The sequence below is a fragment of the Lissotriton helveticus genome, chromosome 6 (genome assembly GCF_964261635.1).
Source record: "Lissotriton helveticus chromosome 6, aLisHel1.1, whole genome shotgun sequence".
NCBI lineage: Eukaryota > Metazoa > Chordata > Amphibia > Caudata > Salamandridae > Lissotriton > Lissotriton helveticus.
In genome coordinates, this window is record NC_136067.1 from 2,006,446,061 (window position 1) to 2,006,518,149 (window position 72,089).

At 40.8% G+C, this 72,089-nt stretch overlaps 1 protein-coding gene across 1 annotated transcript; it reads left to right on the plus strand.

Moving 5' to 3' along the window:
- Positions 1-6,190: 6,190 nt before the first annotated feature.
- Positions 6,191-34,087, plus strand: LOC144762960 (uncharacterized). The gene is made up of 3 exons (XM_078648267.1): positions 6,191-6,365; positions 32,185-32,316; positions 33,652-34,087. The coding sequence occupies exons 1-3, from the start codon at positions 6,191-6,193 to the stop codon at positions 34,074-34,076; spliced, it is 732 nt and encodes a 243-aa protein (XP_078504393.1). The 3' UTR covers positions 34,077-34,087.
- Positions 34,088-72,089: the final 38,002 nt, after the last annotated feature.

Sequence of the window (72,089 nt, forward strand, 5' to 3'; positions counted from 1 at the left end):
GATGATTAGCTGTTATTTTGAAAGCTCTTTTTTTTAAGTTCAATAAAACTTTATTAAGCAAAATATGTAAGATAACAATATATAGTATAACAAGTAATCATGTAAGGGATGAGGGGAAGGGAAAAGGGGAGGAGGGAAAATCAGAGTACAAATTGTAAATGAGAGTATAATAATAATAATACACTTATCATGGGTGTTATTTAAGCAGGGAGAAAGGGTAGATTGATTAAGCAAGTAAGGAAATACAAAAGGAATATACAAATAGTAATAAGAAAAAATGAATGAAATGACAAGGACATCATGGGGGTTTGGTTACTTCCTGCTGAGCAGGTTGTGGACGAAATGAAGGCGCAGTACAACTATCTAAATACATTGTGATAGGAAGCCAGAGATCTGTACGTTTGGCTGCCAACTGGGCAGGAAAAACAAAGGCAGTATCAAGTCTATGGTTATAACATACATTATACCACCATGCTTTAAAAGAAATAGTAGAAGAACTTTTCCAATTAACAGTAATCTGTTGAAACGCAACAGCTATTAACAAATCCACAATGCGAACACAGAGGTCAGTGCCAACCCAACAGGGAGAGAGACTTCCCAAGAACAGGTGAGTCGGCGATAGGGGAATACAAGTGTGAAAAATAACATTAATTTGGGCCCAAACCTGTAGCCAAAAAACATGTACATCTTTGCATAAGATTAGCATGTGAAATAAAGTAGCATTAGGTGTGGAGCAAGACCAACACAAGTCTGGAGTAGTAGGGAAATGCTTATTAAGAGTAGAAGGGGTGTGAAGCAATCGGTTGTAAATAAAAAACATGGATTGTGTCAAGGATGCTGCTCGTGATGTTTTACGAACTTTTGTCCAAATCTTGTCCCAGAATGAAGACGACCAGGAGGAGGATAGGTCATGTTCCCAGTGCTCTTCCACTTTAGACTTAGGCCTAGTGAGTGATTGTTTATGGATGTGCTTGTAGAGAATGGAAGCTTTGGGGGTAGCTCGTAAGATGGAGTGGAGTTGGGAAATAGGACTAGAAGAAGGAAGGGAGGAAGAATTCCGCAATAGTTTTGTATGGACCTCCATCACCGCATTCTTGAGCTGAAGGTATTTGGGAGCAAAAGACAAGGGCAAACCAAAAGTGGAACACAAGTCATGGAAAGGTAGAAAATTGGAATTGGAGAAGAGTTGCGAAATCCAAACCAACCCCTTGGACCTCCAGGATTTCCAGTAAAAGGGTTTGTGACGAATTAGAGGGAACTTATTATGCCAGATGGTAGAAGAGAGGAAATTAGCAACAGATGTCGGGGGAGGGGGGGGTTAGAAGACAAGAGGAGTTTAATAGTGAACTTATGAATAGGAGTGGATAGCAGAGAGGGCTTGCGTGAGAAAGAGATATATTCTGCAAAGGAGAAAGGGGAGAGGAAAAGGCGTTCAAGCTTTGTCCATAAAGGGCATGGGGAATCAGGATCTTGCAACCAAAAGGAAGCTTGTTGTAACAAAAAAGCCTTGTGGTATGCCGGGAAATCCGGGAAATTAACTCCGCCTTCAGAAGCGGGGCGGATGAGCCTGAAAAGGGACATTCTGGGTTTTTTGTTATGCCATAAAAAGGAGGATAAGATTGAATTGAGTTGCTTAAAAAACTTGGTCGGGATAGGGACAGGAATAATGGATATAGTATATAAAATGATGGGGGATAACATCATTTTAATAGTGTCCAAACGACCCCACCAGGACAAGTAAAGAGGGTGCCATCTGGTTGTGTGATCGGAAATTTTCTGAGTACATTTACTCAAGCAGAGGGAAACTGTATCCCGTATGGAAGGAGTAATGTGCAAACCTAAATATTTAATGTGGGAGGGACTCCAGGTAAAATTAGAAACGCTAAAGTCAGGCTTGAAGGTGAATTTCGTTAAGGGTAAAATCTCGCATTTATCGTTATTAAGCTTATAACCAGAAATGGAGGAGTAATTCCGTACTTCCTCTAGGAAAGCCGGAATAGAAATGGTTGGATTAGAAATAAAAAGTAAAATATCATCGGCATAAGCCGCAAGTTTAATAGAAGACTGAGCGATTGGAAAGCCATGAATGTTGGGGTTCTGGCGAAGTTTGGAGAGAAAAGGTTCTAAAGCAAGATTAAAAAGGAAGGGCGATAGAGGGCAACCTTGGCGGACTCCTCTACCAAGATCAAAATAAGGGGAAATTTGACCATTTGCAAAATCTGCAGCACGTGGATGAGAATATAACAGGGAAACTAGCGAAATAAATCTAGGGCCAAAGCCAAACCAACCAAGAGTATGGAAAAGGTAAGGCCATTCTACTCTATCAAACGCCTTCTCGGCATCAAGGGCTATCGCAGCAAGTGAGTGTTGATAATGGGAGGATTTAGTTAATATGTTGAATAATAGTCTGGTATTATCCGTTATAAAACGGCCCTTAACAAACCCAGACTGCTCTTCGCCTAGGAGATCGGGAAGTAAAAGATCTAATCTGAGTGCTAGGGCTTTAGCAAAAATCTTATAATCAATGTTGACAAGAGAAATGGGTCTGTAGTTTTTACAATACTGGACATCTTTTCCAGGTTTGGGTATTAAACAAATATGAGCATCAGAAAATGTCCCTGAGGAAGCACCTAAATCAACAAAGGTAGTAAGAAGGGAGTGGAGTTTAGGAATCAAAAGCTTGGAGAAATGAAGATAGAATTCAACGGTAAAACCATCGGGGCCAGGGGCTTTGTTAAGTTTAAGACGTTGGAGGGCGGTGAGTAATTCCTTTTGTGAAATGTCATTTTCTAAAAGGGAGAGATCAAGAGGGAAATGGGAAGGCTTATGGATGGACGAGAAGAAGTGTGTAAGTGAAGAAGGGGATGAGTTGAGTGAGTGTCTGAGGTATAGAGGGATTCATAGAAGTGGGAGAATGTAGAAAGAATCTCTGCATCTTTATGTTGTAATTTAGCATTGGTATCAAAAACAGATTCAATATTCATCTTATCATGCTTGACCTTTAAGTAATTTGCAAGAATTTTGCCAGCCTTATTCCGTCCACCATAAAACTTAGCACTTGACTTTAGTAAGTATAAGGAAGCATCTTCAGTGGATTTTTCATTAAATTTAATCTTAGCAGCAATTAGGGTTTTCAGACTATCCGGGGAGTGAGATGTGAAATAGGCGTGTTCCAATCTCTTAATGTCATGAAGAAGGTTGTTCGTGAATTGACGGGCAGCCTTGCGTTTCCTAGCAACATAGCCAATAATGAAATCACGTGCAGCCGCCTTGAAGGCGTCCCAGACCGTGTGTTTTGAAATGGGCGGAATATCGTTGAATAAAAAAAAATCATCAAAAAAGGCAGAAAATGAAGTTGAGAACTTGGGATCCAAGAGAAGGGTATTATTAAAACGCCATCTCCTGGGCCCTTCCACTTTGGGGATTACATCAAGGCTGACCACAACCGGGGCATGGTCTGAGAGCAAAATTGGACCAATGTCAGCGGCTGTGAGTGTTTGAGTAAGGGTATGAGAGATAAAAATATAGTCAATCCGCGACAGGGATCCGTGGGACGGAGAGTAAAAGGTATATTCCCGCAGGGTCGGGTTACAAAGACGCCAAGAGTCAACAAGTTTGTGCTGGGATACGGCTTGTGAAAAAAGTTTATGTGGTTTATTAGGAACATAGGTAACAGTAGAGTTCCTGTCTATAAACGGATCCAGGGTTTGATTACAGTCCCCAGCAAGAATAAAGTTATCATCCATGAATTGTGTGATACGTGGGGAAAATTGAGCCCAAAAATGAGGTTCACCATTTGTGGGACCATAAACATTAAGGAGAGAGATTGGAACACCTCTAAGTGACCATGTGTCCATCTACCATCGGTATCGGACTCTTGGGTAATTACGGTAAAAGGGAGTGACCTGCGACATAAAATTGCAACCCCATTTCGCTTACCATCACCTTGTGAATAAAAAACCTCACCCACCCAACCTCTACGTAACTTAGCAGATTCTTCATCAGAAAGGTGAGTTTCTTGGAGAAATGCAATGTCAATATTCAATTTGGCAAGGTGTGATAAGATACGTTGACGCTTAATTGGGGAATTTATACCCTTGACATTCCATGAAACTATGTTCAGAGACATAACATGTAGATTAGGTCAATGAATACAAAATAGATGAAACAAAAATAGCAACCCATGAGTAAGAAGGAAAAGGAATTTGCAATGAAAGCGAGAAGGAGGAAAAAAAGGAGGAAATATACGAGATTAAGATAGTACGAAGAAGAAAAGAATGGAGTAGAGAACGAGGAGAAAAAACAAGAAAGTTGAGTACTTGTGCAAAGAACGAAAAACAAAAAGAAGGACAGAGGGAAAAGGTAAGGGAAAAACGTACCTACATAGGAAGAGTACGAGAAGGAGATGAGGGAGGATGGAGCCATATAGGTGAGTTGACGCAACCAGGATCGGCTAGGCAGGGAACCGGGGAGACATCATCAGACAAGGTAGACTTCCTGAAAAAGCAGGCGGGAGAATAAACAGTTAAAATACGAATGAAAAACGGTACGAAAAGACTGAGAACATTAAACAGGAAATGACAAAGCACGAAGCAAAAGACATTATCTCAACCAGGAGCTGAAGAGGACGAGTCCATTGCTGAAGTTTTGTGTGCATTAATGAAGCTCTGTAGCCGGACTGGATCTTCGTAGGTCGTGGTGTTGTTGTTATATGTGACTTTGAATAGACAGGGATGATATAGACCATATCTGGCTCCCATTGAACGGAGATCTTCTCTCATATTTAGGAAAGCTTTCCTTCTATTCGCCGTTGCTTTTGCGTAATCCTGGGCAAAAAATAAGGAAGAACCAGACCATGACAAGTTGGGGGATGATTTGGCAGCTGTTAAGACTTTAAGAAGGTCTGCATACTCCAAAAAGTAAAGAATAACTCCTCGAGGTCTTTGTGAAGAGGAGGAAGAAGTGGATGGGCGACCAAGTCGATCGGCACGTTGGATGTTGAGAGTAGTACCTTCTGGCATACGGAGCAACTTAGGAAGAAAGGACCTGAAAAAGGCAAGCGGATCTGAACCCTCAAGGCCTTCTGCCAGGCCGTAAATGCGAAGATTGTTTCGTCTATTCTTATTCTCCAACTCCTCCACCTGCTTTTGAAGAGAGGATACCTGAGAGGCCAGATGTGGCACCTTAGAGGAGGTTTCTTGAAGGGATGAAACTGCTTGCTCAACTGAGGACACTCTCGTATCAATATGTGTCCAATTATCTGTGAGGTTTTGAAGCTTTACATTAGTCTCTTCCATGAAGGGATGCAGAGCTGCAATTTCCTCCAAAAAAGGACGAAAAGATTTCTTCTAATAAAAGTTCCATTGAGACAGGCGCTGGTAGATTAGGAGGTGAAGGAGGATTCTGTCTATGCCTCTTAGTATTGGTTTTCAGTAGCGTAGACTGAGAGGGATCCATACTTGCATCCAAGCCAGAGGAATCAATAGGCACGTCCAATTTGGATAAGGCAGAAAAAACTTTAGAGTTCTTTAAAATTGCAGGTTTTGAGACACGAGAAGACGCGACATAGTCTTTAATCTGCCCAAGTGACGACAGCAGGAGATGACAGTCTGTGGCAAAAGCAGTGAATGTCAATGAGAAAACCACAACAACGTTCCAGGAAGAGCTATGCCATAGGAGACAACAGCTTGGTAAGGATTCGCTGGTATAGAGACAAGGCACTGAAACAGTGACGTTAAGTAGGAACCATGAGGAGGAGCATTGCGCACTTCTTGTTTGACTAAATCAAGCAGAATATGGTCAATACAAAAATATAGTGCTGCACAGGTAGAAAAATTGTAAAATGCTAGGGTTCTGTTACAGAGCAAAATGATACAGGTAAAGAAACATAGAGGAGCGCTCCGTCATGCTGAAAAACATGGTATTAATCACCAAAATAATAGCAGAGGCATGTCCATATCCAGAGAAAGCACTGTGGAGAACAATGTAGAAGGGAGGCGTCGAGGTATAAGCAAAAAAACAATCCCACGCCATATAATTTTGACGAAGCATGTAAAAACACACAAAATGGCGGTCGGGAAGGAAAAATGCTATGACCATGCACAACCCTTAAATATGAAAGACAGTTCCAAGTTAGCAAAGTCCATTCTGGTGTGGAAATGATTGGTACACCGTTTAAGAAGAGAGGAGCATGTCGTTAATAAAAGGGCTTCATGAGCCGGCAGTTGAAGCAACGTCCGCGCGCCCTCCTAAAATGGCGGACGCAGCCGTGGCCGAGATCGGAAAACTTACGGAATTAAGTTCTCCGTCGTCAAGCCGCAGAATGATGTCGGAATCGGCTCAGCAGTGTCCCGAGATGCTCCGACGTTAAAAAGTAGCCGCCATACAGGACAAGGCGCACTAAGAACACCGAGCTCCCCGGCTCGTCCGCAGAGCCTCACAAGGGCGCCGCCATCACCGTCGGCGTCAAGCCACGCCCCCCTATTTTGAAAGCTCTAACAACCTTGGTGGATTCATTTGCAACAAAGTATAATGAACTTTTAAACTCTGTTCTTCCTTAGGTGGGAGTTACCATGGTGACAGGTTAAACGAGGAATAGGGGGATGGGTGAATATTATGTGCGTTTGAAATTGGGGGAATGTAGAACCAATTGAAATGTTAGTTTAGTTTTGAAATAGTGTGGGAAGAGATTTCATTGGTTAAGACCTGAAATATGTGTGAAGAATGAGTGGGAAAGTGTGCCATTTCTGGTTTCAGTGTCTGAGGTGCATTTCAGAGATTCTGCTTAAGAAAATCTGCTGTGTGTTTGACACTGTTCTATATTTTCAAAAGCGATTTTAAAGGTGAGTAATATAGAGAGAGTGCTGTTTGCTGTTTTGGGAAGCATAACAAGCATATTGGGCTTCATTCCTGGTGTATTTTGAAAATGAGTCAGGTTTCTGCTTTTTAGTGTAGTGTTCATTTAAATGGGGTGTGCTCTGTGTGTAAAATGATTTACCATGCTAAATTTTTTTTGATAACATGTGTGGCTTAAAGATTTTTGACAAGGATCACAGTGAGTGTCTGTTTGAATTAATGAATTATTTTTTTACTTTTTTCCATAATGTTAGCTCTGACTTTTTTTTAAAATTGTTTTTATGCTTGGATTCAATGCTGAAATATAAGATAAAGAGGGGCATATTTACAAGCTGCTTGCGCAATGTTTGACATTAATGCTGATATAGAGATAGTGTAATGTTTTCATTGGCCTATTTACAAGCCGCTTGCGCAATGTTTGACATTAATGCTGGTATAAAGATAGTGTAATGGTTTCATTGGCATATTTACAAGCTGTTTGCGCAATGTTTGACATTAATGCTGATATAGAGATAGTGTAATAGTTTCATTGGCATATTTACAAGCCGCTTGCGCAATGTTTGACATTAATGCTGGTATAGAGATAGTGCATTGGTTTATTTGGCATATTTACAAGTCCCTTGCGCAATGTTTGACATTAATGCTGGTATAGAGACAGTGTAATGTTTTCATTGGCATATTTACAAGCCGCTTGCGCAATGTTTGACATTAATGCTGGTATAGAGATAGTGTAATGGTTTCATTGGCATATTTACAAGCCGCGTGCGCAATGTTTGACATTAATTCTGGTATAGAGATAGTGTGATGGTTTCATGGGCATATTTACAAGCCGCGTGCGCAATGTTTGACATTAATGCCCACACAAGTCTCACAGCCCACACAGCTCACATCCCACACAGTTCACAGCCCACACAGCTCACAGCCCACCCAGCTCACATCCCACATAGCTCACAGCCCACACAGCTCACAGCCCACACAGCTCACAGCCCACACAGCTCTCACACCTCACACCGCTCACATCCCACACAGCTCACATCACACAGAGCTCCCAGCCCACACAGCTCACAGCTCTCACAGCTCTCACAGCCCACACAGCTCTCACACCTCACACAGCTCACAGCCCACACAGCTCACATTCCACACAGCTCACATCCCACACAGCTCACAGCCCACACAGCTCACAGCTCTCACAGCTCTCACAGCCCACACAGCTCTCACACCTCACACAGCTCACAGCCCACACAGCTCTCACATTACACACAGCTCACAGCCCACACAGCTCACATCCCACACAGCTCTCACAGCCCACACAGCTCTCAGCCCACACTGCTCTCACAGCCCACACAGCTCTCACACCTCACACAGCTCACAGCCCACACAGCTCACAGCCCACACAGCTCACAGCCCACACAGCTCTCACAGCCCACACAGCTCTCACACCTCACACAGCTCACATCCCACACAGTTATCACACCTCACACAGCTCACATCCCACACAGCTCACACCCCACACATCTCACAGCCCACACAGCTCTCACAGCCCATACAGCTCTCACAGCCCGCACAGCTCTCACACCTCATACAGCTCACAGCCCACACAGCTCACAGCCCACACAGCCCTCACAGCCCTCAGAGCCGTCACAGCCCACAAAACTCTCACAGCCCACACAGCTCTCACAGCGCACACAGCCCACACAGCTCACACCCACACAGCTCACAGCCCACACAGCTCTCATACCTCACACAGCTCACATCCCACACAGCTCACATCCCACAGAGCTCACATTCCACACAGCTCACAGCCCACAAAGCTCTCACAGCCCACACAGCTCTCACACCTCACACAGCTCACATCCCACACAGCTCAATTCTCACACAGCTCATAGCCCACACAGCTCACAGCCCACACAGCTCACATCCCACACAGCTCACAGCCCACACAGCTCTCAGCCCACACAGCTCTCACAGCCCACATAGCTCTCACACCTCACACAGCTCACAGCCCACACAGCTCACATCCCACACTGCTCACATCCCACACAGCTCACAGCCCACGCAGCTCACAGCTCTCACAGCTTTCAGAGCCCACATAGCTCTCACACCTCACACAACTCATAGCCCACACAGCTCACACACCTCACACAGCTCACAGCCCACGCAGGTCACAGCCCACACAGCTCAAAGCTCTCACAGCTCTCACAGCCCAAACAGCTCTCACACCTCACACAGCTCACAGCCCACACAGCTCTGACAGCCCACACAGCTCACAGCCCACACAGCCCTCACAGCCCTCACAGCACACACAGCTCTCACAGTCCACACAGCTCTCACACCTCACACAGCTCACAGCCCACATAGCTCTTACAGCCCATACAGCTCTCACAGCTCTCACAGCCGACACAGCTCTGACAGCACAAACAGCTCTCACAGCCCACGCAGCTCTCACATGCGTTACAGCCCTCATAGCCCACACAGCCCTCACAACCCTCATAGTCCTCACAGCCCACAAAACTCTTACAGCCCACACAGCTCTCACAGCGCACACAGCCCACACAGCTCACAGCCCACACAGCTCTCACACCTCACACAGCTCACATCCCCCACAGCTCACATCCCACACAGCTCACAGCCCACACAGCTCACAGCTCTCACAGCTCTTACAGCCCACACAGCTCTCACAGCCCACACAGCTCTCACACCTCACACAGCTCACAGCCCACACAGCTCACATCCCACACAGCTCACATCTCACACAGCTCACAGCGCACACAGCTCACAGCTCTCACAGCTCTCACAGCCCACACAGCTCTCACACCTCACACAGCTCACAGCCCACACAGCTCTCACACCTCACACAGCTCACAGCCCACACAGCTCACATCCCATACAGTTCACAGCTCTCACAGCTCTCACAGCCCACACAGCTCTCACACCTCACACAGCTCACAGCCCACACAGCTCACATCCTACATAGCCCTCACAGCCCACACAGCTCTCAGCCCTCTCAGCTCTCACATCCCACACATCTCTCACACCTCACAGAGCTCAGAGCCCACACAGGTCACAGCACACACAGCTCACAACCCACACAGCTCTCACAGCCCACACAGCTCTCACACCTCACACAGCTCACAGCCCACACAGCTCACAGCCCACACAGCTCACATCCCACACAGCTCCCACAGCCCACACAGCTCTCACACCTCACACAGCTCACACAGCTCACAGCCCACACAGCTCTAACAGCACACACAGCTCTCACAGCCTACACAGCTCTCACAGGCCTCACAGCCCTCACAGCCCACACAGCCCTCACAGCCCTCACAGCCCACAAAACTCTCACAGCCCACACAGCTCTCACAGCGCACACAGCCCACACAGCTCACAGCCCACACAGCTCACAGCCCACACAGCTCTCACACCTCACACAGCTCACATCCCACACAGCTCACATCCCACACAGCTCACAGCCCACACAGCTCACAGCTCTCACAGCTCTCACAGCTCTCACAGCCCACACAGCCCACACTGTCACAGCCCACACAGCTCTCATAGCCCACACAGCTCTCACAGCCCACACAGCCCTCACAGCCCACACAGCTCATATCTCACACAGCTCTCACAGCTCTCACAGCCCATACAGCTCTCACAGCCCACACAGCTCTCACAGCCCACAGAGCTCTCACAGCTCTCACAGCCCACACAGCCCTCACAGCCTACACAGCTCACATCCCACACATCTCTCACAGCTCTCACAGCCCATACAGCTCTCACAGCTCACACAGCTCTCACAGCCTATGCAGCTCACAGTCCACACAGCTCTCACAGGCCTCACAGCCCTCACAGCCCACACTCTCACAGCCCACACATTTTTCACAGCTCTCACAGTCCACACAGCCCTCACAGCCCACACAAGCCCAATGAAACCATTAGCACTATCTCTATACCAGCATTGAATTCAAGCATGAGAAACACTTTAGAAAGAAGTCTACAGTATAAGGTAAAAGATACAAACTGTAAGCACACAAATCTAACATTAAGGAAAAAGATGAAAATATAATTCCTTAATTCACATACGCACTCAGTGTGATGCTTGTCAAAAATCTTAAAGCCAGTCATTTAAGTAAAACACATTTAGCTTGTTAAATCGTTTTAGGCACATAGAATGAGATGACACACACACAAACAGACAGATGTGTAGGCAGAGATTGAGATGACACACACATACAAACAGAGAGATGGTGGAAGGAGAGACTGAGATGAGGCATGCAAAGAGGGAGATAGTGCAGGCAAAGAGTGATATGAGCTACACAAAGAGAGATGTGAACTAGTGTTTGTAATGTTTAGGTAATGTGTTTGCTATGTGTTATGTTAGTAGTAGTCTATAATATGTCACATTTTTCTTTTCAACAGATTGTAAATATCTACAGAGTCATAATAGATTATGCCTACGAAAGACCGCTAAAAGAGACTTTATAATAAAGTTTTATCGACCAAGAGGACTCAATTAGAAGATTCATGCAAAGGACAATCTTCAGAGAAAAGAAAAAATGCTCCTGGTAAGCAAACAAAGGAATTTTTAAGGAAATTGTTAAAATGCAGAAAAAGTCAAGAAAGTGTTTCTACGAAAAAAAACAAGTTGTAACTAGAAAGAAAAAGCAGAGGTCACCAAGAAATGGTATAATGGTACAATGAGATCATAGTGTGTCTGGTAATCGTAGGAGAAGTCAGTTTATTGACATTTGTAGATGAATGTTTCGTAAGAGAGTAGTTTTGAATTTATTACAAAAGTCTTAAGAAATATAATAGGAAAACAACTTTTTACAAGAAAAAGAAAAGAATAGAAAAGTTTGTTGATCAGGCTTTTGAAGCGAAGAGAAAGATGTATATTTTAGTAATCAATAGAGTTCGTACACTAGATAAGGCAATCAATGATTTGAAATCAAAATGTAAGTGGAAAAGAGTAATCAATCGAACTCATTTTTGTGATGTTTTTTCGGGAGAATGGAAGCATAGTTCAAGTAGTGAGCCATTTTTTAATGAAGAGAGTTACTTTCAGGATAATGATTTGGTGCATGCAGTTGACACCAGTGGTCGAGCATATGAGGTGAAGGACAGTTGCCCAGTTGAAAAAGAAAAAATTGTGCCTGGAAATGCAGATGAGGTGTTAGCTGATGAAGTTTTAGGGAGACGTGCTAAGGGTCCGATCTCTACTTGGAATTGTAGTAGTATTTGTAGTGTGCGACAGGATTCTATTAATATGTTTTGCAATTTCTTACGTACATATAGTAAGAAAAGTCTAAAACAAAAGTTTAAGATGTTACAAGACTTAGATAATTGCAGAGTGAGGGAAAAACAGTTTTGCATGGTCATTCACTGGCTTGTCTTTCTAGAAAAGTATGTCAGAGTACTTTCCACCATTTTAGGATGTTAGGAGTGCATCAAACTAAAGTGAGGAAAATAGTGAGCAGGTTATATTATGCAAGAAGTTCAGCTCTTAGGCTAAAACTGTTAAACGGTGCTCTTTTGCATGGATCTGAATTAGATGTGAAGAAGATTTGTGAAGAAATAGAGTTTTGTTACTTTGGTGAAAAAGAGGACACTGCCGTAAATGATACAGTAATAGAAAGTAATGTGGAAGAGAATGTACAGATTGTAAGTACTCAAAATTTTGATCATGAAATTACAAAGTTTAAGATCATTTCAAGTGAAAGGCCAAATTTTTCTTGTGTGTGTTGTCGACGAACTCATTATAAGAATCAGACTCGGTTAGTTGATTTGAATGTTAAAAGTGAAATGGAAAATAATAATGAATGGAAGGATTTTGCAACTTATTTGTTGGTTGAGAATTGTTTTGATTTGGGTTCTGATCTGCATATTTGTAAATATTGTTATAATAAATTAAATGAAAACACAATGCCAGCTAGAGCTGTACATAATAATCTTGAGTTGGTAAAGATTCCGTCTGAATTGATGGGTTTAAATACCTACGAGTGTATTCTGATTCAATGTGTGCATCCTTTTCAGGCTATTGTTCGCTTGGAGGCTAAGACAGGGAAATTACCTCCTTCAGATTTACAGAGAGGATTAAAGGGAAGAGTTGTTTTTTTGCCTTTAGATTTAAAGATAAATATTGACACCATTGGCGTAGAAAAAGTGGAAGAGGAACCTCTAGTTATTCTAGTTAATGGCGTTCCTACAAAGAGTAAGAAAATCTGGCAAGAATTAATGGATGTTAGGAAAGTCAAAAAGGCAATGTTGTATTTAGTAAAAAACAATCAGTACTACAAAAATGTATATGTAGGAGAAGAGGAAACAGCTGTAGAAGAGGACAGTGATTCATCACCTGGACAGATTGAAAAAGTAGATGTGTCTAGAAGTTAACAGATTTATGAGCATTATAGTGTTCATCCTTTGCATTCCAAAGAAGTAATGGGGAATGCTATTGAGTTGTTCCAAATGAAAGAAGCCAAAGGAAGTCCCATAAGTGTATGGGAAGAAAGCTTGGAAGCTCGTTATTTTCCTCAATTGTTTCCAACAGGTCAAGGTGGAAGATATGATGACCGACCTGTTCGAATTACTGCGTCGGAATACCGGACTTTAAGATTATATGCAGAAGATCCAAGATTTCGTCAGTGCATTCCATATTTGTTTCATCTTCTGTTTGAGAGTGACTTCTCTGGACTATCTTATGCTGTGAACCATGTACTGAAATCTGGAGTACATCTTCAAAATGTTTCGGCAAGGGACTTTATGGATAAAGTCCAAGTGGAAGACAGTGTTTTGGAATCTCACCTAATCAATCTCATGGCATGTCAGCGTGGTACGAATGAGTATTGGTACCGTCGTCATGGGGAATTGAAATGTATGCTAAGAAACTTAGGAACTCCTACATGGTTCCTCACTCTTAGCTGTGCTGAGTATGCCTGGGAAGACTTACTTGAATTTCTTTGAGAGGCAAATGGAAACATAGAAAATATAGAATTCAAGACACCTGGAGAACTGTGCTCTTTGGATCCAGTTAATGTTTGTAGGTATTTTAATCATCGATTTGAAGCTATGATGTCTTTCATCACAAACAAAAAAAAATCCTCCACTTGGAGAGGTTTTGGATTTCTTTTGGAGAAAGGAGTATCAAGCAAGAGGTGCTCCTCACATACATATGCTGTTATGGATCAAAGATGCTCCCAAATTTGGAACAGATTCCGATGACACAGTGATGAGTTTCATTGAACAATATTCCACATGTGTTGTTCCGAAAAGTACAGAAGAAGACAATTTACGACATCAAGTCCTACGCTTTCAAACCCATCGCTGTGGAAAGTACTGTCGTCGAAAGTTCAAATGCAAGGAGAAGTTCTACACAAAATGTCGTTTTGGATTTCCACGACCAGTAATATGTAAAGGAAGAGTGAACAATTTTATGTCTTCACTGCGACATACTGTGACAAGAAAATCACCGAAAAATACGTACAACTTGAAAAGAAATGAAGAGTCCAAATACATAAATGACTACAACCCAGTCATTTTGTCCATGTGGAATGCTAATATGGATATTCAATATATTGCTGACAACTCTATTGCTGTGGCTCAATATGTAACGTCTTACATCACAAAATCAGAAAAGACTGAACTGAAGCAAATGTGGGAGGATATTTTGCATGAAAAGAGCCTAAGTAAGAAATTATACAGTTACAGTCTGAAGATGTTGTCGCATCGAGAAATTGGAGCATATGAATGTTCAGATCGGTTATCATCAGCAAGTCTGTACGCCAAATCGAGATCCATCATTTGGGTAAGTCTAGGTCTTGCTGCAACACGAAACCGAGTTTTGAAGTCTGTACAAGAAATTGAATATTTGGCGAGTTTCAACCAAATAGTACAGATATTTTGAAGACAAACATGTTGGATTCATACTATCCAAATAGAAGTACTCACCTTGAGAACGTTTGTCTCTATGAAGTTCCGCAAACCTATACTTTTAAGAGGAACATCACAGAAGATATCAATAAAGGAGTATATGCTTTAATTGGATGTGAAGGAAGTCTGGTGAAACAAAGAAAAGGACATTTGATTAATCATCGTAAATTGAGTTTCGAATCTCCTGATAAAAGGGAATTTTACTATTTAGCTCATTTGCAACTCTTTAAGTCATGGCGTTCAGAAGAGGGACTAATTGGAGATTTTCTCAGTTTTGAAGATTCTTTCAATGCAACCAAGGATTAAGCATGGGCGGATCTAGCGGATCTCGCGTACGCGAACTTGCGGATTTACGGATTCGCAATCCGCGAAGATCCGCGAACTCTAGCGGATTTGCGGATTTTCCCGTTTTTTTGTGTTGGCGCGCGTTCGCGCCGATTTTGGGACAAGTTCGCAATTGCGAACTTACTTTTCGGCTCGCAACGGCCGCGACTATGTTGTTTCAACGTCTGGTTTATCATCACAGGTTCACAGCACCCTCTGTTTCACCACTGCCACCCTCTGGGACACCCATGCCACCCTCTGGTACATCCTCACTGCCACCCATTAGGTTTATTTATCACTGTAGATTATGGTGGTTGAAAAAAGCAAGCACACCTGCCCTTCTTCAACTGCCATCAATTAATTTGTGTTTCATTAATGTGTCAGTAATTTTGAAAGTTCCAGTCTGGCTGGCACCTGCTTCCTTCCTTATCTGTAATTTGCTTTTTGTTGCAGTGAAATTTTTTTTTCACAGGACCTTTATGGTCTACTTGTAGCTATTCTATGAGCCTGCTGTTTGGGTCATAGCAGGGTCATAGAATAGTTGCAAACTTTGGAGGGGCCCATCAGGAAGCACTACCTTGAATGTTACTAATGTTAAGTTTGAACTTTTGCACCTGCTCATTGCTTTCAGTTTAGCTAAAATCGTTTTTTTCTGCAATTTCGCGCGTTTTTTGGGGCGCGAATCCGTGCGAGATCGATTTCGGAAGCCGCGAATACGTGCGAATACAAAATAGTTTTTTTTGCGACGTGTATGTTCTCGTGATCTTGCGCGTGTTCGCGAGGCGCTTCTAGCTATACGTTTGCCAAGTTACCCTATCGGTCGTACACGGGCGCGGCCATCTTGTTGGCGTGACGTAATTCCGTTTCCGCTGATGGAGCGAGATAGAAAACAAAATTTTGTTTAAACTCGCAAAGTCACATTTCCATAACATGAATAATAATATTAATAATTTGTGATGTATTGTATTAATACAACCTAGATGAAACTTTACACATGGGGGGACTAACATGTGTGCTCATAAACGTGCATAAATGTTGCATCTTTTTGTTCGTGCAAAATAATAAAAATAATTTGTCGTTTTCGTTTTTCTCATTACTAACTGCAGCAAACTTAAATAAGCATGTGCTTATTTTGCTTTTCCTTGTCTATGTGATGTCATTTCTACTATTCTAGGTGCATTTAAGTCTCATGGATTAATGAAGACTGGTAGATATAAACGCTGCTTTATTTGTTTGCATTTGCTAGGTAACATTAGTTTAATCGGGAGGGTTAATTAATTAGTAAACCTAGGGTGGATACACAACCAACATTATTTCTTTAATTAATACTTTTCTTGTTTTTGTTTATTACTAGAAAGCATAAGTTGACTGCTTTTGGGCCTAGTTTACTCGAGTTTGCTAAAAGCTGAATTTTACTTCTGCACAAGTCACGAGAAGCCCATTCTGAAAAAAGTGTTCGTCAAAGCTGCATTCACAAAGCAAAAACTGATGTGTTGTCATCATTCTGTCGGACGTGGCCAAGGTCGAATATGTGATAAAGGACAATTTTGTCAGCTTTAACTTGGCATCCGCGGAAACGAAATGAACACTGTGAAAATATTGATTTACAATTGTTGCAAACCTAGGAAGCTCCTGGTTGCATTCGGAAAAGACAATGGTCTTTAAGAAACGTGACCTAATGGAACTTTTGAAATATGGGTGACATGTCACTTGTCACTCTCAGCCAATGGGACTTCGAGGATTTTTGAAAACTTTCCTTTGCTCAATTTAGCTAGCATAGAAAGGTATAAAAAGTCATGCCCTTAGGGATGGGCTGGCTGCTGCTTTCTGACTTTCCGATGAGGGTGAAGTGCTGCTGGACTTTGCGTGGAGCACGTAAGAATCCTCAAAGAACTTTACTATATTTTCCATTTATTTAGCTTAGCTAGGGACTTAGGCTTTAGAAATGCTAAACTGCTAAAATCTTACTTAAACTTTGAATTTCTTACTAAAATGTATTTTTCTTATGAAACCTATCAAACATGCTTACTTTAATGCTAATAAAAATGCATTTATAAAATTACATTTTGAAATACCATAATTTAGTAAATAAAATCTTACTTTTGACAAACAAGCTGGTCTTGGTTATTCAGAAGTGCAGGTTACTATTAGCTAGATCCCATCGCCAATGGTGGTCGTTTAAATGGTTAGGATTTATTCTAATGACAATATTCTTTCCACAGATGTATAAAATTGTATATAGTTTGTAGATAATGTGTATATAGATTTAATCTGACCACCTGATTCAGTAGGCCCAAATATGTCATGTTTATAAATGGGTCCATAAGTTAGTGTAGAATTTTGTTTATAGGTTATGAAGTTGGGTAGCGTTGTTTATGATATATTTTCTATAGGCCGCTGGATCAATTCTCTGGTAGCAGAAATTGATGGTTGCTAAGGGTAACCAAGGTAATATGTTGGTTGCTAAGGGTTACTAAAGTGTTATGGTATGGAAATAGGATCGATGTTTTAACACATGTTGAGTTTGTTTTTCGTGCTATCTGTAAGCTATACCGGTATAGATTGCGTGGCGAGAAATTAGTCACGCAAGTCATCTGTTCTGTTTGTAGTGATATCGCCGAGTATCACAAGAGGTATCGCCGTGTACCATAGTGTTGTTGCCGAGCAGCACAGTGTTAGGGCTAGGTGTGAATCTTGTATAGTGAGGGTTTTCTAAGAAATTAGAGCAGCATGAGAATAGGGACAAAGCGCCTTCCATAAAACTCACTGTGATAAGAGTATTAGTTATATTCGAGCTTGAGTGAAGGGTAGGATAACGTCGGTGCATGATTATCTATAAACAGGTTAGAGTCCTGTAGGGGTACATGTTTTATATCTATAAACAGGTTAGAGTCCTGTACGGATAACGTCGTTATTTTGCTAACGGTGCATGATTTCTATAAACAGGTGAGAGTCCTGTACGGATTTCATGTGTGTTTGAAATTAGGGAATTTTCCGTGTGAAAGTGCGAATTTGATTTGTAATTTATGTTCAAGTGGAACTCTTAGAACTGTCACTTCGCGGTGCGTTCAGAGGAAAACGAGTTCATAATTTTACGTGTTAGAAGGGTGGGGTAAGAGTTACTCTACTGACGATTGAAAATTATCCTTAGTGTGAATAGCGCCGACTATTCCGAAGTGTGGATACTTGAATGTATGTAAACTATCCTAAATAGTGAAACGAACAGATGAGTCCTTATTGTCATTGTTAAAGAATTAATTTACACTGAAAAGTGCCCTTAAAATGGCGCTGTGAAAAGATTTTGTGAAGGAGGGGTAAGCGCTAGGAGTGAGAAGCGAGAAACCGCAGCTGCTGTGTACGTCACAGAGCCGCGCTGGGATTGGGTGACCTACGTCACAAGCTATACTCTGATTGGCTCTCGAGTTTCTGACGACCTGTAAGCTGATTGGTCCTTCAGAAAAACTCCATTTTTATTCGTTGAGCAGGAAACTGATGTAGCTCAACTGTCATTGGCTTGTTGGTGTGTTTCGCGCACGGATTGGTTGCTTTGCGGAACATCCCGGAAATATTTTACGAACGATTTTGCGAATTAAATTTAACTTTTAAAAATGAGTTATCATTTTAAACATGTTGAGAAAAAGCCAACATTATTTCAGAAACTTAAAAACTTATTCTCACCTGACAAGAAAATCGAAACGCGAGGTGGTAAATTACTTCATAAGTATAAAACACCTGCAGCGTACATGGAAGGTGAATATGGATATCATACTGTTTTATGGTTTGATAGCTGGAAACGCTATACAAAGAACGACGGTGTTTTAACTTGGCCTGATGATGGTTCATTTAACGTAAAAGTCTTGAGAAATTTACGAGAGAAAATGAATGCTCTTATTCCAAAACCGAGACCAACTCAATTTGAAGCTTTAGTTGAGTGGGAAGACGAGATGTATCAGTTACAAAGAGAAGCTAGTGGAATTAAAAGACCTACTAAAACTCCACCTTGGAGAAGAGAAACTCATGAAGACAGATTGCGAATGTGGAGGCAGGGAAACATGAGTGAAGGATTGTATTTAATTCAGGAAATGGTCATGGGTACTCCTGCTGGGAAATCTATAGAAAGCGAATCTGAAGATGCAGTTATGGAAGAAATATACACTACAGCTAGAAAGAATCAACCTTTGAGACCTCCTAGATCATGGTCTACTCCGGTGGTTTCTACTGAAACTTCACCGAGTGCACCTCCAATTAGTGAAGCTCCAAAACTTTATCCAAATAATTGTGAAATTATTGAAACTCCAAGAAGACCAGAATTTGATAATGTTCGAAATGAAGGTAGACATTTTGCAATGACTCCAAGAGCAAGGGAAGCTCCAAAAGATTATGCAAGAGAAACAAGAAATGTTGAGGCTGTTGATTCTGCTGAATATTTTAAATCTAAAGAAGAATTAATTAAAAGAATGACAAAAAGCATGGAAGCTGTGACAGTTCCAGTAACGATTGGTCCTGTTCAGCCTGTATTTGACCATAAAGAATCAAACAAAACAGGGTTAACTATTCCTTTAAATGCAGAAATTCAAAAAGCTGCTGAAAAATTTTACTCAGATATATCCGAAATAAACTCTTCGAGATCGAGAATGCCAGATTTAACTTTTAATGAAGATTTATCTCCAAAAACACCAATGGGTGCTATTTCAGACGTAGGGAGTCCTGAAGTTAGGGTAACTACTCCAAAACTTGATGTGGCTAAATTAAAAGCAAATATCGAAGAATTAATAATTGGAACAATTGGTCCAGATAGTTTAAACTATTATCGAGATGATGAACTACTGTTCATTTGTAAAAGTATTCAGTGGAAAACTAAAAATAAATATGATCAATTAGAAGATTTAGCAGCCGAACTTGAAATCGATGTGAGTAAACAAAAGAATTTTGCAAAACATTACAGACTAGACTTTTTAGAAAGTGACATTGAGAGTTTGAACTCAATGGGAAGAATAGTGCATATAAAAGATTTGATTGTTTACATCAAAAAGCTGGGAGAACTCAATAAATGGAGAGTAAAATGGACGAAAAAGAAGGAAGATGAAAGATTGGAAAAATTGTCAAAACAATTTCCAATGAGAGAGATTGCAGGTGGAGGATATGTTCATGTCCCTTGGTCGAGACAGGACATACTGCTATTCACAAATGACTTTCCAAAATTGAGGGAGAAACCGGTAGAGTGGTATAGACAAGTGGATAGATTTATCAAAGTGTCAAAAGTTCTGTGGATTGATTTAGATGGATTTTTCGACATTGTCGTACCATCAGATCTTTGGACAGAATGTAAAATATCAATAAGTTGGCCAAAAACAGAACCTGAACGAATCAAAGAAACAGGTGCCCCAAATCCTCTTGTAATGGATTTTTACGAAAAAGTGATCGTTTGGATGAAAAACAAAATTCCACCCAAAGAAGTTGATTGGGTTAAAATAGAAAGGACAAATCAGGAAACAAAAGAATCAGTTAATTCCTTTTATGAGAGGTTACTGTTAATTTTTAAACAATACAGTGGCTATGAAAAATTAGATGAAAAGGACATGAGTCATTTTATCTATAGATTCGTTTATGGACTAAAACCTGAAATTGCAGATATGATTAGGAATAGCATTGTAGGATGGCAATCACTTTCTGTGGACGATATTCTAAGAAAAGCTAAGTATTGCAGTGATGAGTTAGAAGTGAGACAAAAGAAGCTCAAGGAGAAAGCCATGTGGGCTCAGGTAAAAGTAGCTGAGCAACAAATTGCCAGCATGGGTAATAAGAACACAAATTTTGTTCAAACTGGAAATACGAACCAGATACAAGGAAAGCTTAAAGGTAATATTTTTCCAAGAAAATTTAGCCCAAAGATTGAGGAATTGAAACAAAGATTACCTTGTTTGAATTGTGGCGAAATTGGACATTGGAGAGACGAGTGTCCTAAACCTCCTAGAAACTTAAAGAATCCCTTATTAAATCCACAGATGCAGAATGGTGTTGACCTGCAGCAACAGCTACAGATGCAACAGGGGTTAAACGAGTTAAACATTCAGCGACAGCAACAACAACAGGTGAATAACTGCCAGGATCAATTGCCACAACCACCATTTCCAAATTGTGGGGGAGTTCAAAAATATAATCCAAACGTGGGATTTCAGGGAAATGAGCAGGTAATAAGACCACAAAAACAGCAAAAACAACAAAGAGTGCAAATGCAAAATGCTTCACAACAATTTTTGTTAACAGAAAGCCAAGACAGTGATTCTGATGATTATTGCTGACGGTGCCCGAGAGAGGAGGAAGAGTGTGTTGTTGGAGCCACTCTTGAGATTGACCAGTCCGGTCCATTTGTAAATGGGAAAGTTAACGATGTAGACATCACTTTTCTAGTGGACACTGGTGCTACCCGTTCTACTGTTAGATCAGTGGAAATTGAAAACCTACCTCTCTCTGGGGATACCATCCAAGTTGTTGGAGTAAGCAATCAACAAATTAAAACTGATTTAACTGATCCAGTTCCAGTTGAAATTGGAAATTATAGAGACAAACACAGATTTGTGGTTTGTAATAGTAGTCCAGTAAATTTATTAGGCAGAGATATTCTGTGTAAAATGAATTGCAGAATATATTGTTCTCCTGATGGAGTTGAGTTACAAACAATGGAGGAAGATGGTTTGTACAGAATGACAATGATGATGATGGAAGCAGAAGAAACAAAATTGTTTCCTGCATTTGAAGAGAAAGATTTGCCTGAAGAGCTCAAGGAAACAGTGAAATCGGATATATGGGATTTTACTGGAAACGAGATGGGTCTGATGAAAAACGTAGATCCAGTAAAAATTACATTGAAACAGGGAATAGAATTTCCTAACATTCCACAGTATAAAATGAAAGCAGAAACAATCGAAGGTATTACACCTATAATTGAAAAATTAATCAAACAAGGTGTATTAAAAGAAATGGAGAGTAGTCCTTGTAATTCACCAATTATGGGAGTTAAAAAGTCTAATGGAACATTTAGAATCGTACAAGATTTGAGAAAGGTTAATCAAATAGTTGTTCCATGTTGTCCTGTGGTTCCAAATCCAGCAGTAATTCTGTACCAGATTCCACATCATGCTGAATGGTATACTGTCATTGATCTTTGCAATGCATTCTTTACTGTTCCCTTACATCCAGACAGTTATGAAATCTTTGCTTTCAGATTCCAAGGTAAGACCCTCGGATGGTCAAGAATCCCACAGGGCTATACAGAAAGTCCTTCAATCTTTAATGAGTTGTTAAAAAGATCCTTGGAAAACTTGGACTTACCAGGTAGGTCTACGTTAGTGCAGTATATTGACGACTTGTTGATAGCTGCAAAGACAAGAGAAAATTGTGTGACAGACACAATAATACTGTTAAATCGCCTTGCAGAAGAGGGACATAAAGTGTCTCCAGCAAAATTACAATTTTGCAAACAAGAAGTAAAATATCTTGGTCACAGAATAGCAAAGGGAAAAAGACAAGTAACAATTGAGAGAATAAAAATGATACAAGCAATGTTACCTCCAAGAACACAGAGACAGGTCAGAATGTTCTTAGGAATGGTTGGTTACTGTCGACAATGGATAAGTGGATTCTCAGTAATTACAAAACCACTACAAAGACTGACAAAATCAGATGTAAAAGATCCAATTATTCTCAATGATGCTGAGATGGAATCTTTTGAGAACCTGAAAAAGAGCTTATGCCAAGCTCCTGCTTTAGGTATGCCGAATTATGAGAAAGATTTTGAACTGTATTGCAGTGAGAGAGAAGGATGTGCATTATCTGTATTGATTCAGAGACATGGGAATATAAAGAAGCCTATTGCATACTTCTCTGCAGTTCTTGATCCCATTGCAAAGGCATTACCAGGCTGCTTGAAAGCAGTTGCAGCTACAAGTGTTAGTCTTGAACAGAGTGAAGGAATCATTATGGGATTTCCTGTGAAAGTTTTTGTGCCTCATTCAGTTGAAATATTGCTGACAAGAGGTAAAACTCAGCATCTGACAAGTAGCAGATTGACAAAGTATGAGAAAATCATACTAGGAGCAGATAATGTTTCAATTTCAAGATGTTTGAATCTGAACCCTTCTACATTACTGCCTGATTCTGAGATCATTGATAACATCGAAACAGAACATGAATGTTTAGATGTTATGGAATTCTGCACGAAACCAAGACATGATATCAAAGATAGACCTCTATCTGAATCAGATTTTGTCTACTTTGTGGATGGCTCTTGTTTAAGATCAGAAGGAGGTGTCTTGAAAGCCTCATATTCAGTCTGTACAGTTAAAGAGGTTGAAGAAGCATCATGTCTTGAAGGAGTTCGATCAGCACAAGTGGCTGAATTGATTGCTTTAATTCGTGCTTGTGAAGTATCAAAGGATATAAGAGTTACCATCATTACTGATAGTCAGTATGGGTATGGAGTTGTACATGATTATGGACAACTCTGGTCTCAGAGAGGATATATGACATCGGCAGGATCTCCGATTAAAAATGCAGTTTTCATAAGGAGATTAATTGAAGCAATACAATTGCCGAAAGAAATCGCAATTGTCAAGTGTGCAGCGCACACTAAAGGAGTTGATTATATCTCAAAAGGCAATGCATTTGCAGATGAAACGGCAAAGTTCTGTGCAAGAAAAGGTTATTCTTACAATCGGGAAAGGAGTAAAGAAACTGATTCAAATTCATTAATGCTAACAACAGTTGTAGAAACATGGAATGAGATTAGAGAATTACAAAATGAAGCAGATGATGAGGAAAAAGATCTGTGGTTAAGATCAGATTGTAGACCACGTGAAGAAGATGGAGTGTGGGTTTACAAAGATGGCAGAATAGTCTTACCAAATTGTTTAATTGCAGATATGGCCAGATTATATCATGGTCCAGCACATCTTGGAAGAGATTCTATGATTAGACTTTTCAGAGAAACTTGGTTCAATACTAAATTCAGAACAATTGCAGAATCTTTTTGTCAAAGGTGTTTGTCTTGCCAACAAATGAATCCAAACAGAAAATCATTGGTGGGGACAGGAATAATTGGTCGAGAGGGTGGTCCTTTTACCAGGTTACAGATGGATTTCATTGAAATGCCCTTACACAATTGCTTAAAATATGTTCTTGTAATCGTTTGTTTATTTTCAAGATGGGTAGAAGCATTTCCTACAAGACATTGTGATTCAATTACAGTAGCGAAACTACTGCTCAGAGAAATTATCCCAAGGTACGGTTTTCCAGTCACTATTGAGAGTGATGGAGGAAGCCATTTCGATAACAAACTGATGAAGTTAATTTGTGAAGCTTTGAGCATTGAGCAGAAAATACACTGTGCATACAGACCAGAGGCATCAGGGGTAGTTGAACAGATTAATGGAACAATTAAAAACAGAATTGGAAAAATGTGTCTTGAAACAGGTGTAAAGTGGACAGATGCTCTTCCACTTGTTTTGATGTCATTAAGAAGTACACCAGATAAAAAGACAGGTTTGAGTCCTCATGAAATTTTAATGGGAAGAGTTATGAGACAAGCTTTTGTACCTGTAGGTAAACTGTTGAGCATAAATGACAGTGCTATTTTGGATTACTGTAAAAGGTTATCTGATATAGTGACTTCTGTGTCTAATCAGGTGGGAACTGAAGCACTATCAAATGAGAAAGTTTTGACACATGACCTGAGACCTGGTGACTGGGTCAGAACAAAAGTACATCGGAGAAGAAATTGTTTGGCTCCTAGATGGCAGAAGCCTAGGCAAATAATTTTGATCACTACTAATGCTGTAAAATGCAAAGGATTGAAACGTTGGATTCATCCTAGTCATACTATTCCAGTACCGACTCCTGAAAGTTCTGATGTTGAAAGTGATACTACAGACGATTCTGATTCTGAAGCAGAAAGTGAAATAAATCCAGATCTTGAAGATCGACAAGAAGGTCGACATCTGGAACCTGTATCTGTGAATGAAAATTCAACAAGAAAAGACTTGGAAATTATTGAAATAGATTCTGAAGGTGAAGAGAATCTGTTAAAAGGAAAGATAACTGAGGATTCAGTTATTACTATTGAAGACAGAGAAGCGAAACAAAAAGAAGTTTCAGACCAGGAGAGTATCGAAAAGCAGAAAACAAGCTCTGAAGTAAGGAACAGAAATCCAAAGTCTGGGAAGTTGGAGGTAATTGAAGAAGAAGAAGAAGACGAATTACCAAGTACCAGTATTGGAAATCAGAGAAGTGTTCCTGAAGGAGTAAAACTGCCGAATAGAGAAGTTCCTGAGTCAATTGAAATTTCAGACAACGAATCTGAAGAAAGTGACGTGGATGGTGCAAGTGAAAACAGAAAGAAAAGGGCTTGGAAGTCAGAATCAAATGCTTCTGAACCAAAGAAGAAATACGTGAGAAAAGCAGACTACTGGCCTGGTGGAAGATTGAGAGTTAGGTTGATCAAGAAACCTAAAGAGCAAGTCGAAGAAATCAGTAGTCAAAAGAGTCCTGGAAAGGAAGTGGGAGTTGGAAGGAAAATTGAAGTGGTGTCGAGAAAAGGAAAAAGAATAGTGAGACCAAACCAGAAATACAAGTCTCCTGAGTGGACTTATTTAGTAATTCCACCCGTTATTGACATTTATGGTAGTAGTGAAGAAGAAAAAGAAATAGAGGAAATTAGTGACAATGATTGAAGTACAGAAATTTTAATTTGGCAAAAGGCTGAAGAAATTTTGTTAGCTGACATAAGGTCGAAGAAAAACTGTTTAGTGGAAGAAATCTTATGTATGACATAAGGTCGAAGAAAACTTGTATAGGGTTTTAAAAATAAAATTATTTTAAAAGGGGGGTATAAATAGCTAAGTCAATTTTAAAATTAATTTTCTTTTTAATTTTGTGGCAAAACTAAAACTAACCAAAAATGCCTTATGTTAAGGAGAACACTTCAAAGTGTTCTGTTTTTAAGAGATGCTGTAAGATGACTCTGGTGTGTCTGCTCATTTTAATTCTGCTCTGGTTAGTTTTAGCTGTGATCATCCCATTAGAGATGAATAGAGAATTACACAAAGTTAACATGACAAGCAAAGCTTTGGTTAGTCAAACTAAACATAGTGCATCTGCTAAAGTTATTGATCATCAACCTAACTTTCATCAAGATAAATCTATTAGTGATTTTTCAAGTAATACATTCACAAAACTTTTGAGTGAATATGTAAAGGTAATGGATGCAAAAGACTGCTATGTCTGCGTCAAGTTACCTGCTTCTGTTTCTGAGGGAGTGACATACAATATGCTTCCTCTCACATATGGTGTAACATGTAGTGTGTTAACTAGCTTATTTTATCAAACTGGACGCTTAGAATATTACTATTCAGATTTTGACGAGATTTTTGCAAATATAAAGATTGATAGTGCTTTAAATAAGCACAAGAAAGCAAAACAAATGAGAGAATTTTTCCTTGTTACTAATGAACTCACTTACGAGTATGCTTACAAGAATAATCTAACATGCAAATTGAGTGCTGAGGGAAAGAAATTTTTGAATATGGTTGAAGAGAGAAGAGCAATTTATAAAAGAAATGAATTAGTCAAGCAGACTAAGTCAAAATTCTGGCAAAGAGAGGATGAGAAATTAAATGGCAAAATGCTTGAAAATGTTGCTATTCACATAGATAAACCAGTTAGTGGAAAGCTTTGCATTAGAAGAGATAATACACTTTTTGATAATTATTTTGTAGGTGCAAGTAACTGTGAAGATACTTATCAGATTTTGGGAGGTTGGGGATTCAAAGGTGGAAAAGATCCAATCTTCCCTGGGATTTATTTTGTTTGTGGTGACAAAGCCTACTACAACCTTCCAGACCACTGGTATGGAACTTGTTATGTGGGAATTGTTTTCCCTAAAGTGTTTCATGTTGATAGAGATTCAGAAGGATTGTTCAAAATTCATAATTATGTAAATAGAGTCAAAAGAGAAACATTTACAGAAGTTCTGGGAGATATTTTTCAAGCAGTGATACCTTTTGTTGGTATAACCCTAAATGCAGGGAGAATTAGAAAATTGTCCACAATTGTTGACAGATTGTCAACAGACACTGCTGATGGATTCCAATTAGTGAATGTTGAAGTAGTTGCAATCAGATCTATGGTAATTCAAGATCGTCTTGCTTTAGACATACTCCTAGCAAAAGAGGGAGGAGTCTGTGGCATTTTACATGTACAACATTGTTGCACATATATACCTGATGAAAGTAAGAATATTGAGATGTATATTAAAAACATTACACAAATGCATTCAGAAATAATTCCTTTAGAAGAAGATGATTTTACAGGGAAACTTTCAAAAAGGTTCCAAGCTATTAAAAATTGGTTTCATGATATTGGTAGTTCAATTCTTGGCAAGATTTTGGCACCTTTGATTATAATAGTATTCATTTTTATTTTGACAAAAATAGGTTGTTTGTTGCATAAGAGAAAGAAGCAGTTGAAAGAAAAGAAAAGAATCTATAAACTTAGAAAAGAAGAAGAAAGGGAGATTGAATTACAGGAGTTACATAGAGAGCGTTATGCTAATTCCAAAGATTATGCAGAAACAGACTTTTAGGATTACTGATACAAATGAATTTGAATCAATTTCTCGGAAATCTAAATTACCAAAATTTTGGGTGTTGGTGTGGTGATTTGTTAATCACCAGATGAGGGAGTTGATGGAGCGAGATAGAAAACAAAATTTTGTTTAAACTCGCAAAGTCACATTTCCATAACATGAATAATAATATTAATAATTTGTGATGTATTGTATTAATACAACCTAGATTAAACTTTACACATGGGGGGACTAACATGTGTGCTCATAAACGTATGTGCTTATTTTGCTTTTCCTTGTCTATGTGATGTCATTTCTACTATTCTAGGTGCATTTAAGTCTCATGGATTAATGAAGACTGGTAGATATAAACGCTGCTTTATTTGTTTGCATTTGCTAGGTAACATTAGTTTAATCGGGAGGGTTAATTAATTAGTAAACCTAGGGTGGATACAGAACCAACATTATTTCTTTAATTAATACTTTTCTTGTTTTTGTTTATTACTAGAAAGCATAAGTTGACTGCTTTTGGGCCTAGTTTACTCGAGTTTGCTAAAAGCTGAATTTTACTTCTGCACAAGTCACGAGAAGCCCATTCTGAAAAAAGTGTTCGTCAAAGCTGCATTCACAAAGCAAAAACTGATGTGTTGTCATCATTCTGTCGGACGTGGCCAAGGTCGAATATGTGATAAAGGACAATGTTGTCAGCTTTAACTTGGCATCCGCGGAAACGAAATGAACACTGTGAGAATATTGATTTACAATTGTTGCAAACCTAGGAAGCTCCTGGTTGCATTCGGAAAAGACAATGGTCTTTAAGAAACGTGACCTAATGGAACTTTTGAAATATGGGTGACATGTCACTTGTCACTCTCAGCCAATGGGACTTCGAGGATTTTTGAAAACTTTCCTTTGCTCAATTTAGCTAGCATAGAAAGGTATAAAAAGTCATGCCCTTAGGGATGGGCTGGCTGCTGCTTTCTGACTTTCCGATGAGGGTGAAGTGCTGCTGGACTTTGCGTGGAGCACGTAAGAATCCTCAAAGAACTTTACTATATTTTCCATTTATTTAGCTTAGCTAGGGACTTAGGCTTTAGAAATGCTAAACTGCTAAAATCTTACTTAAACTTTGAATTTCTTACTAAAATGTATTTTTCTTATGAAACCTATCAAACATGCTTACTTTAATGCTAATAAAAATGCATTTATAAAATTACATTTTGAAATACCATAATTTAGTAAATAAAATCTTACTTTTGACAAACAAGCTGGTCTTGGTTATTCAGAAGTGCAGGTTACTATTAGCTAGATCCCATCGCCAATGGTGGTCGTTTAAATGGTTAGGATTTATTCTAATGACAATATTCTTTCCACAGATGTATAAAATTGTATATAGTTTGTAGATAATGTGTATATAGATTTAATCTGACCACCTGATTCAGTAGGCCCAAATATGTCATGTTTATAAATGGGTCCATAAGTTAGTGTAGAATTTTGTTTATAGGTTATGAAGTTGGGTAGCGTTGTTTATGATATATTTTCTATAGGCCGCTGGATCACCGCCCGCTATGTGTAATCTCGCAAAGTGTGCTGCTCGCTAGTACAATTTTGCGCGTACTCGCAAGGAAAATCTCGCGCGAACTTACCCACGCGGTCGTGAACGGGCGCGGCCATCTTGTTTCTCATTCATTGCTATGGTTCTGGGCATGCTTTCTCTATCCTCTCTCAATCTCTGCCATCCTTTGCTTGTGTGAAGTTTTTTTGATCTAATTTTACTTATTATCTATCCCTCTATTTTTCTAGCTCTATATTTTTGTGTTTTCTGCAGCTTTTAGTTACTTTTAAACTACTTTTTTAAACTCTTTTCTTTTCTTCTTCACTATTCTATTTCTTGTTTATCATTTAACTCTATTTCTGCCCAGACCATGGTAAAGGGAGCCGGGAAGCACCCTGAGAAGGGGAAGGGTCCCGCACCCCGTGCCCGGCTCCCGTGCGGGCGTTTAAGGGGGGAGCAAGTGGTCCCGAGGGAGATCTTCAGAGCGGAGGAAGTGGCGGCACTGATCTTCCATGTCCAGCGCCGCCTCCCCAAGACGATCCTGGGAGGCGGCAAGATCGCGACTGGCTATGGCATCCGGGAGCGTCGCAAGCGGTGGGAGAAGGTGTGCCGGGCCATGTACAAGATCTCTGGGGTCCGGCGCACATATAACCAGGCCACCCACCGCTGGACCGATGTCATGGACCGGGAGCGGGACTTGCTGGACGCGCTCGGCGTAGAGGTCCCCGGGCTTGGTGAGTAGTAGTAGTAGTACATTTACTACTCTGTTTTATCCTGCTCTGTTATTTGCAAATCTTTGTTCTTTACCAAGAGCAATAATGCTGCCGATTACATTGAGGTAAATTATATTTCAAAATCTTCTATGCATTTCAGGTGCACTGCTCTCCTTCTCAGTAGCCTTGCTTGCTACTATGCTTCTTTGTTTTGTATGTTGTGTTCAGAAGCATTTCATTGGCCTGAGAAATTATGTATGAGTGTAGTGTAAAGAAAAGAACTGCGTAATGCTAGACAGTAAGGGTCATATTTTCAATTACCGGCGCATCCCTGCAAAGTAGCAGGGATGCGGCAGTAATTGTGTGCCATGCCACCACCACCCATTGGCCCAAAACATCACAGAAGCCTTACGCATCTGTGCCGTAAAGGCAGCGCATTGCTGGAGTTGCGTGCCAACGATGGCGCAGCTCCAGCAATGCTCTGGGGTACCATATCTCCCCAATGCTGCATCAAGCCGTACGTCGGCTTCAAGCGCGCAGGGTTTGAGTCATGCATCATTGTCCTAAAAGTGACTGATTGACATCTTGTAGATTTCCCTCAGCCACTTTTAGGATTCGTTCCTGCGCAGGTACGCCCTCCCTTGCGCCGGAACGCCCCCTGATGGCGCAGGGCTTTACAACGTGATGCATCGCCCATATGCCCATATGTGTTTTTTTTTAATATATACGCCGCACCAACACCATGGCGAGTCTTTTGTTCTGCCGCTGCGTCACAAAAGGCACGCAACAATGGAGGAAAATGAGCCGCAACTTCCGCAAGGGACTTCTAAATCAGCCCCAACAGACTGAAGTCCAGTCCTTCCTTTAGACACATGGCTATAAGAAGAAATAGTGGCGGTGGTGGCGGGTGGATTGATAGTTTGAGTATTCACTGATCTGCAAGCAGGATGGACTTTGTCTGTCACTTCGCGTGTTGCGCACTGCTGCCTGCAGTGCCAGGCCTAGGCAAACCTCTTTAGTAGTCTGTTTATTGAGTTACATAGGAACTTTCTAAGTCAACGTTTCGCAAATCAGGCAATACGAATAACGTAGTATACCACATGAGATAGATCCCGTGGAATAGTTGTCTATCTATTTGCTAATTTTCCAAAATATTTTGTTATTGTTCTTTTGAAATGTTTGATTTGGTTGAAAAATCTCATCCATGTTTTCTGGTTTTTCTTTCTTTCATGTTGTACATCAGCTCCCCCCAAGGGCAAGAGGACACAGGAGGAGGGTGCTGAGGATGCAGGCCAGGATCGGGCAGGCGAGGGCTCCTTTGCTAGCCCCAGTAAGTTTACATTTTAATAAACAGTACCTATTTTGTCCTAGCGTTCCTCATTCGATTTTTTCTAAATCGTCTTTGATCTTCTTGTAGACTGGATATAAATTCTTATCCTGCCTCGAATATGACTCCCTGTGGTATTACTAGACTATTCTTATTAGTCTGTCTGTGTAGCTAACTAAGATTGGACATTTGGCAATTCCATTGGACTCCCATTATATTCAGCAATACCTCTATGCACTGTCTCCTTACTGACTAGATAGTGTGGCAGAGTCATTCAGCTCCCGAAGTCACCGATTATAGATCCCCAATGATCTCTAGATTATCGTACGCAGGACAAGAGAGTAGTACGGAGTCACAGCACAGTCAAGAAGTGTCAGAGGCACTCATGCTTGCAAAAATTCCAAAACCTTTAGCTCATCCACTCTAGTCTAGAGGAACAAAAACCACAGAGTCTATTTAAGTTTAAAAGCTTTATTAAAAGTAAACACATTTATTAAAATCTACTTTGTCATAAAACTATTTAACTGAAAACGGAAAAGTGGTTAGTGCTGACGATTAATTGGACACATTTCTTATGGTCGAGCCGAGCTCTCACCTGGTTTGAACTTGATCCTGGTCGTGTTCTTAGGAGTCAAGCTTCTGTCTGTTAGGAGAAAAAGTGGTGCGTGTTAAAAATCAAAAGCAAGCATTCATCAGTTGTGCATAAAAGTGCAGCAAGACAACAGCCTTCCCTGGAAAATGGGACATTTTTACTATGGAGTAGACAGTCACAAATTATTACATTGTATTCTGTTTTTTTAACATTTCTCCTAGACCAAATATTATATAGTAGTGAGTGGTGTATTCTAACATTCTTAAATGTACTTTGTAGGTGTAACATCTGGTGACGGGGCCAGCGCGGAGGTGGCTGTGTTGGACCAGGACTCGGAGGCCTCTGGGGAGGAGGCGGTGCAAGAGCCGGCGGACGTTCCTGTGGGGGATCAAACGGTGGTGGCGGAAACAGGTAAGCTATATATTCCTTACTTATTGAGATTGAAGACTGCATAGTGTGCTTTCTGCACGGGTGTATTACAATTACAAATCAACCAGGTAGTAGCCTCCTCGAAATGTACTTCGACTTAGCTGTGAAGTTTTTGGTGAGAAGAATCCCAATAAGTTCTTAGACGAACGTGATGGATGGGATGAACGAAAAGCGAAAGAAGGGTGTAAGTAAGTGGGACGCGAACTTGTATGATGGCTGGCAAAGAAGAACGATATGTGTTTGCTTGGCCCCCGAGGTGGCTGGGAAGGAAAGAATATGGTATGGTGCATGGCTGGGTCAATGATGAAGCAAGGATGGGTGGAAGGACAGCAGCCTGGGTGGGTGAAACAGAAACTGTATGTGTGCGTATACTTTGACTGAATGGATGCCTGGAGCATGGTATTCTCTGACTCTTAGATAGCACATGTGTATCTAGAGAGAGTAGATGGTCGCCAGGTGAAGTAAGTGTTACCTTGAAGAGCATGTACCACCGCACCCGCACGTCCGTTCCAGTGCAGGGAAGGCAAGGAAAAGAAATTGAAAATGTGTCCAATACTACCATGAATAGTAGCAGTACTTTGTATTGCGTTTGCATTCACAGCATATATCTGGTTATTACGGTGGACACTTCGTACCTCTCTTAATAACTTTAGTTTACTTGTAGTACGTCATTCATGTGTGGGTGTATCACTGTTCACTCAATATTAAGCAAAGCACCTAAAGTCATCTCATCTGTCATTAAATACGTCCCATGTGAAGTGATAGATAATCAAATTAGTTAGCTTCTTCATTTTCCTTTTCTAGTACTCATTTGCACTGTAGGGTGAAAGGTAAATTAATTAAGCAGTAGCCCTTGTAACAGAGTATTCTCAGTGCCACCCGTAATAGAAAAGTAATAGCTTCACCACCTGCATGTACTGGACCGGTACAGTAACGCAAGTCTGTCTCACTCATCATGGTGTGCAACTTTTTTTCTCGGGTGCAAGTTCACTGTGCTGTCCATGTCATTCTGCCGGCTTGCATAAGATAACGTACCAATTTCCCTAAACAAGAGAGAAGAAGAAGAATAAGACTGGTGTACTGTCATAGTCGACTGTAATGGAAGTCCATAGTGGTTGTAGAATTTGTTCATTAAACTACCACTAATGTTAGAGCAAGGATGCAGAAGTGGGAGGTTACATAGATACTGTCCTCAATAGTTATGTACTGTGCTTTCAATTTGCTACTTGTACTCTGTGACCCAACTTTCGGCTCAATCACTTTGTGTTATTAATAAGGAGCATTGGTTACAGACTATGTCTTTCTTTCTTCATATAGTTGCTCCTTCCAAATCAACAACAAGGAGGGAGCAGGCTAGATTGGCCCGGCAACGGAGGCTGGAGGCCACAGTCGCCGAATATCGGCGGCTGGTGGCCCTGGAGGAGGAGGAGGACACGCAGTCGAGCGGGGCAACAACGACATCCTCGACTGTGACCACTGCATCCTCCTCCGTGACTAAGCCAGCGGGACCGAGCCGGGCTAAGAAAGACGACCGCCACCGCCAAGCAACCGAAATACCAGCTGCCCCCCACAGGAGCTGCAAGGACCGCCAACGCCGCCTACGAGTCCGCATGTCCAACCTGGAGCAGGAGGTCCTAAAGTATAAGAACTTGGTTAAGGGCCTCCGCTCCGAGCTTGCCACCCTCCGCAAGGAGTATGATGCCCATGCCGCATCATGCACCAGCACCAGCACCCTCCAGTAGTGGAGTGTCCCTTGCCCTTTTTTTATAGACTTTTGGGGGGTGGGATTTGGGAGTTGGGATCGTTTTGGGACGTTTCAAAGACAATCGTTGGGGTTAGGGTGGGTGAGGGAGATTATTTTGTTAGGGCTAAATAAATATATTTTTAAACTTTATCTGACCATACCTGTTTTTTACTGCTTTTCAGTCTGGTGGGTGGGGGGCGGGGGTGTAACAGTAACTTTGTTTTCCTGAACAGTCGTAGGACTTTAGTAGTACAACCGTCAATCTCTTGTCTACTCCGAAATAATACTCCATTATACTACCTCCCACCAAACGCTTATCTTACCGGTAATTTGTGTTAGAAATTATGGCTAGGCCCAGGGCTGGCTCCAGGTGAAATGGGGATTAACGTTGTCAATCCTGGGCGGGTGACATTTCCTCATTGCGGTGGTACTAGTGGTGTGACACAGTGGCAGTTGCATGCCTATGGAAAAAAAGAAAACGAAACCTTGTTTGTCCTCCTTACTGTAGCATTACAACGGTTACGGTACGATCGAGAAAATAGCAGGTGACAGTACACTAGAACAGTGCCATAATGTAGCCTAACAAATGGTAAAGTATTTGCTTGCAAGTATAACTAGTACTTGCGTTGAATTTATTTGACATTGGCTACTACTACTAGAAGATATAGTACTGAAGCTGAGTAAGTCTAGAAGATATCCTCGTATTCCTTCACCAGCCTGTTGCTGCTATGACCTTATCCTCCCCAGCAAGTGTGTGGAATTATTGATGTCATTTTAGTCAGACATCAAGCAAAACAACACAGCCCGGGGGAAGAGGGTTAGGGTTTGTAAAATGGATGGGAATGGGGGTTTCTTTTTGGGTAGGTTTTGTTGAGAGAAGAAAAAAAAAGCAGAGCATGGACAAACAATAATTGAAGATACAGACAATCTTTGGTTACAAACTAAAGGTAAGCACATGCAGTCACACTCATAGAATAAAAGACAACAATGGATACTGTATCTGTATTGCGTATGTTGTTGGAGTTGTCCTGTTGAATTTGGTAAGTAAGTTGCATGCAGCAAACAATTCCTCTTATTGGCGGCACTCCTCCATTCCAGCTGACGCTTCGTCCATCAATGTGGTGACCACTGACAGAAGACACCCTGTCCACTGCCTGCCTGGCGGATGTTGACTGAAACCCGGCCTGTAATTATTGAACGGAAAACAGGAAGTGCTATTACAATACCACTGATAAATAAATAAAAGGTATGTACGCTGTGTGGTGCAAAAAGTCACACTTTGATTTCCCTAATAGACAGTACAATATTTTTGAAATTGCGTGCTCTGTCTGAGTCACCTTTTTAAGGATCAATAAGTATGGCCAAAATATTATAGCGGATCTTTCCCCTCAAGGTAGGTGTACTACTGTGTTTTAGAACAAAATTTGACCTTCCCAGCAATGCTCCCACCAAGACCCTTACTAAAGCCAGTCGCAAAAATGTAGAAGAACCCTAATCATATCTCCAAAAACGATGCCTAGCAGAAAAATGTTTACAAAACGTACTTTGAAAGTAACAGTAGGCCCAAATACAGACCGTGGATTGTATTCAAACCACTTGCAAGCAAGCAAAAGTATCCATAGCCAGCATCGCTCCAACAGTGCTCTACAACAACAGAACCGCGTTGCAATAGAACCCCCCGAAACACATGCAATCCTGCTGCTAGGGCTAACCCTAACGAACCCTAACTTACAAAAAGTGCCAAAACTGGTGTTTCCTTATGGATTTTGTCCAACAAACTTCTAGACGGTATTAGACCTTCCCAGGAATGCCCCAGGCAAGACCCGCCAACCCACCCGCAAAAAAACACCCGACACAACACCCCCAAACAGCGAAAAAGCTAAATCTCATACTTACAATGTCTCTCGGCCTTCGGTCCAAATGCGGCGCTGTGCAGCTAGGTCATCATCATCATCAATCATCATAACTCCTGTTTTCCACCACGGATTTCCTGAAAAGCAAATGCAATCAAGATTAGACTGTCGCAGCAGTGCTTCGACAGAGACCCCGGCCGCAACCCACCCACGAACAGCAGGAAGCCCCCCAAAACGCTACATTGAGCAAGATGTCAGAAGAAATAGCAAAAAAAAGGCTGTTCCTTATGGATTTTGTCCAAAACACTTCTATCCGGTATTAGACCTTCCCAGGAATGCCCCAGGCAAGACCCGCCAACCCACCCGCAAAAAAACACCCGACAACACCCCCAAACAGCGAAAAAGCTAAATCTCATACTTACAATGTCTCTCGGCCTTCGGGCCAAACGCGGCGCTGTGCAGCTAGGTCATCATCATCATCAATCATCATAACTCCTGTTTTCCACCACGGATTTCCTGAAAAGCAAATGCAATCAAGATTAGACTGTCGCAGCAGTGCTTCGACAAGACAGAGACCCCGGCTGCAACCCACCCACGAACAGCAGGAAGCCCCCCAAAACGCTACATTGAGCAAGATGTCAGAAGAAATAGCAAAAAAAAGGCTGTTCCTTATGGATTTTGTCCAAAACACTTCTATCCGGTATTAGACCTTCCCAGGAATGCCCCAGGCAAGACCCGCCAACCCACCCGCAAAAAAACACCCGACAACACCCCCAAACAGCGAAAAAGCTAAATCTCATACTTACAATGTCTCTCGGCCTTCGGGCCAAACGCGGCGCTGTGCAGCTAGGTCATCATCATCATCAATCATCATAACTCCTGTTTTCCACCACGGATTTCCTGAAAAGCAAATGCAATCAAGATTAGACTGTCGCAGCAGTGCTTCGACAAGACAGAGACCCCGGCTGCAACCCACCCACGAACAGCAGGAAGCCCCCCAAAACGCTACATTGAGCAAGATGTCAGAAGAAATAGCAAAAAAAAGGCTGTTCCTTATGGATTTTGTCCAAAACACTTCTATCCGGTATTAGACCTTCCCAGGAATGCCCCAGGCAAGACCCGCCAACCCACCCGCAAAAAAGCACCCGACAACACCCCCAAACAGCGAAAAAGCAAAATCTTATACTTACAATATCTCTCGGCCTTCGGTCCAAATGCGGCGCTGTTCAGCTAGGTCATCATCATCAATCATCATAACTCCTGTTTTCCACCACGGATTTCCTGAAAAGCAAATGCAATCAAGATTAGAATGTCGCATCAGTGCTTCGACAGACACCAAAAATTACCCACAAACACCCGGAACCCCGCCAAAGAGCACCTCAAAGGCAAGCAAGTCAGCAAAAACGGCAAGAAATTTCCACCTCATATTTGGTCCAAAACACTTTTGTCCATTATTAGAGCTTCACAGCAATGGGCCCAAATCCGTCAACTCACCCGCAAAGAAGTACAACACCCCCACAAGTGCTGAGTCTTTCTTCATTGGGCGTAATCCAGCACTCTGCTTGGAGGGAAATCGCAGTCTGGAGGAGGAGGATAGAGGAGCATGTTCTTCAGAACTTGTGAACCTGAGGAATGTAGACTGCGGCACCTTCAAATCAATAAGCAAACAAGTGAAGACAGTTCTGATGATGGTCTTGTTTTTGGGATTAGGTGATTAAAGTTTGAATTAAATTAACTGTGCAAAACAAAGAAAGAGAGACACAAAGCACACAGGAATAAAAGTGAATAAGGACGAAAAAGAAAGTTCTTGATTGATTGTCTCATTTTCAGGGCTCGGTGTCAGGGAATAAGAACAAGATTTCGTCATCATACTCTGCGAATTCAGGCTGGATGAGGTCAGTGACACCGAACAGAGAACAAATCCCCTCATCTACGTTGCCGTCCTCCTCGTCTTCATGCGGCGTGCTTTCTCGTACTTTGTAATCTGGTGGTATGAGGTGCTGATTCATCTTGATCATTGTCAGCCGCTCCACATTTTTGGGCGAGAGGCGGCTCCGTTTGGGAGTTACAATGCCACCAGCAGCACTGAAAACACGTTCAGAAGACACACTTGCGAGTGGGCAAGACAAATAGTTTATAGCCAGGTTGAAGAGCTGTGGCCACAATTGTTTTTTGCCATGCCAATACTGCAATGGCTCATCATTAAGAAAGACCACTGTTGAGTCATTCAGATAGTCCTGCACCATCGACTCAAGGTCAGCAACGGTTCCTCCACTTTGCTTACTTTTTGCTGTGGCTGTGACATTTTTTCGAGAACCATACCCAAGCAAACTTAGCCAATCCTCTACAACAGCCACTGTTTTTGTTGTGTGTGGTGCAGATGATCCAGTTGCCGGTGTCTTTAACGGCTGAGAGGTCACTTGTGCCCCAGCCACAGGTGCAGAAGTGGATTCTTGTGACTGGGGATGGCCTGCTGATGCTGATGCTGATGTACTGGCTTCTCCTTCAATAACCTGCCGTTCTTTTTCAAACCTCTTGGCTGACCAGGCTAACCAATGTTTGTACTTTTGAACATCTGCATCAGCAAAAGGAAAGAATGCTTCGCCTGCCAGCGCCTTTTTGTAGCGTGGATCCAGAATAGTAGCACAAATGTAATGCTGATCTGACTTGATCTTTTGAAGACGTTCATCACCACGTAGGCGCTCTAATAATTTCTCAGACAAAATAAAATGGTCTTTTTTTTGTACATCTTTTTCAAACTCAGAAGACACCGCCATCAGTTGGTGCTCCAGCATGCACAACAATGGGATAGCTTTTCCCAAATTACAGTCCTCCTGGCTGACTGCACGCGTGAAGAACTCAAAAGGACGAAGCATGTCTGTCAGGCTTTTAACTATGTCCCATTGCGCCGCACTCATCCGCAGGTCCTCCTTCTGAGATGTACCCTCTGTGAAGAAATAGTGATCGAGTACCGTATACTGCTCATACAGACGCTCAAGCATGTAGAAGGTTGAGTTCCAACGTGTTGCCACCTCCTGGATGAGTGCTTTCACTGGCATTCCACGTTGAAATAGCAGTCTCCGCAGATGCTTCCGGGCCTTAAAAGAATGGCTGAAATGGTTGCACATTTTGCGGCAGGTGGCCATTACCTCGAACGCTGTACTGTCTTTATCACTCAAGAATTTTTGAACTACCAGGTTGATACAGTGCGCCAAACACGGCACTCTAACATGGTCACCCTTCTGCATGGCCTTTACTACATTGGCGCCATTATCCGTGGAAACATAACCAATCTTGAGTTTTAGGGGGGATAGCATTTTCAAGACCTTTTTGTTAAACTCTTCCAAAAGGTTTTCTGCTGTGTGACTTTTCTCCAAGCCAAACATGGCTAGTGTTGCATGCTTCCGAGCAGCTTTGAAAACTTTGCGCGGGTCAACACCTGCGTTTAGCTTTGCTAAAACACCTGAAAAAGAGACCCAGTGTCCAGTGATGCACATGTAATCAGCGCCTGTGCCACTGGTCCACATGTCTGTTGTCAGATGTATTGTGTGAACAGCACTCTTCTGCAAAGCTGCCCCAATCGCCTGCAGCACATCTTCATGTAGTGCTGGAACCCCAACTCTGGCAAAATAGAACCGGCTCGGAACCTTCCATTTAGGGCAGAGCGTTGCCACTAATTCAAGAAAACCTACCGCTTCTACAAAAGAAAAAGGTAGAAGGTCCACAGCTAGCATTTTAGCCAGCTTAGTGTTATACAGACGCGTCAGTGGGTGGTTGCGTTCATATGGCACGTCTGAAGTAAGCATTGTTCTAATGTTGCCCTGGACCAAGCATTTACGGGCTGATAATGACTTCGTTGACCCAATTTTGCTCGCTGGTGAACTTTTGTGCGTTGGTGTCTCACTCGCTCCAACACTCTTAGTGTGCCTCACATTGGGTGTGCTGCTGACAGGGGTACTGGGTGTAAGGGAAGTGTTTGACACGTCTTCTTCCTGCTCGTCATCATCAGATGAAACATCAACGTTTCCTTGAATTTGGCCTTTCTTGATCGCATCTAGGTGCGCAAACCATTTGACAGTGTGCTTTCTCTCAAGATGACCTCTCTGGCCGCCGGTACCATAGTTGGTACCTGACTTACCACGACTAACTGCAAGCTTACAAAGGGTACAAATGGCAAACTTTGGATTTTTTGGACAAACAGTAAAGAAGTCCCAAACTGGGGACTTGAAGTGTCTGTGGGACATGGAGGAGGCGGCGATACTGGTGGTGGTGGTCATGAAGCTAATGCCAGATGAAGTGGAGGATGTGGATTGCCCAACTTTTGTACGTTTTGCACTTTCACCGCCACTAATTAAGGTCGAGGTTGACGGAGGTCTCTTCTTGCCAGAAAGAAATATGGAAGCGGGACGAGTTGGTGTACTACTTAACTCCAATGATTGTGGTGTTTCCACTGCCTCCTCATCGACAACATCATCATCACGCTCAGCAGCTCTTCGGGCTAGGGTCAAAATGTCTGTTTGCTGCATGCCCGCTGGGGCTGCAGTGACCTTTATGATGACTGGGTCGTCGTTGGCAGAGTCTTCATCAGCAGCAGTATCCGCCACTTCTTGTTGAGACTCATCACTCTCCATAACTCTGAGACTTTGGACGAGCTTCCTTTTACGCTTAACTACCTTTGTTTGTTCCCAAGTTTGATCCGTATCATCAGAAGGAGGTGTGCTTGAAGAGGATGTAGACACCACCCTTGATCTCTTCCTTGCTAGGGGTGTGGAAGACAATGAAGGATCATCAGGAGGAGTGGCTTTCTCAAATGATACCTCGCCTTGATTGTCGATTTCCTGATGTGCCCCTACTTCGGGAGGAACAACTATTGTGGGCACTTGTTGTGACCCTCCATGCACCTCTGCTTGCGCATCTCCTTGCGCTGCCTCTCCTTCCACATGTACTTGGGCTTGTACTTGCACATGTGATTGTTGTTGCGGCTGTGGTTGTTCAACACTCGTCAGATGAGCTACAACAACCTGTGTTGATTGAGGGACATTGCTGCTGCTTTCTTGCGATGAGCCAACATCACTGGTCGATGGTGATTGAAGAAGTATACTGGCTGCCTCTGCAGCACTCAAGGGCTTGGACTTAAGTTGGCGTGGTGGTGGTGGTGGCACTGAGCCCAATGGAGCGGGGGTGCTGCTGCCAGCTTGGTCCCCAGCAGATCCCGCTGCAGCTGCTGCAGGCATACTTTTTTTTTTACTCCCAAAAAAAGGGGCGGGCGGCACACCAGTGTCCTTGGTAACTTGCTTCTTCTGCTCCTTACTGGCACCTTTCTTGCTAGAGGAGCTACGGGTTACTTTTTTTGGAGCCATCTTCTTCAGAGCAGGTCAGCAGTCAGCAGTTGCACGAGTTGCAGAGGGTTCTGTGTCCAGACGTGACGTCGCGTGACGTTATGCTGCACACACCGCTGCAGGACTTCTTCCTGGCCCTGGTGGTTCTATTGAGTCTTCTTGTGCACCTAAAAGCAATGGAAGTCAGTTCAGTTATACACCCCAAAAAATCAACAAAACACAGAAAAATGAGCACAATCCCATGCCATCCATGATGTTTACATTGAAGACACCCCACAGAAAGACTAGGGACATGCAAATATGCAACACTCACAACCCCTGGGCATAAGGGATGAAAAGTAGGCAAAATAAGTGCAGGCCTCAGGCACTGCCTCTCCTCAAAATGGCCCCCTTACACCCCAAGCACATGTTGCCTGTACCAGCCAGCACTCAAGATGGCCACCACCACCACCCACATGGCCAGTCCACATCAACAGTACACCCCCAAAAAACAGAAAAACAGCCAGAAATCACCACAATCCAATGCCATCCATGATGTTTACATCAAAGAGAGTGAGACCACACCACAGGCACACTCAGTCCATGCACCACCACCACCCCTGGGCAAGCAAAAGGCCACACCAGCAGCCCCCCAAAAACGACAAAAACAATAAAATAAGCACAATCCCAACCCATCCATGGCCTCAATTATGTTTAAATTCAAGAAGACACCCCACAGAAAGACTAGGCCCATGCAACACTCACCACCCCTGGGCAAAGGGCCACACCAGCAGGCCCAAAAAAACGACAAAAAACAATAAAATCTGCACAATCCCAGCCCATCCATGGCCTCAATGGTGTTTAAATTCAAGAAGACACCCCTCAGAAACACTAGGCCCATGCAACACTCACTACCCCTGGGCATAAGGGATGAAAAGTAGGCAAAATAAGTGCAGGCCTCAGACACTGCCTCTCCTCAAAATGGCCCCCTTACACCCCAAGCACATGTTGCCTGTACCAGCCAGCACTCAAGATGGCCACCACCACCACCCACATGGCCAGTCCACATCAACAGTACACCCCCAAAAAACAGAAAAACAGCCAGAAATCACCACAATCCAATGCCATCCATGATGTTTACATCAAAGAGAGTGAGACCACACCACAGGCACACTCAGTCCATGCACCACCACCACCCCTGGGCAAGCAAAAGGCCACACCAGCAGCCCCCCAAAAACGACAAAAAACAATAAAATAAGCACAATCCCAGCCCATCCATGGCCTCAATTATGTTTAAATTCAAGAAGACACCCCACAGAAAGACTAGGCCCATGCAACACTCACCACCCCTGGGCAAAGGGCCACACCAGCAGGCCCAAAAAAACGACAAAAAACAATAAAATCTGCACAATCCCAGCCCATCCATGGCCTCAATGGTGTTTAAATTCAAGAAGACACCCCTCAGAAACACTAGGCCCATGCAACACTCACTACCCCTGGGCATAAGGGATGAAAAGTAGGCAAAATAAGTGCAGGCCTCAGACACTGCCTCTCCTCAAAATGGCCCCCTTACACCCCAAGCACATGTTGCCTGTACCAGCCAGCACTCAAGATGGCCACCACCACCACCCACATGGCCAGTCCACATCAACAGTACACCCCCAAAAAACAGAAAAACAGCCAGAAATCACCACAATCCAATGCCATCCATGATGTTTACATCAAAGAGAGTGAGACCACACCACAGGCACACTCAGTCCATGCACCACCACCACCCCTGGGCAAGCAAAAGGCCACACCAGCAGCCCCACCAAAAACGACAACAAACTATAAAATAAGCACAATCCCAGCCCATCCATGGCCTCAATTATGTTTAAATTCAAGAAGACACCCCACAGAAAGACTAGGCCCATGCAACACTCACTCACCACCCCTGGGCAAAGGGCCACACCAGCAGGCCCAAAAAAACGTCAAAAAACAATAAAATCTGCACAATCCCAGCCCATCCATGGCCTCAATGGTGTTTAAATTCAACAAAACAGTTGTATCATGCACCCATAACCAACCCTGGTCCTACTGGATACTGTGGCTACCCACAATATAATTTATTTAATTTTCTGAAAAAGTTCAAAAATTGTACTTGCAGCAACTGTAATGCCCCAAACAAACTTACTTGTGAAAGTTGATTTCTAATCCAAAAGTGATCCAAAGACAGTCAAAAAGGCCTCAAATCCAAATATCCAGCAGCACCCACAAAAAGTAATCCTTCCAGCGTCAGATCCAAATGAAAGTGACCAGGAGATGGACAAAGCACTGGGAGGAGCCTGCTGGACAGGAACAGGAAGTTGGAGACTGTGGGGCACTTCCTTCCTCCCCCCCCCAAAATGGACTCCTTGCAAAAAAAAAGGCCATGCAAATGTCAACCTGAGGAGTGATTCTGATAAAAATCATAATTTTCTGAAGGTTTATCCTGTTTGCTGGTGATTTTCTTGTGCGAAATTGCAAAATCTCTATTTCGCAAGTGCGAGATTGTTCCTTTCCGCCGCAACTACGTGTTCGCAATTGCGAACTCTCGCGAGGTGTGCTGTGCAAGGTGGCAAGCCGCGAGTACGTATTCGCGGGCGACAAACTCCCGCGGGAACACGCAGCAAGATCTAAAATGGCGCGTCACTCGCAAAGAAAAACAACTCGGCAAACGCTAAAATGACGGAAAGTGAACGCCGTGCACCACGCCGCGCGCCGCAACCAAGCAAAAAATCCGCCGCGAGCGGATTCACGGATTTTCGACAAATTCGCGAGAGTTCGCGGATTGCGAATTTGCCGAAAATCCGAAAAATCCGCGAGCGGAGCGGATTTTACGCCCATGCTTACCAAGGATACCATAGAATGTCTTTTTTTCAAATTATCTGCAAATGTTGAACGAAGAAATGCAGCAAGTAGCTATCATTGCAGCAGAGATTGCTAGAGACAGTTCTCAAGACAGTCAGAGTTCTGCTTCGTTGAGTCAGGATCCACTAGGAGGACCAATTATCCAAAATGAAGCTGCCACTGCCATGGAAGAGGTGGAAATAGCCATTGAACAAGCTCAGGAGGATGTAGTTAATTTAGAAGATTTGGAAAATCAACTAAACGTGGAGCAGCAAAAAATATATGATGAAGTCACAGAACAGACTGAGCATGGTTTACGTCATGATAAAAAAGAGTGCTCATGTATGTAATTTGAACCTGTACGACTGTATGTGAGTGGAGAAGCCAGAACTGGGAAAAGTTTTCTGATTAAATCAATTGCAAGTTATCTGCAGAAAAGAACAGAGTCATCACGGTCTTGTGTTGTTACTGCTCCAACTGGGTTGGCAGCACGTAACATTAAAGGGATTACTTTACATCGTTTATTGATGCTGCCAGTAGAGCATGATAATAAATTACAATCCCACAAGCTATCTGGAAAAGCTTGTTGTGAAGTTGGTAGAGTCCTGAAGAAAATGAAACTTCATATCATTGATGAGGTAAGCATGGTTTCAAATGTGATGCTTGCTTTGTGCATTTAAGAATGCAACAAATTCTTAAAACAGAGTATGATGTGTTATTTGGAGGCAAACACATCATTGTCTTTGGAGATCTACTGCAGCTAACTCCAGTGAAAGGACAACCAGTGTTTAAGATGCTTACGCATGAAGATACAAGAAAGTGCCTAGGAAGCATTGGACATGTGAATATCTGGTTATATTTTAAATATGCAGAACTGCTTCAAAGCATGTGACAGGCAAAGGATGAAGATTATAAAAAATTTCTACAAGATGTAAGAATTGGAAAAGTAACTGAACATGGCAAAGAAGCTTTACAGTCACGATTAATTTCAAATTTGTTTCAAAAGGAAAATATTCTCCCAGAGATTATTTATCAAAAAGTTGCTGAAGTTGCTGAAAACAAAACTGTAATATGCTTGATGCCAACTCTTCGAGAATGTTCAGTCTTCAACAATAAAATGTTAGAGTTAGAACATCAAGAGATTGTGAAACTGGAAGCTATTGATAAAATACCGCACAAAGGAGTTACTATTGTTTTATCAGAAAAGTTGAAATCAAAATTGGATTCTTTAGAGAAGACAATTTCTAAAACTGCTGGTTTTGAAAAGACTCTATATGTATGTTTAAATTGTCGTATAATTTTACGATGGAATTTAAATGTGGAAAGAGGTTTAGTAAATGGAGCAATGGGTCATGTTGTTGATTTTGTGAATTACCAAAATAGAGATGGAATTGAATTTATAAAAATTAAATTTGATGGTATTGGAGAAGTACAACAAATTAGTTGTTGTTCTGCCCGATTTTTGCTTGTGAAAGATTTATATGTCCGCAGAAAACAGTTTCCTGTTTCTTTGGCATATGCAGTGACTATTGATAAATCTCTAGGTTTAAGTGTAGATAGTGCTTTGGTGAATATTGGAAGTTCTGTCTTCAAGGAGGGTATGGCATATGTTGCTTTCTCTCGAGTCAGAACTTTATCTGGATTGTACTTGATTGATTTTGATGAGACAAAGATTAGTGCTGATCTAAATTGTGTAAAGGAATATAATAGGTTAAGAAGAGAGTATGCTCCAAATTTACCTCAATATCCTCTATTTGAAAAGCGTGTAGTAGGCCGAAAAAGAAGAAATGAGAACAATTGTAGCAAGGCTGTAGCAAAAAAAAGAAAACTAGATGAACCAGTAATTGTAATCAGAAACAAAGAGGATTCTGTGGAAGATATTGTTGGATATCAGTTTGAGAAAAGTTCTGGTGTCAACTGCTATGCTAATGTAGTGGTTAATGTTGTTGTTTTTCTCCAAAGTTTGCAAGAACAGATTGTTGAAAATCGGGATCAAAGTTTTTGTTGTTTGTTGAATACTGTGTTTAAGAAATGTAGCATGATAGAACAAATATAGAAAGTGTTTGTGATATTCGAAATGAATTAGACATATGTTCTGATATAACTCAATTTTTTCAGGATATTCAGCAAGATTGTCAGGAATGTCTTATGTACATGCTTGTTATATTGCAAGAGGAAGGTATAGATGTTGAAAATATGTTTGGCCTTTCTTATAAATGGCAACATGTCTGCGATAATTGTTCCTTTTTTAAGTAGTACAACAGTAGATACCGAAATATTTATATATTTGACTTTACCAGACTGCATATCAATGTCTTTTAATAATCTAGTTAGAGCAGCTGATCAAAACATGGTTTGTACCCAATGTAACTGTGCAATGCTATCAACATTATTTATACAACGTTATGGACAGTACGTAATTTAAATGTTCCAACGATGTAGACCTGATGGAACTAAATTAACAACTTTAATTAAAAAATGTGTGGCTTCTCAAATATCAATTTCAGGAAGAACCTTTGTAACAGTAGCAATTATTTTCCATGATGGTCCGTCAACAACATCTGGACATTATACAGCTTATTTGAAATGTCAAAACGGTTTGACTTATTGTAATGATACTGTTTTGACTTTCAAAAAATGTTTCCCTTTTGACTTAAAAAATTCTTACCTAATGTTTTCACAACATAAATTTTAGGAAAAGTAATTGGCCTAGAAAGATTGGAGCAATTAATAAAAGTTAGTCATCAGGATACTATATGATGTTCAGATTCTGATAGTTTACTGGTTGTTTAAGGTTTTATGGACATGATACAGATCCTTGGGTGGAGATATAAATATTGTTAGGTGTTACCAAAGACGTTGGAGCTTTTCATGCAGAAGGTCGGGAAATGGAAGGTCAAGAGTATTATTAAGTATTTTCCAAAACAAGGATTTTTTTTACGTACTATTTGGCCATGTGGGAAAGTACATCAATGAAAAATGAGTTTCTCGGGTAAATGTTGATAATATATGTTTTTACATAATTTTTTAATGATACTCAATTGATTTTCAAACAACGTTTGCCTTTTGACTTAACACATTCTTATCTAGTGTTATTAGAATCCAATTTTTAGTGAAAGTAATTGGACAATGAAGATTGGAGCAGTTAATAAAAGTAAGTGTGTTGTTCAAAATTAGTTTGTGAGTGAAAGTGATCAAGAGAATTAGTAAACTGGTAGTTGTCACAGAGGTACTGTAAGTGTATCACATAGTGAGTGGTATCAGTATTATAGGAAATGTTTATCAAGAGTAAGTCAGAGGTGTAAATATAATTTTTGTTAGATGATGAAATAGATGTTGGACTTTTCATTCCGAAAGTCGGGTAAATGGAAGTTTAAAACTACTAATAAGTAATTTCCAAATAATGGACTTTCTGTATACCATTTGGCCATGTGGAAAGGTATGTAAATGAAGATTACGTATTTCGGGTAAATGTGGTTAATACATGTTTCTATATCACTTTAGTTTGAGAGTATAATAATGAGATACTGTATCTTAGAAATTGCTGTTTGGAAGAAAACATTTAAGATATGTTTTTCTACGTTTTATGGGTTTTTTAAACACAATCATTTTGATTGTGGCTTTTTTTGCCCGCTGTGATATGATGACTAGTATTGAACTCACTGTTTTTAGTGAAAATCAATATATTCTGAGAACAGCAAAAATAAACCATATAACATGTTGTACAAGTTAATTTGCATTTTGTATTGTGAAATATATATTATAACTGATTTCTTTACTCTCTTCTACAGATATTATATTTATAAGGTAAGTACGACTAATAAAAATACATTTTCATTACTTTTTTATTTCTGTTTCTCTCTATCCTTCCCTTACTGCCTCTCTCTTAACCTCACTGCTTTCATCCTTTCAGTTTCCCACTTCCTCTCTATTATGTTCACTCCCTTTAACTCATCAACATTTTGTCACTGATTTTTTTTGCTCCTTCACTCAGTCCCCTTCTCTCACTCTTTCCTCACTCCCTCTATTTCCTCACTCTTTTACTCTTCTTGTCTCATGCTCACTCACCTTTATTCATCCTCTGTCACCTCTGTTTTGTCAAACTTACTGTCATTCTTTTACCCTACGTCACCCTTGCTTCCCTTACTTATCCTTATTCCCTATACTTCACTCCCCTTCTTCTTAGTCTTCTCACCCACTTATGTTAAGTCAGTCCCTCTGTTTCACTCCCCTTCACCACTCGTTCCTTCCTTTGCTCACTCACTAATTTCCCTTCTGTCACTCACTTAACTGCACTTCAAACACACCTTCATAAAACTCCCTGTGTCCTCTTACTTTCTCTGTACTCTTCCATCATTCCCTCTCTCTTAGACTCACTGTTGTTAACACACCTGCACTAATTTTCCCTTCCCTCTCCATCATTTGCCTTCCCTAAATCCTCTTTCCTGTTTCTCTTGTTTTGTCTCTTGTATTGTGAATAATGTATTATAACTTTTTTTGTGTTTCCACAGATATTTCATTTATAAGGTAAGTACGACTGACCCCAAAAACTTTTTTATTTCTCTTTTTGTCTATCCTTCCATCGCTCCCTGTCTCTTAGCGTGACTCTCTTCATCACCTCATTCTGTCACTCCTTTTCCCTCACCTACACTACCACATTTTACGTTCTTTGATCCCTCACTGAGTGTCCTCCTATCACTCCTTCCTTCAGTCCCTGTGTGTAGTCAATCACTCACTCCCATTGTCTCACACTCGCTCAACTTTATCCATTCTCTATCATTTGTCTTTCTTCAACTTCACAGTCCTTCTCTCACTCACCTCACCCTTGTTTCATTAGGTTGCTTCCGTCAGTACCCTTTATTTCTATCCTTTTCTCTCCTTTTACTTTCTTGTTTCCCTCACTTACCTTTTCTCAGTTCATCTGATTTACTCCCCTTCACCTCTCTTTCCTTCTTTTGCTCCCTTACTCATTAACCTTCCCTCACTCACCTTATTCCTCTTCACTTACTCCTTCTTTCACTGCCTTTGAACTCTGACATCTTCACTTCTCTTTCTTCACTGTCTCTCTGTTAGCCTTACTTCATCTGTCCCTTTACTGTGTCATTGCCCTTCCCTTACACTCACTCTGTTTAGCTCACCCACACTACATCACTTGTCTTTCTTTGCTCCCTCACTCAGTCCCCTTCTCTCACTCTTTCCTTCACTCCCTCTGTGTCCTCATTCCCCTTGTCTCACGCTCATTCGCCATCTCTCTTTTGACTGTGCTATGTCTTACTTTGCTTGTTCCATGTTTCTCTGTGTGTGAGCCATCTTACCCTCTGTCTGCACAATATATGCATGTGCGTGTGTCATCTTACCCTTTGCTTGCACCATCTCACCCTCTACTTGTTCTATCCCACTCTCTGCCTGCACCATCTTACTCTCTACCAGTGGCATGTGTCCTCTGCATGTGCCATCTATCTTTCTTGACTCTTAATCTCCTTCCTTCTCTCTTGTATTGTGAAATATACATTGTATGCATTATAATTTAATTGTATCTTGTGTTTCACAGATATTATATTTTTTTTAAATAATTTCTTTAATTTTTTTATATAAGTATAAGAAATAAAAAACATTTTTCGCATCAGTGTCTAAGTTTTCATTATTTATAAGGTAAGTATGAGAATCAAAAGTAAGTTTGTTATCACTCTCTTATTATGACAGAATAACTGCCTCACTCTTTCTCAGTCCCTTGCTCCCTCTCTCTCTACATGTGTCTCCCTTACAGTTAATCTTCTTTGCTCTGTCTTTCTACCACTCCTTCTCTTTACCTCAGTCAGTTTCTCTCTTTCTTTATTTTGTTAGGTTTGATCTTATTCTCCTTCCTTTACTCTGTTATCCATTTCTTTCCTGCTAGTAAACCTTCATTTATTGGTGCTGCACTTCCTCCAGTGCACTTCCTTCTCTCTGTTTCTCACACTTCTTACCTTTTGTGTTCACTTTTGTTTATTTATTTATTTTTTGCAGAGTTTTATATAGCGTGAAGTAGACTCAAACTGAATCAGGTATCAGAGCGCTTTACATAGCACCAGTTACGTTACATGAGGACGTACACATTCATTTTTAGGCACAGGGAGATTAAGTGATTTGCCCAGAATCACAGGAGGTTTTGGCGTCGTTACCGAGACTCGAACCCAGATCCCCAGGTCCGAAGTCGAGCGTCCTAGCCATTAGGCCAACTCCTCTCCCCTCTCTTTACACTTCTTTGTTTTGAAAACAGTGCCACAGGCGCTTAAATATTTGTTAGTTACCACCGAATACTATACGACCTCAAGGCCCATAGGAATCAATGGCAATTACCGAATCGGTAAATACCGATTCGGTAAAATGACTGAGTTATAAAGATTCGGTAATTTCAAAAGACAAATTACATAAATCCCATTTACCTACTCTTAAATATTGAAGTGGTATGATTTGGGACGTGATATAGGTAGGCATTTACCGGTCGGTAACAGCTGAATTTGGCCGTTACTGACCGGTAAATGCCTTTTCCTATGTAGGAGGCATTTATTTACAGATTTGGTATTTTTACTGATTCTGCATTTACCGAATGGGTAAAGTTACCGAATTGGTAAATACAGACTCGGTAAAAATACCAAATCTGTAAATTCTAATGTAGTTAGCACTGTTGATAGTGCTAGAGGCATCTAAGAATTCGTTATTTACCAATCAATATAATTGGGTGGTAAATAAAGAATTCCAGTGTACATTTATTTATTTATTGATTGGTATTTAATAAAGCGCGAACAATTGCCCGTAGGCGTCTCGGCGCTGTCACTACTGCAAACTTCTCCACTACTGCATTCTGGCAATTACTGATTAAACAACCACGTTTTCAATTTTTTCCAGATGACATGAGCGAGGGGCTGGTCCTGATAAACTGGGGGAGTGTGTTCCATAGTTTTGGTGCCGCAACCAGAAAGCGGGGATCACCCCCAAAAGTACTACTAAACCAAAAAACTGCCTATTTTTCATCCAAAATTTTAAATTCCACCAATAAGTCAAAGGAAATCTTCAGGATAGTGAACGACCTCTGTAATGATGAAAGAACTTCTCCTCCGGTTGTTCCTACACAAGCACTATGCAACTCCCTGAATGATTTATTTAATGAAAAGATTTTATTGATCAAACAGCACATCTCCACACTCCCAACGTGTGCCCCTGTGGATGACATTTCTTTTAATTTCCTAACTTTACATTCTTTTCCCCTTATCGACTTGAAAGTCTTTTCAGAGCTATTAGCCAGAGTCAAATCTGGCTCCCCTATGGATGTCTGTCCCCCTCAAATTATGAAGGAAATTGGTCGTGCCATTCCCAACAGTATGATGTCCCTGCTTAACAACTCGCTCATCTCAGGGACGGTTCCTAGTAGTTTTAAGCAGGCCTTATTGATACCCCTCACGAAGAAACCTGGTGTGGATCCATTGGACCTCACGAATTACCGGCCTATATCCCTGCTGCCCTTTCTGTCCAAAATGTTGGAGGCCCATGTTACCAACTGCCTCTCAAATTTTGTGGAGGAATCGGGCTATTTGCAACCCAACCAAGCAGGATTTCGGCCTGGCCATTCTACCGAGGCAGTCATATTGGCTGTCCAGAACATCTTGAGGTCCAATGCTGATAATAACCTTCACCAAGCCCTTGTGCTCCTCGACCTGTCTGCTGCATTCGACACGGTTGACTATTCCATTCTGGTCAACCGTGTCGAACAGGCAGGCCTTAGAGACTCTGCTTTGGCTTGGTTGAAATCGTTCTTATTTGAACGCACCCAGTCTGTCTGTCTAGGATCTTTTTCAGCTCCTAAACTCAACTCCTTCTGTGGGGTCCCTCAAGGCTCTTCCCTTTCCCCTTTATTATTTAATTTGTATATGCGGCCCCTTCTTTTTGCTCTGAGCAAACACAAAGTCACTGTATATAACTATGCAGACGACCTGCAGTTAGTTTTTACACTTAATTCCCCAAATGCTGTGGAGGATTTTCAATCAACCATGACTCTGATCCAGAATTGGATGTCTCTAAACCATCTAAAATTAAATCCGGGGAAAACCGAGCTGATTTTGCCCGGTAAGAGTGAAATTGGCTGGAGCCCCAATTTCTGGCCCATGGACATGGGCCTCCCCCCAAAGAAATCACAAACAGTAAAGAGCTTGGGGGTTACTATTAGTGAGGATCTCTCTTTAAAATCTCAGATCGGTACAGTGGTGTCTTCTGGTTTTTTCCAATTGAGAAAAATCAGGAAAATCGCACACCTCCTCACCCACTCTGCCCTAATCCAGGTGGTCATGGCCCTAATCCTTTCCCATATTGATTTTTCCAACAGTCTCTATTTAGGCCTACCTATAGGCCAACTTAGAAGACTGCAGTATCTGCAGAACCAAGCCGCGAGACTGATTTGTAACGTCCCCAAATGGGTCTCGATCAAATCTGGCTTAGAGACTTTGCATTGGCTTCCTGTGGCTCAAAGAGCTGAATTTAAAGCTGGCTGTATTATTTTTAAGGCTCTGCAAGGGAAGGGCCCTTCCTTTATTAAACAGCTGATTGGCAGATACGTTCCTTCACGTAGCTTGAGGTCAGCCCACAAAGACCTACTTGAGGTACCTCGCTTTAAGAAGAAACGACAGGGAGGTAGTAGCTTTCATTTCTTAGCAGCAACCCTGTGGAATTCTCTGCCGCCAGTTCTCAGGCAGTGCAAGGAGTTTCTTGCCTTTAGAAAGGCATTCAAAACGCATTTATTCACACAGGCATATTTGAAATAGAGACTTTCGTTGATTTACCCTTGTTATGTTTTTTATCTCTTTCCAGCGCCAAGAAGCCTTTGGGCGTATGCGCGCTTAATAAATTTTAATTAACATAACATAACATAACATAACATAACCCCAAGTGACCATTTTCGTACGGGGCACCACCAGATCATTATGGTTGGAGGAGCGAAGTGGTCTTGAGGGACGGTATGGAGTTAACTGTTCTCTCAGAAACTGAGGTGCTTGTTGATGCAGTGATTTATAAACTATGCATAGGGTCTTAAATTTAATTTGGTTTCCAATGGAGAGCCAGTGATAACTTCTGATGGTTTCGGCTATGGGTTTATACCTGGGAGTTCCCGAGAGAAGTCTGGCCGCTGCATTCTGGACATCTGCATTTTCTTAATGACCCTAATCTGGGCATTGGCAAACAAGCCATTGCAGTAGTCCAATGCCGATAAAACTAAAGCGCTTACCAGAGTTTTGCCTACACTCTTTGGAAGAAAAGGAAGGATTTTTTTCACCAGTCGTAATTTGTAGAAAGCTGTAGCAGCAGTCTGATTGGCGTGGGCAACAAAATTGAGGTCCCTATCGAAGATAACACCCAGGTTCCTCACCTTAGGAGTTGGCTTTGGCAGGCTTCCGTTTTTTCGGAATTAAGTTTTAGACAGTTTGCAAACATCCACTGTCCGATTGCCAGCATACCTGTTTTAAGACCTTCTGCCACTTTTTCTCCATAATTTTTGATGGCCAGAACCAGCTGTGTGTCGTCTGCGTATAAGGTAAGGTTCATCCCGTGTGCTTTGATGGTTTTAGCTAGGTCCGACACATAGATGTTGAATAGTGTCGGACTAAGGGATGAACCTTGAGGTACCCCACACGGCAGGGATAAATTAGCCGATTGGAACGATCCCAGCGTCACCGCCTGCTATCTATCGTTCAGAAAAGAGGCCAGTAGGTTCTTAGCTGTCCCCTTAATACCCATTTTTTCGACACGGTCGACCAAAATCGGATGGTCGACCGTGTCGAACGCTGCAGAGAGATCCAAAAGCACCAGAAGTGCTGAGCCTCCTTGGTCTCTGATGACTCTAATGTCATCTGCAGCCTTAATCAGCGCGGTCTCTGTTCCATGGAACTTACGGAACCCAAATTGGGTCTCGTCGAGTAGATGATGTTCCTCGATAAACGCTGTTAACTGGGTGTTCATTGCCTTTTCCACAACCTTTGCCAAAAATGGAAGATTGGCAATCTGTCTGTAGTTTTTCAACTCTGTTTTATCTAAGCCTGGTTTTTTCAAAAGGGGCTTCAGGAGTTTTTTTTTTAACGAACTAGGGAATATTCTTGTGCTGAACATAGCATTACATATTTGTGTAATAGCTGGAATCAAGGAATCTATAATCGGTACAAGAGTTTTTAAAGGACATGGATCCAGAGTTGATCCCGATTTAATAGTGCTTATAATGTCTCTGGCTTGAGTCTCTGTGATATCCACAAACTGAGAAAATGCACTACTAGAAGAGGGAGCGTATACAGCTTTTGTACTATGCGTGGCATTGGAGGAGAAGGCTGAATAAATATCATTCACTTTTGTGAAGAAAAATAATGCTAATGAGTCACAAACGATTTGTGAAGCGGGGGGATTGAGATCAGGGGCATTTCCTACCTGTTGTTTAGTAATATCATATAGCTTTTTATTAGAATTTTTTGCACTCTCTATTTGCTCGCTAAAATACTTTTTTTTGGCTTCTATAATCATGGATTTGTACTGAGATAACATCTCTTTATAATTATTTTTACTTTCCTCATCATAGTTTTTTCTCCAATGCCTTTTCTTATTTCTACAGCGTTGTTTCTGCTTCCTTAATTCCTCAGAAAACCAAGGGGCTGAAGGGGTCTTCCTGTTTCTGGTTATCAATTTGAGCGGGACCAGTTCGTTAATGGCTTGACTTAGCCAGTCGTGATATTGCTTAAAGGCAATATCCGGATCATCAGACGAATTTGGTTTAGTACTGTCAAGTAGGATTTTGATGTTAGGGATGTTAATGTCTTTCCATGCCTTGAAAGGTTCACAACTAAGGGGGGGTGTCCTAGAAATGAAGGCCTCATTAGTTGTGATTACACCAAGAACTACATGATGATCCGACCAGGGTAATGGGAGGATATTGGTTATTTGAATGTTTTCTAGATTGGAGAAGATACCGCCCAGCGTTTGCCCTGCTTCATGTGTGGGTTGGTTTACTAGTTGAGAAAGCCCCAACATTTCCATTTCAGACAGGAGAGAGAGTGTGTCATTATCTTCAATTTTGTCTAAATGGAAATTGAAGTCCCCAAGTACTGTTAGTGACTTCTCAATTGCCAGTGATTCCAAGATAGTACTGACTTCAGTGAGAAATCCGGAGCGTGCTCCTGGCCGTCTATATAGCAACAGTCCCCTAAAATTGTACGTGGGGGATAGATGGATATCAAATTGCATTGCTTCACAAGTGACAGCGGGTATCGGTGAGGTCCGGATATTATACGTATCTCGAGCGATTATAGCTATCCCACCTCCCCTTTTACCCTGTCTGTCATATCTATGGATTCTAAATCCACTTGGGACCGCAAGCACGAGATCAGGATCAGACGACTTGTCCATCCATGTTTCAGTCAAGAACATGATGTCAATATTCCTATCTCTAACTAAGTCTGATATTTCTTGTCTGTGCTATTATTGTTTTTTTAGGGTATTTCTGTTTAATACCATGAGTTGAATTATTGACTAAAGGTATGGTGGCCTGACAATGAGAGCATTCAAGGGAGGCAATATCTGGTATTGAGCCTGGGTGAAAGATCAGTCAGCGTTAGGGATGAATAGGAAAGGTGGCGAGCTTTGCCGTGAGGTCCAGGGGTTGTGGCCCTTGGCCTGGTCTTGGCGCGGACGGGCGCAGATGGGCTTGCCTTTGGCGTGCTGCCGGCGCGCCCGCTGCGCCCGCCCGCTGCGCGGACGGAAGGACGTTGTTTATTTATACTGTACAGAGGAGAGCGGGAGGCGTCCTGCAACTGGACCGCCAACCCTTTCTCCCAGCAAGATGGCGCCCACAGCCTTTGCCCCGCGTCATCAACACCCTAATCGGCTGTACCGGGGATGTATGAAAGGCGAGTACAGCAAACCTTCGTGCAACGCTATTCTTGCACTCGAGTGTCCCTTAAATGTGGCAATTTAAAAACGAGCTAGTAAAATATATACAATTTTTAAAATATTATTACCAAGATACAGGGATAGATTTGTAGAACCCCCGGCTTCCGCCTCAGGGGAGAAAGAAGCAAAGTCCTGTGCCGAGTGAGCACCACATCTGTGCATGTACATTCCCTAAGGGCATGTATGTGTGTCACATTGCACACAAGTCAAAAACAGGGGTGCTACAGGGTGTCAAAGTGACACCCTGTTCCCCCTGGCAGGATTCGGTATTTACCGATTCGGTAATTACCGAATCGGTATTTGCCATTGATTCTTATGGGCTTCAAGGCCCATAGGAATCAATGGCAAACACAGATTCGGTAATTATTGAATCGGTAATTGCAGAATTTTACCGAATCGGTAATTAATTCGGTAAAAATACCTACATCCCCATTGGCAGTTTTTAAATACCGAATCGGTATGATTCGGTATTTAAGAAGTGGTAATCTGGGACTACCTACATTAGGCCCTCAGTATTTATGAGTAGGTAAATCGAGATTACGTACATCCGGCCCATTGAGTTGTAACATATTTATATACATATATTACATTTCAGTGCTTTGGAAGTAGTATAGTATACTATAGGTAAACACCTTACATGTTTATGCTGTACCACATTCTTATAGTTTTGCACTTTGACATTCACTATGACAAACTTTTACATACAAACATAGAAATTTAGTTCTTTCTTTAACCAGTAGAGGTAGTTCTAAAAATAACTTTTTTTTTTTTAGGTTTTGTTTTGCTTGAAAAACGTAGAAAAATGAACTTTTTACACAAAATAATTGTTCAACAGGAACAAATTATGAAATTGAACGAAAAAAATTATTTGGTGCATCTGTGGTTCCTGTTCTTCTGTAAAATTACTTCAACGGACTGTTGTCCGAAGGCTACTAATTTACTACAATCTATGCATTGCATCATTAAATTTTTCAGTTCTGGCTGAATGTTCGCCACCATTGAAGATGGCATTGGTGGTACTCCGGTTCTTGCTGTAGATGTACTAGGAGAAGAGCCCTCCTCCTGAGATCTTTGCACCACAGCTCTGCTCCAATTATTTGGGTGCATATTTTTTACATGGCCTTCCATGCTGTGGGTTCCAAATGAATATTTCTTATTTGGATTTCCTCTTGATAACACTGTGTCACAGATCTTGCAGGTGACCAGTGGTGCATTCACTTTCTTTTGATGTTCTGGAAAACTGAAAAATTTCCAGACTATAGACTCCTTCTTCTTACTTGGGTGAGGGTCCTCTTCAACAAACTCTTCATTAGAAGAATGGTCAGACTTTGGATGTTTAGCCATTTGGAAGTATTTTTCTGTAGCTAGGAGCTGTAGAAAAAAGGTGTTGCTTCTCTGAAAGCCAAAGAAGAATGATGAACATGGGAGGGGTTTTTCAACAATTGGAGTAGGAAGAATTATAACCCAATTAAATCTTTTGGTTTAAGGTCACATGGTTGGACGTAAGCTTACGGAGCGCTTACGCTGCATTTAAGGGGCGCTTACGTAAGCTTACGTTGCATTTACGGGGCGCTGACGTCATCTTACGGAGAGTTTACGTAATACGCACCCTCGCGAGATTTATAATTGCTTAAATAAAGTTATATATGGTCTTTAAAAGTTTAAATGAACATGTTCTTTATTATTCCAGATAATGTGTACCTTTACATTGTGCAATGAATACGTTGATATAACGATATAAAGTTTATAAAACTTTCGGGGGTGAGAGCTCGGAGCTTTTACGGTGCGCGGACGGAGCTCTTACGTTGCGTGCACACGCGACGCACCCTCACGAGATTTGTTACTACTTTAAAAAGTAATATACTGTTGTTAAAAGTTTGAAAAACCAATTTTCTACATTAAAGCAAATATTGTCTACCTTTAAAATCAACGTTAAAAACGTAGATATTATGATTTAGAAATTTTTACAAATTTGTCGGGGTAAGAGCTCAGAGCGTTTACGGTGTGCTTTCGGAGTGTTCACGGTGCGCGGACCCTGTAATCATATTAAAAAAAACTTGAAAATAAAAATATATATATTCACTGAAAAAGTATAGGTTTAAAGCCTTACAAAGTTAGGTATTAGCAATTAAAAAACCTTGCAAATTCACTAAAAAAACATAGGTTTCAGGTCATACATAGTTAGGTATTAGCATTTAAAAATCCTTGGAAATTCACTGAAAAAACCATAGGTTTCAGGTCATATATAGTTAGGTATTATCATTTAAAAAACCTTGCAAATTCACTGAAAAAAACCATAGGTTTCAGGTCATATATAGTTAGGTATTAGCATTTAAAAAAAACATTGAAATTGCTCCTATATAGTTTGTTGGACTAACTATATTTCGCGCACCCGCAATCCACTGCTGATGATGTCACATATTACATCATTCATGACATGGTCAGTGACATCACTGATGACATCTCCAATGACATCACTGATGACATCACAGATGACATCTCAATTGACATCACTGATCACATCACTGATGATATCATTCATGTGATAATACGATGCACTTCTGCAAACTCTAATATAACCTTTGATACACCCGGTGTTAAACACAGACTACCATTCTTGAAACCATTGACACACCAATACCAGTTACTACATACGCACACACTGATTGCTAGGTCTATACACACATCCAATCATTTACCCATAGAATCACACATACATACAGTCACTGAATGATGTAATATGTGAAATCATCAGCAGTGGATTGCGGGTGCGCGAAATATAGTTAGTCCAACTAACTATATAGGAGCAATTTCAATGGTTTTTTAAATGCTAATACCTAACTATATATGACCTGAAACCTATGGTTTTTTCAGTGAATATATATACGGTCTGTTTTTTTTCCAGTAGAGACAGTGAGATAGAATGAGCAGAGACACACATATTGCATGCCTCGACAGACATTGTAGATCACATGTAACATCCTGGTCATGTGCCTAAGATCACACTGTGAGTCAAGCTTGATTTTAAATGAGTCAAACTTGATTTTAAATGAATCCGGGTGAATAATTTGCTTAGTTGATGTGTTTAAAAATATGGGACTACATGTATTCTTGAAGTCTGTTAGGCTTTAGGATATGTACTAGTAGAGAATCTTAGACAGCATGTCTGTCTGGCCTCTTAGTTCATAAATAGGCTCTAAGCTGTGCAACAAAGATCCAGGGTGTGCTGTTGAAATGAAAAAGGAATGTTATGTCTTGCTTATATACATATGGTCTGTTTTTTGCCAGTAGAGACAGTGAGATATTATGAGCACAAACACACATAGTGGAGGCAGAGACAGACATGGTAGATTACATGTAACATCCTGGTCATGTGCCTAAGATCACACTGTTGTAGTGTAGTTCCTATATTCCCAATAGGCTCTGCGCATTGGAATAATATAAACAGCAGTGTAGACGTAGGACTGCGGTCGACTAGGTCTCTACTGACTATATTAGACTTAATTAGTTTTGCCAGCTAGCTCAGAGGTCACTAGAAACTTTCTTGAATGTTCAGGAAAGAGTTAACTCTCCGGATTTAGACAAGAAGGGATTATCTACTGACAACTGCATAAACATGACAACTTTGCTCCCTCAGAATAAAGAGTGTATCTCTAGAGTCGTGTGAAAACAATAGACAGCTATTTCACTCAGTGAATTGTGCGTACTTAGTTTCACCAGAGTGCAGAGAAATAGAGAGACGGGTGTTTTCAATAAAAGGTGTTATTTATTGAGCAGTCTTCTTTCTCATGCAAGAGAAATGAATTGCCACAATTGCAATACTTATTATTAAGTAAAGTGCGTACAGTAAAAGTAGTATTATGAAATAATATTGTAAAAGCATTGATATGGTTTCTTAGCCATATGATACTTTAAAATGGATAAAATATATACATACATAAAAACATTGACTAACGTACTCAACTGGTGCTTCTAAATACGCCTACCCCGGTGTACCTGACCTAAGCCTAATACGTGGGAAGGAGTAAGTAAGTTGCAGTTTAAGTTAAGTTGGTTTTTGCCAAGGAATCTGAATCAAGAATTCTTTTAAGGGTTTTAGTCAGCTCCGTACCTTGGTAATAGAATGTAGGAGGTCTTGTATCTCTCTCTCAGGACTCGAAATCCCAGCAACCCGCAAGGGTGACTGGAAACACCGGAGCTGGATTTTTTCGGCTGGAGAAAAAGACAGCGTCTTTCTCAGTGCGTCAAAAGAGAGGGGCGGCTTCCGTGGGCTCTCGCATCAGCTGGGCTTCCGGGCAAGTAGATAGCTGCTCTGCTCCAAACCACTGTGTGTTTGCTTAAGGCGACGTTGGTATATTTATACCTGAAAGGTGCCGGATTTGACGTAAGGTTGGACATGAGACGTCACTAAGAACTAACAGTTCTTTCTGGACTCTAGGAGTTCTTGTGCAAAGCAAAACAAGAACAGGGGGATTTACATTCCGTTTGTGCCTCTTTTACATAGCCGTTGCTTCACTTTTGTGACACAGCGGTGGTGCAAAAGATGTGCCATGGTGTGTGCTATTAACAATGTGACGCATGTGGAGGGTGCATTACATTGTAAAGCCCTGCGTAAAAAGAGGCTTTTACTGTGCAGAAGGGGGTGCAGCAACGCCTCCTAAAAGTGACTGAGTGAAATGTATAACATTTCATTCAGTCTCTTTTGAGCTTATGCTGCGTCAAAACCTTGCACATGCTTGAAGCAGGTGTAAGGATTGATACAGCATTGTGAGCATAGGGCCCCAAGAGCATTGCTGGAGCTGTGTTATACTTGCAACCGAAGTCAAGCAATAATTAATCCAAAAATGACTTTGCAATTTAGTGTTGTTATTATTTTATATTAAGAATATGAAATATAATCTAAAAAATAAAATAAATATAAATATGTACATCAAAAATATAAGAAATTAGTATAAAAAGAAAGACATAATAATTAATACATTTATAAATTATCATTAACAAAACCTTTGAAATTCACTGAAAAAACTTTAGGTTTCACCCACGTTATAGTTAGTAATTAGCATTTAAAAAACCATGCAAATTCATTGAAAAAAACATAGGTTTCACACATGTTACGGTTAGCTGAACATCATCAGCAGTGCATTGCAGGCGCACAAGCTATAGTTAGCTGAACTAACTATAACGGGGGAATTTCAATGGTTTTGTATGAGTGAAATGTCACGCTAACTGTAACATGTGTGAGTCCTATGGCTTTTCCGTGAATTTCTAAGGTTTTTTATATGCTAATTCCTACCTATAACGTGTGTGAAACCTATGTTTTTTTCAGTGAATCGAGGGTGCGGGCAACGTGCGCGCATCTCGCGTTCTTTTTTTTAAATGTTTTTTTTGCCCTTCGGGGTCCTTCAGGGACCCCATGAGAAGGCCTAGGGGGTCAGGGAGTCTCTTCTCTGCCTTCTTTTCACGTTTTTAAAAGTAATTACGAAAATCGGGTAAAACGTCATTCATATGCGACGGTCGAGCAACGTGCACGCACCCATGCGCGAACCTGTGCCCGTTTTCTCTCTCACTTTGCAAGGATCTAATTCTTGCAACATCTTAATCTTTTGTTTAACATTTCTCTTACTATACTTACTTAAGAAATTGCGAAACAAATCAATTGAATTCTGTTGTACACTACAAATACTACTACAATTCCAAGTGTACACTGGAGTCTTAGGACATCTCCCTAAAACCTCATCAGCTAACACCTCTTCTGCTCTAGGGACAATTTTCTCTTTTTCAAGTCGGACAACCATTCTTAACCTCATAAGCTCGAACACTGGTGTCAAGTGCATGCAGCAAATCATTACTCTGAAAGTAACTCTCTTCATTAAAAAACGGCTCACAACTTGAACTATGTTTCCATTCTCCAGAAAAAACATTACAAAAATTATTTCTATTAATTAGTTCTTTCCATTTACTTTTGGCCTTCATGTCATTGATTGGCTTATCTAGTGTTTGAATCCTACTGATTACTAAAAGAAACAACTTTTTTAATTCAAAAGCTTTTTCAACAATTGTCTCTATATGTTTTTTTTCTTATAAAAAGCTGTTTTTATTTTACAATTCTTTATATTTTTTAACAAATTTACAACAACTCTGTTATGAAACATTCACTTCCGAATCTCAACAAACTGATTTTTTCTTCTATTACTATAAACACTATCTTTACCACATATTTTTCCGTCATTATTCTTTTTTGCTTGTTTTTCTTTGTAGTTAGAGATATTTTTTTCCCTGATTCTCCACACTTTTTTTACTTTGTGTTATTTTCCTTATAAAATCCTTTGTTGACTTACCAGGAGCTTTCTTTGTTTTTTCCACACATTGCTGTTTGGATACATCTTGTACTTCTTTTTTCTTGGAAAAGTAAGCCTATTTATATATTTTTAATTTCTCACTCTTTGACAGCATATTATTTTTTCTTTCTGTAGATAATTTAAATCTATTGTGAAGGCTGTGTAGAGGCTCAAGGTGGGACTGAGAATGTAGAAATGAGAATTCACTGAAATGATTTCTACTTGCTACAGAGGGAGTTGGTATGCAATTTCTACAGCACACCCAGGATATTTATTGAACAGCATGGAGACTATTTGGGAATTCAGAGGCCTGGCACACATACTGCTTTGGACTTTATAGCACTAACTGTCCTACGGCCTGACTCACTCTATGACTACATGTGTTGCCATAATTTAAAAACACATCAACTGAGCATTTTTTTTTTTTAAATATTTTTTTTGCACTTCGAGGTCCTTCAGAGACCCCCTGAGAAGGCCTAGTCTCTACCTTGCCCCCTTTTCACGTTCTCCACTTTTGTTTGGGCTCTCTTCTGCCTCGGGGGTGCGTGCAACGTGGGCGCACCTCGCAATTTTTTAGAAAAAAATAAAATAATTTGTAGGCCTTTGGGGTCCTTCAGGCACCGGCTGAGAAGACCTAGGGGTCAGGGAGTCTCTACCCTGCCCCCTTTTTATGTTCTCCACTTTAGTTTTGGGCTCTCTTCTGCCTCGAAGGTTTGTGCAATGTGTGCGCACCTCTTGATTTTTTTATTTTTTTTTAAATGTTTTTTTTGCCCTTCGGGGTCCTTCAGGGAGTCTCTAGCCTGCCCCCTTTTCACATTTTCCACTATTGTTATGGGCTATCTTCTGCCTCGGAGTGACAAAATGGTTGTGGTTTCCACCGATTAGAATGTTGACATACATCTAGCAGCAAATCAGAATTCCGCTCATCCACACCCGATTCGCGCACCGTGCGCGCACTTTTGCACGCACGGTGCGCGCTTATAGAGATATATATATTTTTTCTTTTAATTTTCTCAGAAACTACTGGAAGTATTTACACCATTTCAGCAAAAGCGTGATCTGCGAATCAGACTCTACCATTTTGCCAAATTTCTTCTAATTCCGTTCAGCCATTCGGGCTGTAGCGGTGTCTAATCGTCCTATGGAAAATAACATGGGGAAAACACGTTTTGGGACCCCCCTTTTTTCTCAGCCCCCACTTTCAGGGAAGGAGCGGGCCATCTTCTTTGAGAAATTTGCGAAGATTTATCAACCGGCGCCAAAGGTATTCCAAATAGAATGTTGCGGATTTCCTATGGAAACTAGGTCCTAACTATAACTACCTTCTGGCGACCGCCAGTAGGTAATATATATATATGTATATTCACTGAAAAAACCATAGGTTATACACCATATATAGTTAGGAATTAGCATTTAAAAAACCTTATTTTACTCACACAAAACCAATGAAATTCCATATATAGTTAGTTGTACTAACTATATATCGCGCACCCGCAATCCACTGCTGATCATGTCACATATTACATCATTCATGACATGGTCAGTGACATCACTGATGACATCTCAAATGACATCACTGATGACATCACTGATGACATCTCAAATGACATCACTGATGACATCACTGATGACATCACGATATATAGTTAGTACAACTAACTATATATGGAATATCATTGGTTTTGTGTGAGTAAAATAAGGTTTTTTAAATGCTAATTCCTAACTATATATGGTGTATAACCTATGGTTTTTTCAGTGAATTTTCAAGGTTTTGTAAATGCTAATTCCTAACTATATATGGTCTATAACCTATGGTTTTTTCAGTGAATTTCATTGGTTTTTTAAAAGCTAATATCTATAGCTGTAAAATGTATTCTTCTTTAAATCCAAAAATATATTTTATATGTTTATTAATAATTTTTTTAAAATATTTTTTTTGTTTCGCTCCCGGTCCGCGAACCGGGAAGCTTTCCGTTAGCTCAAATTGATGCCGCGACCCGGTCCGCGAACCGGTAAGAAATCAACATAGTGACGGTATCGCGTTGCCGCGTAATGCGTCTTATGACGTACTGCGTTAGCGCACCCGGAAGTGCCCCGGGGCGCGGACCGAGGCGCGAAACGCAGCTCTCCGGAAGCGATCCGCGGCGCGTCGCGAATGCGCGATGTATCGCGTTGCCGCGTAATGCGTCTTGTGACGTACTGCGTTAGCGCACCCGGAAGTGTCGTAACATGAGCGTGAGAGGTCATGTGACTTGTTAATAAAACTTTTCATTGGTTCATTTCACTTTTGGTTTCATAATGATGTAAGGCTAGGTCAGGTGACCTAAAAATAACACTTTTCATTGGTTGAGAAGTATTGTTTTTCCCAAATGATGAAAACCCCTCCTTCTTTCCTCACTCTGACTTTCATCATTGTGAGAGGAAGACCTTTATTACTATATCAGAAATGGCTTCAGTAGTTGCTTCAGCTGGTGGACCCCCACCACCACCTCCACCTCCTCATGGGAAGAGAGGACCACCTCCCCAGGTGATGACCAACACTGAGGAGGAAGAGGAAGAAATGGATGAAGAGGAGGGAGAAGAACCACAGTTCTTAGAAGAAGTGCCCCGGGTTTCCCATAAGAAAGCCAGTTTCATCTGGCAGTTTTATTCGATCCCTCGTGGCCAAAAAAAAGTGAATGCGAGGTATGTCACCTGCCTCATCTGTAAAGAAAAATTATCCAGAGGGACGGATAAGAAATATAGTTATGGCAACCATACTATGCACAGGCACATGACAAGGAAGCATCCACTGAATTATAGCCGGGCGGAAATACGGGATTTGCAGGAAAATCCAAGATCAACTCCTGTGGCCAGATCAAGAATATCCATTTCATTGACACCAGCAGAGGCACGGGAAACTGTGCCAAACATACAAGAAAATTTTGGCCACATGATCCACACTTGTATGCACTGTCGTGCGTTGTTAGCATGTGGCAATATGAGCATAAATGCTATCAACCTGGCGTATGAACACCATAATTGCCCTAACCGCCCCCAGTAATTTTTTTTTTGCTCCTGTTGAGCCCTTTTCAATGCCTGTTTTTTGTTGTTTCCCCCCCCAAAAAAAACCAAAAAAAATATAAAATCGTTAAAAAAATACAAAAAAAACAAAAAATGTTCAAAAAATATAAAACAACAAAAATATTTAAAAAAAGTTCTTTTCAGAACTACCTTCCCTTTCAAAAAAAATTGCTAGAATGTTTAGCACTCTGGCAAGCTCTATTTCTTTTGGTTCGCTTCCCGGTTAGCTTCCCGGTACGCGGACCGGGAGCTAACCCAACATTTTTTTTTTTTTTAAAAAGAGTAAGTATAAGGAAAGTAAACAGAGAGTGATGTTAAAAGAAAGACAGCTATAGGGAGTAAAGAAGAGATACTGTTTAATAGATCTATTTACCGAAGAAAAGACGGAAGAGGGTATAATTGTGAAAAACAAAATAGATAACGAAGTGAAAGAAAAAAAAAGAGAGTATAACATTAACAAAGAAGAGTTTCTTGGAGAATGTGAGTGAATGTTCAAAATAAGATTAAAACATGAGGAATAACAGAGAGAAAAAATAGAAAACAGAAAACAAAAAATAACAGAAAAAGATTAATTGAAACAGCAAAGAAATGTAAGTAACATAGAGCCATATCATCAACATAGGCAATAAAAGTTTTGCAGCTTTTATTGGCAGAAATGTGTCGCTAAAGCTGCTTTTGCGGCAGAAAACTGCCGCTAAAACCACTTTTGCACCAGTTTTCTGCCAATAAAAAGAGCAATAATTTTATTGGCTGTGTTCATAATATGCCCCTTAGTGTGCTTCAACTACACAGAGAAAGCATTATGAACAAATAGTGATAGAGTGATCAGTCAAAGACACTAAGAGTAATAGAGACGGAGTGAGTGAACAAGAGTGAGGAACTATGAGAAGAGAGGGACTGAGAAAAAGAGTGGAAGGAGTTGAGTAAGTAGGTAATAGAGAAAGGAATGAGGGAAGTAGCAAAGGCAGGAAACTGAGGGTTAAAGAAATGAAGCAGTGGAACTAATAGAAGTTAAATGTGATAGAAATGTAACGAAAAGAGTACAAAACATTTACCTTATAATTGTCGTTAAATGACTCACTTTTTGTTTTTATACTTTCAATCTGTGAAAGAGAGAACAAACATTTGAAAAATATTAAAACATGTATTTAAAAATTACAAAAGACAAGGGAAAAGATTGAAGGACAAACAGTTTTTCAACAACTTTGACACTTACAGAAGCTTCTGCTTCTCCAGGCCCCCTACACAGTCCTAAAGATATACATTTTAAACTAACAGTATCTTGATGCAGATGAAGTGAGGCCTATCTTAAAACATGGTGCATCTTTTGCATTGCTGTTGTCTCAGAAAAGTGTCGCAAGACACTAACATTTTAAATAATTGCTTCAGGATGCCAATAAGATGTCTCCTATCCAGAGGTTTGTTTGAGGTGAGGCCTACTCAGGGTTGCAGATGAAATTTCGAGTTGTTGAAGAGAATAGAGGACATAATATATGTGAAGGTCTACCAATGAAGTGAGTCATGTCCACTGCACTCTTGAACAAAGTCCAAACCTCCTATGTTTCCCTGGACAGACCTAAACTTGATCTACACAATGTGCTTCGTAATGATAGGAAACACAGGTGATGTAAATGAAATACGTGCAATTTATTTTGCTCATTTCACAATCACATCACTTGTGTTTCCTTTGCTTAGGTATCTCATTGTGCAGATGTAGTGTAGCATATGAAAGAATATGCAGAAGCGCAGCACTGCATGCAACAACTTTGACACTTACAGAAGCCTCACCTTCTCCATGCCTCCTACACAGTTCTACATATACATCATAAATGCAAACAGTACAGAATTAATTATACATGTTAAATGGTTTATTTTTGCTGTTCTCAGAATGTATCAAAATTCACTAAAAACAGTGACTTGAAGGTATTCATCATATAACAGCGGGGAAAAAAAAACACAATCAAAATGATTGTGTTTAAAAAACCCATACAACATAACAAATCAGAATTCAGAACTCCTTAAAGTTAACTTACTTTCCATGACGTCAAAGGATGTCCTATGAACAGCTTACACTCTGTTGTGCTGTTATTACTTTCAGCCCGCCACTTTCTGAAAGAAAATCTCCATCGTTTTTAAAAACATGTTACATGCAATAAATGACTTCTTGCTCTCTACCACAAGTTTCCACAAGGCCAAATCTTGTCAGAGCCATTTATAACTCTTGGATTTCTTGTAAGCCAATCCCGTCATTTGGCATTTCTGCAACTTTCAGAATTAAAATGTTGAAGATCATTTTCACAATCCAGGAATAGTAATATCTTCCTCTTCTTGATCAGTCATGTTCTACATTTCCTATGACACTGATACTGCTTACTATGAAGCAGACTTACACTAACTCTATGACTAGTACAATTATTTAATTCTCTACATCACTTTCAATCACAAAGCAATGTAAAACAGTAGACAGCATTGCAGACTTACATTCCCTCTACTCTATGGTTTGATTGGCTGCTTCAATTAGCTTATAAAAAGAAATAGTTTTTCTGAACTCATTCAAAGTGCACTTATTTCTCCATGACGTCCAGTCTTATGGTTAGAAGTTATGTCTCTGAACTACACTTATCCTCAAGGCCAAATTGTGTAGGAGCCATTAGAACTTCTTGAAATTCCACAGAGCACATCCCGAGATTATTTCCCTAAAATTTTGGTTTTAAAAACACCAGGTAAGAGTTTTTAAGGTCATACGGCAATTTTTTTTTAAAAATTAAAACAGAATCGTTGCAGAATGACCAGCCATTTCTAGACTTTAAATAAGCTGTGTAATGTCCTGATGTTATTGAAGGGCCGTCATGATATATAATTGCTGCAGTTACAAAAGTCCTTCCTGATATTGACAACTGCGAAGCTACAAAATTTTTAATTAAAGTTGTCAATTTTGTTCCATCAGGCCTACATCGTTGGAACATTAAAATGACATACTGGCCATATGTTCGTATAAATAATGTGGACATCATTTCAGATTTACATTGGCTACACTCCATGTTGTGATCAGCTGCTTTTACTAGCTTATTAAAGGAGACTGATTTACTGTCTGGCAAAGTTAAATATATAAATCTTTCTGAGTCTACACTAGTAGTACTTGATACCATACAGTTCTCGCAGTCATGCTGCCATTGATAAGAAAGCCCAAACAGCTGATCTACATCTACACCTTCAGCATGCAATACATCAAGCATATACATTAAAAACTCCTGACAATCTTGCTGAATATTTTGAGAGAATTGTGTTTGGCCTGAACATCTGTCTAACAGATTTCGAATTTCAGACACACTTTCTATGTTTGTTCTATCAGTGCTACATTTCTCTAACACAGAATTTAACAAACTGCAAAATCTTTGATCAGAATTGACCACAATCTCTTCTTTTACATTTTCTAGAGAAAACAAAACATTAACCACTACATTAGCATAGCAGTTGACACCAGAACTGTTTTCAAATTGAAAACCAACAACATCTTCAACAGAATCCTTTTTGTTTCTGCTTGTAATTTCAGGTTCATCGACTTTTCGTCTTTTTGCTACAACCTCCCCAGTATTGGTCACATTTCTTCGTTTCCGGCCTACCACACGTTTCTCAAACAAAGGATACTGAGGCAAATGTGGCGCATACTCTCTTCTTAACCTATTGTATTCCTTAACACAATCTAGATCCGCACAAATGTTTGTGACATCACACTCAATCAAGTACAATCCCGATAAAGTTCTAACTCGTGACAATGCCACATATGCCATACCCTCCTTGAACACAGAACTGCCAATATTCACCAATGCACAGTCTACACTTAAACCTTGCGATTTATGGATTGTCACCGCATATGCCAAGCAAACAGGAAACTGCTTACGGCGAACATATAAGTCTTTTACAAGCAAAAATCTAGCAGAGCAACGACCAATTAGCTGTACTTCCTCAATGCCATCAAATTTAATTTTTAAAAATTCAATTCCATCTCTATTTCTGTATTTTACAAAATCAACAACATTACCCATTGATCCATTTACCAGACCTCTTTCAACATGTAAATTCCTTCTTAAAATTATACGCAGTTCAAGCACACATTCAGAGTCTTTTCAAAACCTGCAGTTTTAGATATACTCTTCTCTAATGAATCCAATTTTGTTTTCAGATTCTCAGACAAAATAATTGTTGATCCCATATGCTCTACTCTGTCAATAGCTTCCAGTTTCACAATCTCTTGCTTTTCTAAATGCAACATTTTGTTGTTGAATTTGGCACATTCTGCAAGAGTTGGCATCAAACATATTCCAGATTTCTTATCAGTAATTTTCTGAAAAATATTCTCAGGCACAACATCTTGTTCTGGATATAAATTTGACAGTAATTGTGCATGTAAAGCTTCTTTCCCATGCTCGGTCACTTTTCCAATTCTAACATCTTGTAGAATAGTCTTGTAAACTTCATCCTTCGCCTGATGCATATTTTCATGCAGTTCAGCATAATTGAAGTTTACCATATATTGACGTTGCCAATGCTGCCTAGGCACTTCCTGGTATCTTCATGCGTGAGCATTTTGAACACAGGTTGCCCTTTCACTGGTGTCAGCTGCAAAAGATCTTCGAAAACAATGATGTGTTTGCCACCAAATAACACATCATACTCTGTTTTGAGAACTTCTTGCATTCTCAAATGCACAAAGGCAAGCATGACATTGGAAACCATGCTTACTTCGTCAATGATAAGAAGTTTCATTTTCCTCAAGATTTTTGAAACTTCAAAACAAGCATCTCCAGATAGCTTGTGATATTGTAATTTATTGTCATGCTCCACTGGCAGCATCAGTAAACGATGTAAAGTAATCCCTTTAATGTTATGTGCTGCCAGTCCAGTTGGAGCGGTGACAACACAAGACAGCGATGACTCTGTCCTTTCCTGCAAATAGCATGAAATTGCTTTAATGAGGAAACTTTTTCCAGTTCCCGCTTCTCCACTCACGTACAGTCGGACAGGCTTCAACGACGTACATGAGCACTCTTTCTTGTCATGACTTAATCCATGATCAATTTGCATGGTAACTTCGTCATATATTTTCATCTGCTCAACGTTGAGTTGTCTTTCCAACTCTTCTAAGTTAACCGCATCCTCCTGAGCATGTGCCATGGCTCTTTCCACTTCATTCATGGCAGTGGCAGCTTCATTTTCGATAACAGGTCCTCCTAGTGGATCCTGACTCAATGAAGCAGAACTCTGACTGTCCTGAGAACTGTCTCTGGCAATCTCGGCTGCAATCGTTGCTTCCTGCTCAATTTCCGCATTCAACATTTCTACATATTTGGGAAAAGCAGGACATTCTATGGTCTCCTTGGCGGCATTGAAAGAGTCTTTGTAACAGAGGAAATCTCCAAGCAGTTCCTCTTCTGCACGCCAAGGCTTGAAAAGTTGCAAAAGTGCTAAATAGAAAAACTCCTTTTTTTCAGGAGATTCGCCACTCAATTTTCGATGGTTTACCAAGTGGCATTTTCATTGCTTGACCAGACATCCCTCACTTCCTATTACAGCATACACTCCTTTCTCAGTATCTTCTTTGATGTTCCTCTTGAATATGTAATTTTGAAGAACCTCATACAGACAAACATTGTCGAGGTGACTGCTTCTATTTGGATAATATGTATCCAACATGTTGGTCTTCAAAATGTCGGTACTGTTTGGCTCCTTTTCCGCCAAATACTCAATTTCCCTCACAGGTTTCAGAACTCGATTACGCGTTGCAGCAAGACCAAGACTCGCCCAAATGATACTCCTGGACTTGGCATAGAGACTTGCTGAAGACAACCGGTCAGAGCATTCGTAAGCTCCAATTTCTCGATGCGACAACATCTTCAGACTGAAACTGTACAACTTCTTGCTGAGGCTCTTTTCATGGGAAATGTCCTCCCACATATCCTTCAATTCTGTCTTCTCTTTTTTGGTGATGTAAGACGTCACATACCGAGCCACAGCCATACAGTTATCAGCCACAAACTGTATATCCATGTTAGCATTCCACATGGACAAAATCACCGGGTTGTAGTCGTTGATGTACTTGGACTCTTCGTTCCTCTTCAAATTGTATGTGTTTTCAGGTGATTTCTTCATGACATTATGTCACAGCGAAGACATCAAACTGTTTACTCTTCCTTTAGAAATCACCGGTCGTGGAAAGCCGAAACGACATTTGGTGTAGAACTTGTCCTTGTTTCGGAATTTACGACGGCAGTACTTTCCACATCGATGGCTTTGGAAACGCAGAACTTTTTCTCTTAGGCTTTTCTTCTCCTTTGCGTTTGGAACAGCACACGTAGAATACTGTTGGATGAAACTCATCACTGAGTCTTCTGGATCCGTTCCAAATTTAGGTGGATCCTTGATCCACAGCAACATATGTATATGAGGAGCACCTCTTGCTTGGTACTCCTTTCTCCAGAAGAAATCCAACACCTCTCCAAGAGGTGGATTCTTCTTATTCATGATGAAAGACATCATAGCTTCAAATCTATGATTGAAGTACCTACATACATTGACTGGATCCAAAGAGCACAGTTCTCCGGGTGTCTTGAAT

Bases quoted from the DNA above. Each gene is read 5' to 3' on its own strand.
- LOC144762960 (XM_078648267.1), top strand. From the start codon at position 6,191: ATGTCGTTAATAAAAGGGCTTCATGAGCCGGCAGTTGAAGCAACGTCC. The intron at 6,366-32,184 runs GTTAAAAAGTAG...TGTACTTTGTAG, and splicing joins GTGTCCCGAGATGCTCCGAC to GTGTAACATCTGGTGACGGG. The intron at 32,317-33,651 runs GTAAGCTATATA...TTCTTCATATAG, and splicing joins AACGGTGGTGGCGGAAACAG to TTGCTCCTTCCAAATCAACA.